This window comes from Lactuca virosa, chromosome 6, assembly GCF_052849685.1.
Source record: "Lactuca virosa cultivar CGN04683 chromosome 6, Lactuca_virosa_CGN04683_v6, whole genome shotgun sequence".
In the NCBI taxonomy this organism is placed as follows: domain Eukaryota; kingdom Viridiplantae; phylum Streptophyta; class Magnoliopsida; order Asterales; family Asteraceae; genus Lactuca; species Lactuca virosa.
Genome location: NC_136431.1, coordinates 135388967 through 135458932, shown reverse-complemented (window position 1 = coordinate 135458932; position 69966 = coordinate 135388967). Strand labels below are relative to the sequence as shown.

The following is a 69966-nucleotide window of genomic DNA, read 5'->3' as shown; positions in this document are numbered from 1 at the left end:
GTATGCCGTATCTGTCCCGAATACTATCTTTTAAGGATTAAATATTAGTCTTTGTACTATCATGTTCAGTCTCCAATGTCTTTCTCCCTGGCCCCACTTACAACATATAAATCCTTGATATTCTCAATTTAGAACTAAATATCAATCTTTGATACTATCTCATTTAGTCTTTAATAGGTTTTTCTAGTGCCTGAATATCAATCTCAAATAGACGTGCAAGATTTAAAAACGAGTGAAACAATCCAATAAGAACTGGCACAAACCGGTATGACCATGCGTTTATTCAAAAACAGTTCCCTTGAACTGGTTTTCTAACAATATTTGAAATACAAATGTCTTCAAAATCTAATAAGCCTATATATTGTGATAGTAACATTAAAAGTATAAAAGTATTAAACTAAACAATTGTTTCCGGTCCTGATCGGTGAACCACAACAGATGATTTTCAGCTTCAACGTATCTACTGCCCCTGAAATCAAACAATACAATCACTTAATTACACATATCTTTCCAGGTGATCTTTAATTAAAAAGAAAAGTGGGAGAAGGTACTAGTGTACTACGATCCAAATAAAAACCATGATTTCTTTGTTTTCTCTTTCTTCATGGCAATATGAGATTGTTACTTCTCAAAGAACATGTGCGCCAACATTGTATGCATAACATGAGGGATGAAGTAAATTTATCAGATTTAAAAAAGATGTGAAATATGTGTCCTTTTCTACTTCAACATGTTGGTCAACTTGAATAACAGATTTGCTATGAAATGAGTTTATAAGATAAAATCTAAACAAGATGCTCTTTATTTGCTGATATTCCCATAATACCCCCTTACTATCTTTTGAGGTCAAATTTGATGTGTACAAAAGAGATATTGTGATGTGCTTAAATATTCATAAATTAAAATCACGAAAAGAAATATTTACCTCCATTGAACTATTAGATCAATACCAAGTTCACAGTCTAGTTCCTCAAGATCCTTATCACCATCAATGGTTTCTCTTTTCGTGTCATCTTTTAGCAGTGAATCATACAAATATATGTATCTTTTAGGTAAGGTTGCATATTTCAAGACCTGCTCTGAAGACATCCTCCCACTGCCACCACAAATAGTATTATATAATGGAAAACTCATTTTCACAAAACAATATATTTTTTAAATAATAATAGAAAATAACAAATGATGAAGAAATTGAGAGAGATACCACAGGAGGAAGTGATTACCTTACCTTTTTTATCTTGTATGAAACAACTCTATAAGCATACTACCATTACCATGCTCTTGAATCAGATTTCACCGGGACAAGAAGACGAAAATGAGCGGATTTCAAACGTGATTAAATGCGAAAAAGTTATCAGCTAACTTCAGCACATCATCCCTGTAGCCACTCTGATTTTTTTTTTTTTAAAAGTGTTGATTATAGCAAGAAAACTAAAATGATCATCAAATTTACTCACAAAGTGACCAAATAGAATACAAACTTACTAACCTGTGACAAACAAATATTGACATCATCCAAGCTGATTGTAGTTTTCAGTAAAAGGTTGATCTTGAGTATATGAATTTGAACGTAGTTTTTAATATTGGGCATTCCTAATTACATGTTGTAGAACGTATGTGTGCTTATGAGTAAGAACTTGGTTGGTTTTCGATCCTTTCTGCCAAAACTGAAGAGTTGATGGCTGAAATCTAGAAGATTTAATTCAAATTGGTTAATATATATACGAATCATACATGACCCCATTCAGGGGGTTTCAAATCCTCCCATTGTTTTTTAATGCGCCATGGATTGATATATCATCATACAAATAAACAGCCGCCCTTTCAAGTTGTACAAAATGGAAAAAGTTATGACATTAAACGACCAATATGTTGGAAAAAAACATGAAAGGAATGATACATCAGAGTAGGATGAGCGTGGTCCTTGATCGAACCAGTTGGTACCGGTTTTGTTTCAGAGACCAACCTTAGCACCGAAACCGAACCCATGTAGATTATTTCGCGACTAGTCCGGGATCAGAGGTGGTCTGGGTAATTCGGTTCTAGGACCATGTATGGACCATATTCGATTGCTATAAAATCAAGTGTAATTAAGTGGCTTATGGATATTCATGTTGCATGAGAGATTAAGTAATTCAATTAACAATCAAAATGGTAATTGTTTATGAAGTGTACATTTGAAAAACTTCAAACATCAAATTTATTTCTGCTTACTACGAACTCAAATGCATGATAATAAAATATCCGTAGGCAAAAAGATTGCATGGAATGCAAACATTCTTATGAGATTCACGTAGAACAGCATGTAAATATATTAGCAATTTTTTAATAGTTAACTTAGAAAAAAATTCGTTGTCTTTGTTTTTTTGGGTTTCAACCTATACAGATAATACCCACATCTCAGTTTATGTGGTTATATTATTAATTCATTTCTATACAATAAAAAAAACTTCAAAGAATTCCCGAAAACATAATGTTTTTCAAATTTTATATTTTTATACTAGAAAAATGATCAAAGTATTAAAACAAATCCATGTTCGTGAAAAATTGTATGAATACATGTGAGCAAGCAATTTAGTTAAAGAATTCATATATAAAAGATCTTTAAACACAAAATGAAAGCATTGCATGTATGTGTAAATATTAAACAAAGGAAAGATCTTTTTAATCAGAAATTCACCTAATATGTATTGAAAGATTACATCATCCATGTGTGTATCTGTGTAATTTTATCCCAACAGATAACTGGGGTTTGGTAGTTCATATGATATGGAAATCATGAAGTACAAATCGGTATTAGGTTGTGGTTGTAAGTCAGGGGGGTCAGGATTTTCTTGGTACTGGAACTGTTAACATTAAATACTAATTCCTTGTAAATCTAAGAACCGGTAACAAACCTATTACACATAATCGATTTGTTTTCGGATCCCATATGGTACTAGTTGCTCATCCCTACATCCAATATACTGATATCAAATTGGATTATGAAATGATAAATGGTAGGTGAAACAATGATACAGAAAGGGAAGAAGTGACCCAAGCATTTCATCGAATACCTGTTGGGCAGAACTTTATCCCCAATAGTTAACTTGTTAGTCTGATGGGCAAATCCTCCAGATTTCACACCCTTCATACTTCTCTTCTTCATGGCCGATTCTTTAGCTCCATTTTCAGCGTGTATGTAGATAATCGATAAATGAAATTTAAAAACAAAAATGCAGAAATAGCTTGGATATATACACATATAGATTGATTAACACAGATAAAATAAAAACTAGCTAGAATTAAATCGATTAACAACGAGACATCTTACCGCTTTCATTCCTGGCTCTACGAAATCATACAATCGACAGACGAAAGGAATGAGTAGCAAGGAGGGTGGTATAGGTGGAGGCGCTTGGTAGGCGGAAGTAACCCCTAGGGCAGAGAAAAGGCGAAGCAGAACCGGAGCACAAGATGACCGTGTTGGAGGAGAGGAGATTTTGTCGTAGAGTTTTTATCTAGGTTAGATTTTTAAAGATTCAATTTGGGCGCGGGATGAAATCGGAATTTCAATTTATGGGAGGGGTGGGGCTCTAACTATTATAAATAATTTGAAATATATCGAAATATAGCTATTTTGAGTGAAATTTTCAATGTTTTAAAATTGATTTTTTTATTTGAACTGATCTACTAATAAGTTTTTGGTTCAACCGTGTTTGACTGTTGTTCCCTCCAAAGTCAAAAGTAAATAGTCTATCTTAAGGTTGAATTTTAGTCTCTAATAAGTTTCTTACCAAATAGTATTTTCAACTTATTCATTAGTCTGTGATATGTGGTATCTAAGACTAGTTAATCAGTCAGTCTTAGATACTATGATCCAATCAATTATATGTATTCATTTGAATGTCAAATCATGCATGTTTATTAAGGACTAAAATTCAGTCTTTAAAAAGTTTCACGTTTGTAGGACAAATTGGTGCAATTGTATCAGTGACTAAAATTCAGTCCTTAATAAGTTCCTTACACAATAAAAAAACTGGCACAAGTCTACCAGGGACTAAAATTCAGTCCCTCATAACTTTCCCTCCAAAGCCAAAATTGGTGTTATACTATTTGAGACTGAAATTCAGTCCCCAATGTGTTTCCTATCAAACCTAAACTGCAAAAAATAGGTTACAGACTAAATTTTAGTCTCGAATAGTTTTGTTCAGTCTTTAACGATTCACACATTAAAATCAGTCCTAAAAAGTATCTAAGACTAATTTATCAGTCCCAAATACATGGTATTAAAGACTGATTAATCAGTCTTTGATAATTTAGTCACAAAAAGCCCTTTTTCTTGTAGTGAGTAAAGTCAAATATGGAGATGATAGTATTCGCAAACTACAAACAAATTAAATTTAGTCTGACCCATTAATAAAGTCCTTCCATTTTAGCTACGTATGATTGGTCACACTTCAACTATAGGACTTCATTATTATAGAAATGGGATTTTGATTTGAATTTAGTGTTTGGATATTGGAACATTAAGATGACAAGTATTATATTGTTTTGATATATTGGAATATGATCATCACATTGATACTTGGTGTGTTCTATATTAACATGTTTAATCCATGAATAATCTTATTATTCTAAAAGTTCATAGTCGGTTATAATTGTGGGAGAAATTATAAAGTAAGACTAATATGAATTATATTGGTTGACTCTCACCTGACAAAAATAGGTAAATGGTTGTAACCAAGTTTCAAAGGTACTTGTCAGAGAACTGCAACTGACCGGACCCACATCAAGATTACCTCAGGGATCGCTTTCGTAAGTGACACTTGATTAAAAGGTACTATCTTTGTATCCTTAACACCTGACATACATAGTGGGACTTAAGTGTAGGGAGTGATGTGATTTGATATGGCCAAATGTTGATCCTTAAACGGGTATTTATAAAAGCCATTTTTGGTATGGTGTAAGCTATGCAAGTCAAGATGAGATTTTTTTCCACTTATGTGTTGAGAGTTACGCTTCTACCGCGGTTCCCAAAGTTGAACACCAAATGAGATTGATTTTGATCCAAGTCTCATGTTCAATAGGATGTCTGTAACAAATGGATAACTGATAAACTTACCTTATACATCAATTGAAGCTTGAAGCTTTTAGGTATTGGGTGTTTATGGATGGCATTCTTCATCGTATATGTCGTTGGGGGTAGTGAAAAGTTGTTAGACGTTTACCACTGTCTATATCAATATATTATAAGTCTTGTGCAAGGGGGAGATTAAAAGATCTTGTACGCCTAAGAGTAATTATAGAATGATATTGCTAATGAAATATGATCCTATGGGGTCACACCTTATAGCAAGTTACCACTACTTAATTATTTATTCGTATAATTTAACTATTAACAAATATATCAACACTTGTATTTAATTGGAAAAACATTGTTTTGGGAAATTATATTTTACCAACATATTGAGAATTATTATTTTTAGGAAATAATAATAAAGAGAATAAAACTAGTGAATTATCATATTGTTATTTAAGCTATGTAAAAATATTTGGTTCCTTTGAGTAATCATATACTTTGAATGTAACTAACTAGTTAAAGATAAAGTAATGAGCAATTGAGTTTTGTCTCTTTCACTCATCATGGGGAACATAGCATGGGATTGCTTTTCAATTGTTTATATTTATTCACATGCTTGTAAGAAAGTGTCTTGCTTTTTCTTTATACTTTATGGTCTTGTTTTTTTTTACATACTTTGATGTATAAAAGAAATGGATAAGCAAGCTTGGTGAGCAAGTTTTTTGGAAGACTTTCACTCCTCTTTTCTCTCTCAAATGGTCGAAAGTTTGAAGGCTCTTTCCCTTCTTCATCTCTTGCTTTTTGGTGCAATTTTTTGGTCCATAAAGTTGCTTCTCTTTAAGCACTTATTTGGTATAAGTCTTAAAGATTAAGAACAACTTTATAACAAGCATTTACTATCATATTTTGGTGGTTCAAAGCTTTTTTGGTGGATACATTATAGAGAACTTCTACTTGGATTTTTAAATTCATATTCATCAACTTCCTAATTGTCAAAAGGAACCAAAGTCTTCAAAGGTTGTTATACTTTCTTCTTTTTTGGTTATGTTTAATCTTTCTAGGTTCTTGCAAAATGATCATTGGTGGGTATAAAATGGTCTTAGTTTATTCAAACAAAAATGCTTCTATTGTTAATTACTTCAATTTTGAGACTAAAATTAGACTACTTTTTTAATAAAAGCCCAACACTACAATCAGATAAATGCATTGTAAAATATTGACAAGAAACCTTAAGTAGTGAATAAGATTTTCATGATTCGGTGGTTGGTGAATCTAAAGACGAAGGAGGGTGGCTAGGTGACTGGTCATGTTAATGAGTTCAATTTAATAATCTCAAGGTTGATATCAGTTGATAATGGATTCAAGAATAAAGTCGGATATTATCAACTTTGCACAATAGTTGGTCCAGTATAGTGACATCATTTAGCACTTTGACAACCCTCGTCTTACGTAAATAATCAAAACGAAACTCTAACCGCGATATAACATTACAAGTCCTACTACTCTTAGAGATGATGCTATTAGATTATTGGCAAAAGCAAAATCGAAAATAATTGTAGGTTTTTCAAACTACAATGGTTCCATTTCACTTACTTGTGACATTTGGAGTGTCCCCCATGGAAATGCAAATTCCTACTTAGCCGTTACTGTATATTGGTTTCATCCCGGATCATGGCTAATGATAAACTTGACCATTGAATTTAAATTATTTGGTTATCCGCATACCGGTGCAAAATTAAGAAATTTTTTACAAGATGTTATGGTTGAATATAATTTAGAAGATAAAGTTTTTTCTATTTCACTAGATAACACTTCAAACAGTACAAATGACATTGAACGGCTAAAACCTTTTTTAGATGGCACTTTTTCATACTTGTTGTGTTGCATGCATTATTAATCTAGTCCTGCAAGTCGGGCATAAAGTTTGTGCGGATATACAAGACAAATTTAAAGGTTTTTTGCATACAATTTATGGTTCGAGCAAAGAAATACAATCTAATTATCGTTTTTTTTTTGCCACCAATATAATGAAATTATGTTAGAAGCTAACTATGACAATGTTACTAGGTGGAATTCTACTTGCGTTATGTTTGAATGTATTTTGCGACAAAAACTCACTTTAAACGCTTTTAACAAGATACTTATTTATTTATATTTAGAACGGCGAGTTAGCATATGCCTGAGATTGAACTCATTATCTCCTTATTAGAAACATCTTATTAGACAACTCGTTACAAATGGGCTAGCCCCAACTTGTTTTTAACTAACTAAACGTTGATATGTTAGCATCCCTTAATCAAATTGGCAATTACTACAAGAGTTAACGGATTTTCTACAAGTTTCTAAGGAAGCAACAACTTTAATGTAGGGTGTTTACTACCCTACAAGTCCATTGGTTTTAAATCAAATTTTTGCTATGTTAAAAGTTAGCGCAATACAACTTGTCACCAAATAAATGTTTTTTGACATGTTCACCGTTATGAACTCAAGTTTTCAAAATAAGTGTGGAATATGTCATTTGTTTTCACTTGTTTCGCCTCCCTAACTTTTATTATAAATATAGGAGGTGTAGGAGTTTTAATTAGAAAATTTGTCACAAACTTAGGAGAAAGATCTTGTATGCCCAAGAGTCATTATAGAATGATATTGTTAATAATATATGATCCTATAGGGTCACATCATATAGCAAATTACCGTCAATTGATTATTTATTAGTATAATTTGATTATTAATAAATATATCAACACTTGTATTTAATTGGAAAATTATTATTTCATGGAAATAATATTTTACTAATTGGGAATTTATTATTTGTGAAAATAGTATCTATTGGAAAAATAACAACTTGTGAAATATATCATAAAGTATGATTATTTATAAGTTATATTTATATCTTAATAAACTAGTTCAATTTATATAAAAGATAGTTTTATATAAAATAAGATATTTATAGATGACTAGTTATATATATATATATATATATATATATATATATATATATATGTGTGTGTGTGTGTGTGTGTGTGTGTTGGGAATTCTTTATAAAAATGATTGATTTTTATAAAGATAACATGTATATGTATATAAACTAGTCATGAGACAACTTTTGTCTTCTTTTGTACATGCTTTTCTCGAAAATTATGAAGGAGACCAAGCATGGTCTTCTTTTGCCATGCTTGAGACAAAGTTGTCTCTCCTTTTACTTTATGGTCTCCTTTCACTTTTTGGCCATTATATAAGAGAGAGCATGGAAAGGGTTTTGATACACTTCTTGCAAGCTTCTTCTTCTTCTTCTTTGGAGTCCCAAAAAAGTGAGCATGAAAGGCTCAAAGGGGCTGCCAAATTTCGAAAGTTCAAGCCCTTCTTCTCCTCCATTCTCTTGCATTTTGATGCTAGACAAAGCCCCTTTGTTGCTTCACCTTTGAACATATATTTGGTATATATTTCAAAGGCTTATGAACAACAAATTACAAGTAAATACTAGCATGTTTTGATGCTTCTACTCTTGTTTGGTGGATACTTGTAGAGAACTCTTCCTTAGAGTTTCATGCCACACTTCATCAACTTCCAACCTCCCATGAGGATCAAAGTCTTCAACGGTTGTTATATTTTCCTTTCTATGGTTGTTTTAATCTTTCTAACTCTTGAAAAATGATCCTTGGTGGGTAAAATAGTTTTAGTTTTATTCAAATTTTTTAAAGCTTTCGTTGACAATTTTACCGGTTGTGAAACCGGATTTTTGAATAAAAACCCAACAATTGGGTATCAGAGTCATTTTTGCAAGATTAGTTAGCTTATTTGTTTATTTGATGAAATCTTTGTTTTTGGAAACCATTGATGGTTTTCTCTTTGCAAGAAAAATCCATACATATTTTCTATAACAACTTTAAAATGTTTATAATTGTTATTTTTGACCAAAAGTTTACATGCATCTTTTTGGTCATAAAAGTTGTCTTAGAAAAACAAAGAGTTGTTTCATATATTTTTGAGTATATAAATATGTATGATGTGCATAAACTAGCCATGGACCTTTGTGTTGTTGCATGTGTTGATTTATTTAAAATCGTTGTAATTATTTATTCATTCATATGGTATGTAATAATTAAATAGATAGTTTTCATTTGTTAATTTTTGTAAGTAATAGATTAGTTTTGGAAATAGTTTATTTTTATAAAAGTGTAACAAGAATAAGATGGTGGCCATTTTAAAGATCAAAAGTTTATAAAGTTGATTTTATTAAATTTTCTCAAACTTTATAAAATTGTTTTTATAAACTTGCTACAAGGTGTTGAAGCACGTGGGAGCACATGAAGACTTTACAAGATAAAGGTCCCTTAAGTCCCTTTAGGAATGGACTTGATAACTTTGTGATGGCTCACAAAATTATTACTAGTTAATGGTTTGGTTTATGCACATATGTTATAATTGTAATGCATGCTTGTGTTGTTTTATGTTTATGTTATTATTATTATTATGTTATGGTTGATAAATTAGTTTTTCAAATACAAAATAATATTTGAACATAAATAAACATCACAAGGAGTTTGGTTTTAATGAAATTTACCTTTTAACATAACATGCTAAAAATAGTTTTACAATAAAACAAACTTTATCGTTAAAACTAGTAACTGGTAAAATTTCGGGATTAAAATTGTATAAGTTTAAAATAGAGATTTGTAAATTTATCAAACTCCAAACCTTATTTTATAAAATGAAGTTTTATTAAAAGGTTTTCAAATGTTCTAAAGCGCTCAAACGATATAACTTGATACTGGTTGTTAATTTAAAACTTTGATCGCGTCAATTATATAAAACCGGGTTTTATTGAACATTGTTAAAAATGTGATCTTACATGAAATAACATTTTTAAAGTATACCATGGTTTATTGAATCCATGCAATAACCATGATATAACATGTTTTTTAAACTAGAATTATAAAAAAAACATCAAAGACCCCTTACAAAACTCAAATCTATGCAATTTTTTTTAAAAGACACTTGCATATCTCTTATATGCACTAGTGGGATAAAGGATACCTAACCGCTTGGTGTTATCTTTTGATGGCCGAGGTGTTTTCTCGATTTCTATAACCAAGTTATAGGTCGATTACACAAGTTTTTCAAATTGGACGATTTGATCGGAAATCTTTTGATACCTAAGCAAGAGAGTTCTGAGGCATAGATGAGATCAAACATGTCTAATTAAATTTGTTATTAGCGATCCCGTAAATCTAGGAATTATATGGTAAGATATAATTGATAATCGATATCTACCGGGTTGAATTCGGATGAATGGGATAAAGGATGCCTAATCATTTATTTGTTTTGCAACTTGGATCCTAGACTTTGATAATTAATGTTTTTAGAAACTAAAATGGGTATTAATTATTAAAGACTAAATATTGAAAATACTAATTGAATTTTGTTAAAATTTTGTAGATATATATAATCCACTCTCATAACCATGAATTGTCATCTCTCTTTAAATGACTTAATGAAACAATCACATTCAATAGATACAACTTCAATGAATGGGTTAATGTCTTAAAAGACAATCTCGTGAGAGATGTGAAATTGTATATACTTAAAGGTCCTATTCCTAAAAAATTTGCTTTGAGCAATAGACCTGAATATGTTACCTAGTAAAGGCATCACTGTGATGCTCAAGATGCTTCTAACATCAAGCTAGGAATAGTTATCCATGACTTCTAGGAAGTCTTGGATAATTTAAACATATATCTGATGATATAACAAATCAAGCAATATTCCAATAAATACAAGGATATTTTATTTAAAGCTAGTTTAAACATTGGAATAATGCAAGGCTAAAAGAGTCACCTTGTGTGATCTAAAAGGCCCATGTTTTATGGAATAAACACCTTTTAAGCCCAAGAAATCCAATAAGGCCCACATAGATGGATCTTGTTTCTTTTGTGAAGAAAGTGGACACTGGTAGAGGAACTGCTCCTCTTATCTAGAAAGAAAGTCTGGAAGAGACTAGTACTTCAAGTATCTAATGGATAGAACTCATATTTTTCGTGTAACACTCAAGTACTTGGTACTTAAATGTTAATCTAATATTTGTAACTTGATTGCAAATTCTTACAGAAGAGTAACTAGCTGAGCACAAGCAAGTTGGAACTACACTCTCGAAGTTTAGTTTATTATTTATGCTTAGAACATAAATTTCTTGTAATATAAAACAATGTTTTTTTTGGAACAATGTATGTTTTAAATTTAGCATGTCTAAATATTTATGTCTCAGTTATTTATTTAAATGTTTGATTATTTACTAGATTGTTTTTCATAACGATAATACTCATATTTTGAAATGATTGACTTTTATTTCTGAGACTAGATCTCTTAATAGAATTACAAAGTAAATATCAACATTCTATAAATCAAATTAAGTTCTATATGCAAGCATTTTTTTACTTAAACTTGTTTTAAATCAAACTTATCCATGACATTGTTATCTTTATTGTATAAATGAAATCCACATATTCCAACTTCAAGAAAGGGATCTTTGAAGGCAAATAATGTAGTTTATTTGACATATGTGAATCTTATTTATATATAAAAGATTCCTAATAATATTTTCACTAAAGTGTAGAGAAAATATTTATTAATGAACTATACAGTGTATGACTTCCTTTCTAATGAATGTCTATGATTAAGCACAAGATACAACCCAATAGTACCATCTAAAGCCTTCGTGATGATAAAGGGTGAATTAAACTTTACTTGATATAGTTTACTTTCTAATCGGTAGAAATGTCATCCTTTTAACATTTTTGGGATTATACTTCAGTCACTATTAATTGTATCTAGAATACAAACGCCAAGTAATTATATAATTGTAGAATATTCTAAAATGGCATTTAGATTATTATATACAAACATACCAAGAATAAGTTCATTTATTCCTCTGAAAGTTGAGTTAGCAGAAAGCAAGCTTCTAATGACAAAGCAAGTGGGAGGCACATGGAACTTGAAATAGTTCAAGAACCATAGCCTGATGTAACAATTGTTGGCACTAGTTTTTAACAAGAAATTGTTAAACATGAATTGTAGCTATTCATAAACATAAATTGTTCACAATAATGGTAGAAATCATCTATGACTTGAGAAATGTGGAATCTCTCATTGATGAGTTTTTGATGGTTTCTAGTTACACCATGAACTACCAAAATGTTATATCAGATCTTGAATCTGACAAATGACTTAGAGTCATGAACATTGAGATGTAATCCATGTTTAATAATGAAGTATGGGCTTGATTAATCTTCCTCTCTATAGCAAGGCTAGAAGGAGTAAGAGATTCTTCTAGAAAGAATATATACATGGATATATATATATATATATATATATATATATATATATATATATATATATATATATACACACACATTTAGTGATACTTGTTATATAAGGATTTTCTCATACTCATGTCATTGATTATGATCAAACATTTTCATAAGTAGCTATGATTAGATCAACAAGGATGTTATTCACTATAACTTCATATTCTTAATATGAGATATAGCAAATAGATTTCAAAAAAGACTGTTTTTTTCTTAATAGACATCTACTAGAAGATATATATATATATATATATATATATATATATATATATATATATATATATATATATATATATAGCTTAGCATGGAGGTTTTCCTAATCCATGTTATCCTAACCAAATGTGTAAGGCTTAAGATCCACTTGTGGATATAAAGCAAACATCTCAAGGTTGGAATAGTCATTTTAATATAAAGATACAAGGTATGCTTTTATATCAAAATGAAAAAGAATGTGTGTGTGTTTACTAAGAACTAGTGGGAGGATAGTAATATTCCTAATCTTGTATGAAAGAGACATACTTAATCATTTGAAATGACATTCCGACTATGCAAGGTGGTTTTCACCTTCACTCGGAAAGTATTTCTAAAATGAAAGACTTAGGAATGACAAGATACATTTTTGGAAAGTAAAATCTATAAGAGATAGATAACGATGAATGTTAAAGGTTTTAAAATTCGTTTTGCATGAAATGACAATATCTTGAAAGAGGTCAAGATACAAGATTCTTTTAGAAGATTCTTGATATTGTCACATGACACCATGTGGTGTAATTTTTTATAGTCTACAGGGACCAAATTTGAACTTTAAATGATTGATTTTGAAAAAAAATAACAAAGTTAACCATAAAACTCATTAAGCGGGCTAAAATGATAATTCTGCAAGAAAATTGTGGCCATAACAATAATAAAAATATGTTAGGACTTTTTACAATTACACGTTAAAAACTTAAAACTTTTATTTTTATATTATTCTCCAATGTTTTAAAAAACCGGTTTTTTAGTTGAACCGGTATGGTGACCGGTTCCCGATTCAACCGGTTCGACCGGCGGGTCAACCGGTTTCTATAATTTTCATTTTTTTTTTCTTATTTTCCTACACATACATACACATATAAATCATGCATTTGACGTTTACAAGTTTAAAACATTAAAAATATACATAAAAATAAGTTATAGATTAATCTAAATACATAAAATAACGCATAACAATAAGTTTTAGTATTTTACATCAATTCATATACGTCAAAAAGAAAATAAAATATAATATGAAACAAAATATAGTTTTAGATGAATACAAACACATCAAAAAACTTTATAACATTACCATATGTTTTTATTTTGAGAAAATTAAATAGATTTGAAAAAATCACCAAAGTTTATTATGCAAGTAGTTCTTATCTATGTGTTTTTATTGGTTTAACCGGTTCAACCGGTTTATTTTGACCGGTTCAACCAGGGTTTTTTGAAAACCGGCCGGTTCAGTCCGGTCAAAAATCGACGTAAAACCGGTGATAGTTGAATCGCTCCTTCCCCCGGTTCCCGGTCCAACCGGTTCGACCGGCCGGTTTCAAACCGGTTTTTAAAATATTGTTATTCTCAGCTCAAACTGTGTTTCTAAGCTCAAACAATGTTAGTTATTATGTGTTACAAGTGAATTAACCGATGAAGTTGGCATCAGAGAATGCGATCTTGTTCGCAAAAAAAATTCTCATATGATTAATTTTGAAAAAAAATCAAAAACGGTAAAAACCAGTTAGATTAAAACCGAAACCGATCTGAAAAAACTGTTTAAAAACCAAACCGGTTTTGGTTAAGACCGATGTTTGTGCACCTCTAGTTACGTGTCCAAACAATTGGTGTACAAACAAAACCCACTATATCCATATCACAAAAATCAAATTAGTTAATAACAAAAGTCCAAATCCAGCAACAGCTGTTGGTATTAACGCCTTTCCCACTCTAATGTCCATATAAAAAGTAGCTGTTCACTTCACCCTCATGCTCTTTCATATAAAATTAAGCTTCGAGAAAGAAATGGATTTCATTCCATTCCAGCAGCATAATTATTTTGTTCCTTGACACTCACTCAATAGTCAATGGTATTGGTAGTTGCACAGCAACCTACATTCATCACCACCATCAACAACTACCCATCCAACACACTCTTCTTCCACGCCCAACAGACAAACAACCCCTTACATCATATCTTCTTCTTCTTCTTCTAGTATTATAATATTTCTAATATTTTACATCATATCATCTTCTTTCTTGTACCTTCATACCAATAATAAAACACCATCATTGTTGAAGAAATGAGTAATTACAAATTTCTTTTTTTTTAAATCACTGTGATTTCATTTTGTTTTAGATTTGGTCTTTTCCCAATCACACCTTGTGATTATGGTCAGGGTATTTAAAGACTTGTATAGTATTTTTTATTAATTTTACTAGTATTTGCAATGACAAAATGCAAAACTGGTCCCTGGGGTTGTCAATTTTATGTGCTTTTGGTCCAAAACGAAATGTTGGTGCACACTGGTCCAAAATTGGATATTCTATTGTTTTTGGTCCCTTTCAACTTAAAAGACCATTATGCCCTTATAATTTGTTTTTCCATTTTTATATCTATTTTTTTCAAAATAAAACTCTCTCTCTCTCTCTCTCTCTCTCTCTCTCTCTCTCTCTCTCTCTCTCTCTCTCTCTCTCTCTCTCTCTCTCTCTCTCTCTCTCTCTCTTCTCTTCTCTCTCTCTCTCTCTCTCTCTCTCTCTCTCTCTCTCTCTCTCTCTCTCTCTCTCTCTCTCTCTCTCTCTCTCTCTCTCTCTCTCTCTCTCTCTCTCTCTCTCTCTCTCTCTCTCTCTCTCTCTCTCTCTCTCTCTCTCTCTCTCTCTCTCTCTCTCTCTCTCTCTCTCTCTCTCTCTCTCTCTCTCTCTCTCTCTCTCTCTCTCTCTCTCTCTCTCTCTCTCTCTCTCTCTCTCTCTCTCTCTCTCTCTCTCTCTCTCTCTCTCTCTCTCTCTCTCTCTCTCTCTCTCTCTCTCTCTCTCTCTCTCTCTCTCTCTCTCTGTTCTTTAACTTCATCTATTTAAACAACACACAAAATTATGAAGATCCTCGTCCGATGGAGAAAAAGAAATACAAATGGGAACACCCCCAAGGTCAATCGATGGTCCAGTGGTCCAGCTCTTGTGCTCTTCTGTCTCGGAAGAAGGATGCGAAGGAAGAGGGCTCGGTGTGGCTAGGGGTGGTGATGGCAAAGCTGTGATGGCAGCGGTGGCTCCGCCGCTTCCTCTCTCTTCTATTAGGTGCTTGACGAGGAACAGATAGAAGGCAGCAGCGGCGTTGGGGTGTTGATGGTGGTGGGTCACGACAGGGGGAGTCGGAGGAGCTGCCACAGTCGACTGTGGTGGCTCTTTTCGCCGGAGAAGTGAGAAACGAGGGAGAGAGACGAGTTGGAGATGAAAGGGAGGTCGGGGAAGGGGTTTCGACGACATCAGCTGTGGTGGGTGATGGTGGGAGGTGTTGGTCGTTTATGGTGGAGCAAAGTGGCCAGAAGGATCATTGAGGTGGGAAGTAGAGTGGTGGAACTTCTTCCGGCTCTTTTTCCGGCACTACAATGAAAAAGATAAGGGGTCGGTATTTTAGAGATGGGTATAAAGATCATGAGAGAGAGAGAGAGGTGGTTTTATTTTGTTTTTGTTTTTCATTTTATTTTAAGAATAAGAAAATAATAAAAGAAATTAAAATATAATTATTTAAGGGGCATATTAGTCATTTTAGGTGGGATGTGGACCAAAAACACAAGAAAATATAACCATAGGGACCAAAACCACACAAGGTATCTAAAATTGGACCAGTGGTGCACCAACATTTCGTTTTGGACCAAAACTACAGAATTTTGCCAACCACAGGGACCATTTTGCAATTTTGTCTATTTGCACTAGTAGGATTGGACAGGAAAATAGTCTTTTGATATGTGCATTATAATTAGGTGGCCTGATTTGATGGGACATGACCAATGACCAAATCCATAACAAAATGAAAACAGTTTCAAAACAAGACTCTTACAAGCAACAAATTAGGGTGAATGTGAGATGTTTTGATTTAGGTTAGGTACCTGATGTTGATGATAGCTGATAACTGTGTCAAAGTGTCTTGGCCAACTTAAAATTAATGGAGTCGGAGCCAGGAGCAGTTATCAAGTTTCCAGTATCAGACATGTAAAAATTGTTGTAATTAATTCTCGTAACCAAATCCACCAAATGCGGAAATTGACCCACGTTCAGCTTGAAAGATAGAACCTGCATGCACCCAACTCCTCGTAACTCAGAACTAGACCACTTACTTCAATAAACATTATATACTATAATTATATATAGCAAACTACTTTCTTTACTTTATTACAGGCAGCATTGTACTTTAAAAAATCTACACAAAACAATTTCACTGCTATAAATAAATAATAATTGAGGAGATTTTTCCAAGTATGAAAGTATAATGGTTGATATAGATAGATAGATAGATTTACAAAGTACAATGGTTTACTTAATAAGCAGAAAATTGAAAGTACAACGCTGTTATAAAAAGAAGGGAAATACGCAGTACATTGCTATTTCTGGCATTTAACCCTTGGAAGTAATAAAAAAAGTAACAAGACAGAAATGCAAAAGGAAAAGAAGAATAATGATATACATAATACCCTGAGAAGGAAGGCGATGCAGTCATCAAATTGTTTGTGAATGCGGTCGACTTCCTTGTCACATCTGGCCTTGATTGCAGAAACAGCTCCACCGCTTACTCAAAGTCTGCTGCACCGAGTAGAAGTCTAGTGCTAGTCCAAGTATACTGTTGATCCGGCTCGCAATCAACACCACTGTCAACCAACAAACACCAATCTACTTTCATTCTTTATTATACTCAAATTCCAGAATCCAACTACAAACAACTTTTCATTGCCAGCTATCACTTTCAAACTCAGGTGTCTTAAAATGATGGTTCATTAACATAACACTAACACCAACACTATTTAGAAAGTAGGTTGCTATTTCTTGTTACTATTTAGTAAGTAGAAAATCATCTTGTTAAGTGATTACAAACTGACCAGCTTGTCTGGAACTACAAAGCACTGGCGTTGAATTGACAGCAAGTATGCCTCATGAACCTCAATCACTTCATCAAGAGATCCGGCAGCTGCCATTCCTTCACATAATTCACGCCATGCGCTATGGTATACCTATGTTCACATCACCCAAACCAACATTTCTTCATATTACTTACACCATTCTACTTTAAAAAAAAAAATTACAGCAGCTAGATTTTTCAAAGTACTGTCCTCCTAATAAGAAAGAAGTCAAAGTACAATGCAGAATATCTTCAAATAATAGGAAAAAACTTTGCCCTAAATAATAATTCTAAGGTAGGTGTAGACTGTAGACTGTAGAGGAGGTTATTAGTTACCCTGTCCATAACATATTGATGAAACGCATCAACGAAATGAAGAAGTTTTTGCTCCACCAACCATCTATGCTTGCGATTGACTGTTGGTGTACCTCGTTCCTGGAAACATAAAAAAAGTAAAACAATCATCCTATATGAATATGAAACTGCAACTTATAAAATGTCAATGTCATGGTGACTGCCGTTTCAGGTTACATACCATAGTCCATACTTTAAGAGATTAAGTTTAACTGTAACATAAACATTCAAGTATTTTGAACAAAGTATACTATACTACTACTATATCATGTAGGAGTACCCACCTTCCACATCCATCTTCGAGCTTTATCCAGGACAAATTTTGCACGCTTAACCCTCAATAAGAAATTCATCACCTGCTTATTATTAGCGTATGTATAAATAATCAAACTCACCAAGTAGACAAAAAGACAAAAGACACTACCTGGTTGTATTTCTTTAGAGTTTCAGCATTAGCTATAAGTTCAAGCGGCCACGAGACCTACAATGAAAAAGACATGATCTTGATTATAGTCACAATTCTTATTTTCTTTCTATCCAGCAGCATGAAATGAAGTGTAGTTATTACTTATTAGTTAGTCACCTTGTATGTGAAGTTAAGGGAGTCAAGGTCATTGATTCCAGAGACCTGTGCACGATGATTTTTACGGGGACTTGAGACAAGAAATGATGATGCAGTAGTAGTAGTCTGTTGAGCATCTCCATCACTTTTTGTTAAAGATACAACTAAGGAATCTGGTGAGCTTAGTACTGTGGCATCAGCAGAGTTGCGTATCGAGTCCTGAAAACTCATTCATTCATTCAGTAACTGTAAGCATCAATATACAACAATATCAACCATTAAGCCATACCTGTAACACTGTGTTCAACTCAAAATCATCGTCCCATGATTCTCCTTTGTCCAGCTTATTGAAAACTACTGTCAAGAAATGCTGCAGAAGATCACCTGCTTCCAACAAACCTTTCAGAATTTAGAATTCTCTTTTTAATATTATTAGCAGCAAAGCCAATAAGCACTACCAGAGCCTAACAAATATACATCACGCAGCACTCCCAGCTCAGCCATCAATTTCCAGTCATATAGCAACTTTGACAATATCTGATTGCCGATATGATCTACCTGAAACATTATTAGAATATGTAAATACAATTTACAATTTACAATTACATGCAGTCAAATATACCTGCTTCTTGATATAAAACGTAAGGCATTCCCTCAAAATAACAACAGGAAGTGGAGTAGATTTTGGTTCAACAGTTTGAATCCAGCCAAGGACTTTTGACACAAGGGTGCTGTTTTTTTGGAATGGTAAAACCTCCGACATCATAAGCTCCTCCTGTTTCCACTTGTACGTCAAAAACAAAGTAAAAAAATAAAAAATTATAATTTACTAGATTAAAATATATATATATATATATATGTGTGTGTTACCTTAAAGGACGGAAGGATAGTCGGAAATGGAAATAAAGATTCCACCACCTTTATGCCATGTTGAGCGCGAGGATCACCAAATGGAAAACCACAGGCATAATTTGTTCCTTTAGCTGTCATAAACTCTTCACCATATATAGCTTTCCTCAATTTGTCATCATTCAAAGGAGGGAGAATGTAGTTTTTAGAAAGGTTTAATGAATTCCAATCGTGGGTATTTGCTTTTGCTTGAAGAACCTTTTGGCATACAGTTATAGTGGGATTTTCAGGACAAAAGGAGCTAAGAAGAGGCTGAAATGGAACAACCAAATCTAGATTCTGTTCTACTTTCATGTCGTTGTTGAGTGCATCAACCAAAAACTTATGCCAAATCTTCTCCGAGTATGCTGCTAATAATTTCTCCGTTGAAGTTGCAGAAACAATTTTATCATTTTTCCAAAAGATTTCAGACATGTGATCACCATGACCGATCAGAGCTGTTAATGACAAACAAAATATTTCTGACAAGCTTAGCTGATGAGTCATGCTCTCGTGATGCCTACCAACAAGTGTTGATGTGATAGGAATATGCTGGATCAACTGCAACGACTTTCCAGCTGAAATTATTTCTTTTGCAATATCTTTCAAGAACAAAGGACAAACCACTAGATCATACTCATTTTGCCCCCTTGTTTTTGATGCTACTTTTCCAGACATCTTTTTCTGTGTCAAGGGAAATAAATCACTCACGTGAGCCGCACTTAGCTTCTTATGCTGTGTTGATCTTAACAGGTAACTCTTCTCCCAGAATTCAGCCTCGTCTATACCAATCGTTTTGTTTGCATAAAAGAACATCTGCCAAAAGAAAATATAAATAAAGAATACAATTAGTTAGTTAGTTAGTTAGTGTTTGGTATGATGATGGAAACAGGACCATGGTTAGAAGATAAGACTTGCACCAGAAATCATTCGAATTGGTATAAACAGGTAGGGGTGAAATTGAAATTGAAATTGAAATTACCTCCTCAAAGGGATCATCTAGTATTCCCTCAAAAATCCAGGAATCAAGAACCTCAATATATGGCAGTAAACATCCAACAAAGATATAGAGTAGCATCCTGTATGAATCTTCCTGTGTAAATAGCAGCAAAATGTATAGCTTTTTTAATCAACACTAACAACAGAAACTGAGTATCAAATGACCAATTAAGTGCCACAACCTCACCACCTTGCACAAGGCAAGCATCATTAAGCTTTTCATAAAGATGGTTGAGAATGTGAACGGCCGTTTCAGCAGATGAGAGAGGTGTATCACCTTCAATCGGGATGGCACCATGCACTATCTGCAATAAATATTCTGCTCCACCACAAAGCCTAAACATAAACATTGATTAAACATGATGTTTTTATGCATTCACCATTCATAAAATAAATCCCAAACACTTCACATACCTTGTTAAAGAATTTCCCAATCCCAAAATGGTCGGAGCAGTCCCAGTATTAGAGTTGTTCATCTTTAGTTCCTCTGTCAAAGCAATATCGCGTAATTTCTGCTCTAAGGAGAAATCACTAATAATCAGAAGCATACAACAGAACACAACGCAATGCCTGAATGTGTTGTGTGTCGTTACTTACTCTAAGCCAAGCAGAAGCTGAGGAAGCGAATGCTCTCAAGGTAGGTGGAGGCGACCTCGACCTGCCAGACATATCTTCTATCTCACAGAGCCTAAGCTCTACCAATTTCAAGCATGTTGCTGAATAAACAAATTGATCCAAGACCATACCAAGACTTGTCTGAGAGAGATGCGTAACATATAACCCCTTTCTCGCACGATAACCCTGCCCGATCCCCTTCTCCCAGTAAAACAAACAGCTTGAAAACCCTTGAAGTATCTGTAAAACACCTCTCACCTAAAACCCAATAAACGCACTAAGGATACTGCTTGATAACCAAAATGCGCGGAAAATCAAAATCTAACATACCAGATCAAATTCGTTTGTACGAGAACCAGGTAAGGGGGAAGCGAAATGCAAGGAACTAGTGAATTCACTGTTGATCTTGTCGATGAAACTTTTAGAAACTTCCATTTTTTTCAGTCTATGGCCAACAAAATGCCAATACAAGCCCTATGTGGTACCCTAATTCTGAATGGGAACCGATCGACGGCGATTCATAGATTTTTCCGGCTGCCGGATGTTCGCCGAGGTTAGCAGACCTAGGAGATCAGTTCAAAAAGCGCGAAGAAATTGAAAATCCACAATAAAGAATCGCAACAACCATGCCTGAAGCCCGTTTAACAAGCGGGTTGGATTATATATCAATTTAGGTTTTTTAAGGTTTATTAATCGAGTTTTAACCAAAAAAAAAAAAAGGAACTTAAGGTGTTGTTTGGATTGTATGATCTCTTAATTAAGGTGTTGTTTGGTTGTATGATGCCGTGGAATTAGAATTTGAAAAAAAAAGTGTCATGAATTTGAAACCGATTTCATATCATATCATGTTTTCATTAAATAGAATTGAAATTCATTTCAGATTATGTTTGGTTCGTAGAAAATAAAATTGAAATCCATATGAAATGATATAATTGCTCTTTTGTCTCGTTGCTTAATTTTATTTCATTTTCTAATTTATCTGTGAAGATATATTATAGAGAAAATGACAAATTTAGCCAAATATACTAATTACTTTGTGGGAAATAGCCAAAAAAATTGAAATTGCAAATTTGGCCACCGAAATCGCAGATGGGAATGGTCCGTCTGCGATTTTCACATCCCATCTGCGAATGTACAAGTGGCTAAAGCACAGACGTGCTTTAGCCACTTGTACATTCGCAGTGGGGTATTTTTTTAATTTTTTTTTGTATATATATAGGGTTTACCAGGCTAAAATCGCAGATGGACTGTGTCCATCTGCGATTTCCTCTCTTTGATCTGCGATTTTATGTTTTTTTTTTGTTTTTTTTTATTTTGATTATGAAATCAATGTTTGACTATGAAATAACCTTATTATATATAAACTTTTGTAGAAAATTATCAGTTTACTTGTTATTTCTTTAGGAAATTTCTTTAAAATCTCTCTAAAAAAATGATTCAATATTTGGTTTGTCTTGTAACTGGTGGGAGATGGTAAGTTATTGAAACAAATTTGGAATACGTATGTCCACAGGGAGGTATATCTGAATTCGCTTTGATATTTTCTGAGTATATTAGTTATAGTGATTTTGTATCTTTGGTGAGAAGCAAAATTGATTTGTTAGACAAATATAGAATTAGTCTTCGTTTCCATCATCCTGAATTGAATTATTATATAGTCATAGTTGAAGACATGGATGTTAGAATGTTGATAAATGTAGTCAAATGTAGTGGAGGAAGGGCTGTGAAAGTGTTTGTGGTGGTTGATGAAGGAGATGAGGTTAATGAGGCTGGTCAGAGTGGAAATCAGCTGGTTGGTAATTTATGCAGCTATAAAGGGAGCAACGATCCGATAGGGACTTTCAATACTCCCAGTGTACCTCAATTTCACAGTGTTGCTGAAAATGTTAATGTTACTTATTCACCTATTCACTATGTGGATCCTGAGAATTACAAGTATGTTGGTGATGATGATGTTGATACATATCTTAATGACGTGGGTGGTCGTTGTGTTGATGTTCCTGAACAAGAAGTTAAAGTTATGAATAGACGTGTAGTAGATAAAAGTAAAAAGAAAAAAATGATGCGTCAAAAAGATGAAAAAAAGCATGTTTATGGGGATTATGCTGATGTTGCTGATGTAGCTTTAGATATAACCGACTTAGAAAGCAATTCAGATGGAGATGAGTTGGGTGATGAAGTTAAAGCTAAGTTTCCTGATAACCTTTTTTACGGTATGCCCCCTCTACCAGCATGTCCAGTTGATATTAATGAAGATATCCCAACACAGATGGTAGACATCAATCTTCAAAAGATTGAATGTGAGAGTATATTTAAGAACAAAGAACTTTTAAAGCGGGCTATTGGTAAAAAATGTCTTCGAGAAGGTTTTCAGACGAGGACAAGTAGATCCACCAAATCAAGGTATGAGGTTGTGTGTGTTTCGAAAAATTGTTCTTGGTTACTAAGAGAAAAAGCAATTAAAAATTTTGATGGACTTTTCCAAGTGAATAAATTTGTTGATGTACACACATGTTCTTCAACAATTTTGCAACCTAATCATCGACAAGCAAACAAATATGTTTTGGGTGAATATCTTGCTGATGTTTTGCCTGAAGATTATAGTAGAGTTTATCGGGGAAAAGATATTATTAATGATATGAATGCTCAATTGAATATCAATATCTCATACCATCAGGCATGGCGTGCGAAACAATATGCATTGTTGTTGTTAAGGGGTACGAAAGAGGATTCTTTTACCAAACTTCCGGCTTATTTCCACAATTTGGTCAAACATAATCCGGGTACGGTGACACATATTAAAACAGATAGTGATGATCGCTTTGAGTTTTTGTACGTCGCACTTGGTTGTTCGATTAGTATTTTAATATTTTTTTATTTTTTTATTTTTATTTTGGTGTATTTGAATAGATATACAATGTATTGTAGGTATGCGCTTTTGTCAATTTTTGTAAACCGACCCTTGTAGTAAATGGAGCCCACCTAAAGGGTGAGTTCAAAGGTACCATGGTACTTGCAGTTACTAAGGACAGACAAAACCAAATATTACCGGTTGCATATGGTATATGCAAAAATGAGTGTACAGATTCTTGGACATGGTTTTTTTTCAAAAACTACGTGATTGCATAGGCAATATGCAGGAGCTTACAATTATATCTGATAGGTCTCCATCTATAGCGACATCCGTTGCCAACATTTTTCCTCACGCTCATCACGGAATATGTGGTGTCCATTTGTATTTCAACATAGTATCTAGATTCGGGAAGAGTAAGACAGTTAAAGGAATTTTTTGGGAGGCTTGTAGGGCGTATACAGTTGATGCTTTGACGTTGCCATGGAACTTATGAAAAAGACAAAAGAACCAGTATGGGAATACTTAAAAAGTATAAATCCAGAAACTTGTTCTAGGGCACATTTTAGAGGGAACCGATACAATCTTATGTCGTCCAACAGTGCGGAGTCTATAAATGCATTATCTAGACACGCACGTAAGGTGCCGATACTTATGTTGATCGATTTTTTTCGTGCAACAATGCAACAATGGTGGTTTCAAAGACGTAACTTTGCAGGTATTAAGTTAATTTTTAATATTAATGTTTTATTAAATGTTATTGATCTTAACTTCTTCATTTTGTCTATTTTTTAAGCGGAAGCAACAACAACACTTACCCCTTGGGCCGATGATATTGTAAAAGAAAACAAAAAAACTTTTACTAAGTGGGATGTTCGCATGATCTCAAATATGAAATGTGAGGTCAAAAAGGGGGCACAAAACGTGATTGTTGATTTCCAACAAATGACATGTACATGTAGGCATTGGCAACTTGATGGGATGCCTTGTGGTCATGTCACAAAAAGTGATTGTTGATTTCCAACAAATGACATGTACATTAGGATTTGTTCTTTGAAGATTATGCAAGAATATTGGTAGCTGGGAAAAGCTTCTTTCGGTGTAAGTACTCATTTTCACAAGCAATGAAAGTGTTTTACAATCATCACACGAATCCAATTATAATTATATACAAATTGGTGTTTCTCTACAGTTCATACTTCATAGTTTAACTTTTTAAATTCATAGTCAAACCAGTTCATTTCATAGTCAAACATCACTGGCCGACAAGACAAGACAAGACAATGTATTTGTCTATAGTTCATAGTTCAACTTTTTAAATTCATAGTCAAACCAGTTCATTTCATAGTCAAACATCACTGACCGACAAGACAAGACAAGACAAGACAATGTACTTGTCTACAGTTCATAGTTCAACTTTTTGAATTCATAGTCAAACATACTTGTCTGTAATAAAATTTCTTCTATAAATGGGTGTAAAGTCACTCCATGAAATTTATTTGTGAAAGTAAGTCATATTTGATAGAATAAATAAGGCGAATGGCATACTGTAATTGCGGAGGTGAACGTATCATTAGGATTTCGGGTACAGCTAAAAACCCAGGAAGATTATTTTACGCTTGCCCATATATGGTATCATGTTCTTAACTTCATTCATATTTACACCCTCATGATTATATGGCAACAATTCTTATTCTCAATGTTTAAATTTACAGGGACCAAAATGCGGGCTTATCAGTTGGGTTGATGAAGAGAAGGACCAATCATCTATGGTAAAAGCTAAAGTAGCTAACTCTAATAAGCACTTTCAATCAGAAAATAAGAAGTTAAAGATAGCCTTGGTTTGTAGTTGGGTGTTGTTTTTGGCAATTATTGTTTACAAGTTGTAAGCTTTTTAATATTGTTTTGATAGTTTTGAAGTTGTTACGTCAATAAATTGTTGCATTTGTTGTTATGTTTAGAGCAGTGTACTTGTAACGTTAAAACAAATGGTGGTGTCGTTGTTATGTTGTAAGTATTGAAGTTATTAGTATGTCATTAAATCCAACATTCAATTACATATACAAATATATAATCCAACTACATAGGACCAAGACTCGACCCCCAATAAATTTTTGCCATCCGTTGGCGAAACTCTAAAGTTGCGTTCCTTGGGTCAATAAGTTCACATATTGGTTGACCTGAAACTAATTGTTCCATAAACATACAAACAAAAACACCGCAATCTCCCAAATGACTACTTTGTTGGGGAACATTTGTTTCGAAAATGAATTGCATATTCAATGGAATCCTAGGGATGTTCCTCCGGGCCCGATAGTCAATCTTGTCTAAATAATCTGCCACCGAGCTTCAAATTTGGTAAAGGTTCCATCAGAGTTGAATTTTTCATAAGCCCCTCTACCGAGACTGTCATAAAGATGGACTTCCATTGACGCCAATCGTAGTTCCCCAAATAACCAGTGATTTAGGGGATGAATGAATCGACATTAGGACCTGTATAATGTAAAAAAAAAATTATGTTTACATATCAGAATACAAAAACATAACGACAATAACGAAAAAAATTTCAAAAAATAAAATTTAGTTTACCGTATCGACATCCCACCAAGCAACCATGAAGTTGGGGTATGTAGCAATACCAAACATAAATGCCCTCCAATCGCACCCATCCTCCAGAACATGGCAAGCAAAAAAAATTTGGAGGCATTATTGTATGTCGGTCGCTATCAAAACGTCTCTCCATCAGTAGTCTATACCAAATGGTCATATGCTGCACAAAATTATGATACTTTTGTTAATAATTAAAAAACAAAAAACTTTTAAAATAATAAATTAAAAATTATTTTACCGCTGCCTCCAACCATCCGTCGTGTGTATGCCCAAACAAGGCGCTCCAAAAATCTCTAGCTAACACCAAATTAAACAAACGATGCTGCACCGTTATATGAATGAAATAAATAATTTTGGATCACAACCTCACCACCTGCTACATAAGGTTGCAGGCGCAACACAGAGAAGTCGTGAACAATAACAAATGTTGGAGGAGGAACGGGGCTTGTTGATTTGATATCAACCTTCTTTTTTGATCTTCTTTTTTGCTTTGGTGTCGTGTGCAACTAAAACAATATTCAAATGTTTAAATCTCTATCTTTCAAATAATTCACATAAAAATAAATTTCTATTATTACGATATAAGCTTTTAAATTAAACGAATATCTCGGTGTAAGGAGGGCACAAATACTTTGATGGATTTCAAGCCCTCGGTCTATCGGGTGTAACTTCTTTGCCATCAAAACCATAATCATCATAATAATTTACATTTCCCGTAATTATTAAATCATCTTCCTCCGAAACCTAAATTAATAAGCAATAATCTCTAATTAAAAAATGTTTCAATCTACTAAAAAAATATAAGTATAACAACCTCTTTATCATCATTTAAATCAAACACATCATCATCAAATTTGTTCCTACTACAACCCGCATTCTCATTCCTCTCCTCCAACTCCTACATTAAAATTAACACATTATAGTTATTAACGAAAGACACCTTAAAATTTAATTATTAAAATCGTAACTGTAATATATATAATAACCTTGTCGTCTTCAATATCACCAAAAACATTTTCATTTGTATTATTTTTATTCATCCCTTCATCTTCTACAACCTACATTTTCAACTATAAAATATGAACAAAAATTTTCAAATATGTTAATAAATTATATAAAAAATGTAGCGTGTAACTAACTCGTTGACCTAAATGTGTTTGGAATATTGCACGCTCCTCAAAACTGATGTTATTCCATAGATCTTCATTATTCACTTCTTCAACAAACACCTCAGTAGGTTCTCAGTTCAAAAACACATGTTGCTCCAGTGCATGTAGCCGTTTCAACACCTCCTCTAAGCTGGGTTTCCCACTACGCCCACCTCTACCGTGAGAGCGACCACTAGACGACATACTAGACGAAGATTCGTCTTGTCTCCTAAAATGGTCCCGTACTGGGGATGGAACTGATTTCCGTTCACCATATACATACTCTTGCAATGACATATAATAAGAAGATGTCATCTCATCATCACTCGGTGACATTTTATTTCTTGGTCGTTGTCCCTTCTAAAAAATTGAGCATATTAAAAATGCATATAAAAGTATAATAATGAATTTTATTAAAAATAAAAAAAAATTATAAACCTTTGTCATTGAAAAAATCTTGTTCACATCAACCCATTTCAATTTTTTTGTGCCACTCCATCGTTTCATCCGAGACATGTCTCTATTTTTTCTCAATACAAATCCACAGACACGAACAGCCGGAAGCATCTCATATATCCATATCTATAATTTTTACAATTATAGTAATAAAAATTAAAATTAAAATAACTAACATAACAATAAAATCATTTAAATATAAATAATTTTTTATACCCTAAATGGAGCCGTAAATCCTGAGACGGAGTATTTTAAAGTTTGACGACACTCCGGCAGTGATAAATATTTATTTATCTTGTTCCACGTATCCTCAAGGTCGTCATAGGTAAAATCCCATAAATAGCTACCCCAAGCAAAACTAACAAAACAAAAAAATATTAGTTATAATATACATTAACATTAATAATATGAAACTTTCAAAGTAAACAAAAAATACATGTTCCAGACATCCAAATTCTCAGCAAAAAAAAACCAATCTTGTGGCACCCGATCATTTATTTCTTTTCCCAAAAATCCTTCACACAAAATGTATATCAAACATACTCTAACTGCATCAGCGTCGCCAACTTCTAAGAATGGATGATTTAAAATATAACTTTTCAGGTCACCAATTTTCACCGAACTATTTGTATGGTTCGGAAATAGACGTTCACGCAATAAACATCTTTTTTTAGTACTAACTATTTTTATGACACTTTTTTGCCGATCATTTTAGGATACTCGCCAAAATTCAACCGGTTATCAAACAAAACTCTTCCGGGCCATATACCATTTTCGTATCACCCACTCTAAAATATAACTGTTTTATTCCATCTGGAGATAAAACCGCGTCCGGCCGTATCTGATGAAGAAACATCTTGTGGAACAGCAATTCGTCCCCTTGTAAACGAGGGACGTCCAACAAGTAACCAAATACTGTTTGTCTAAAAATATAACGTCTGACACCATCTAACACCTCAAATACTTCCCAAATGATACACCCCGATCCTTTTAAGTTCACAATAGCTTTAACATTGAAATTATTAGAATCATGTTTCACAAAAAACAACAACATATTAGAAAACTAAACAACTATTTCATTTTAAAATATCTGAATATTAAATGCAATAATAATCCAACATTCAAATTACAAACATAAACAATGCAAAAACCAACATTCAATCAATAATTTCTATATTTACGCTGAAAAACAATAACATACTATAACAATTTTTCAACTTAAACGACAAGTATATACAATTTTTCAAGTTATAAGACAAGTATACAAACAATTTTTAACTTTCAAATTAAAAAAAATAACATATTCTAACCATACTATAACAATCAAGTATATACATATACGAAAAATATACAAACGACTATTGTAAACATATTGTAAACATTATTATAACCATTTTTCAAGTTATACGACCACTTATACGACAAGTATATACAAGTTTTCAAGTTATACAACAACTATACAAACGACAAATAACATATTCTAACCATGGTATATCAATTTCTCAACTTAAACCACTAACCAAACATATTGTAAACATTATTGTAACAATTTATTTAACTTTGAACTTAAAAAAAATAACATATTCTAACAACTTTACTAAATGTACAACAACCCAATGCACATTCTATGCAGTCTATACTTGTACATTCATACAACCACTAACAAAATAACATTAAAACTTCAAGGTTACTAATAAATAATATTAAATCTATCAAATACAACAAAATTACCCAATCACAAATAATATAATTTCATTTTTTTACACTAACTAATACAATAAATAATAAAATAATAAAAACATATACTAAATAAATGTTAATTAAAACATAAAAAGAGTTAAAATCTAACCATATTTTCGGGATTGTTGAAAAAATCGTCCATTTTCTTCAAGAAATCGTCAGAGGGAATCGCCGAGAGAGAGAGAGAGAGAGAGAGAGAGAGAGAGATTTTCTAAATTGAAGAGTGGAAAATGAAGAAAAAAACGGTTTTATAGTATTTTCAACCGAAAATCGCAGGTGGAACAGGCAAAATCGCAGATGGACTATTCCATCTGCGAAGGTACAAGTGCCTAGGTGCTTGTACCTTCGCAGATGGAAGGGCAAAATCGCAGATGGGTCATTTCCATCTGCGATTTCAGTGGTTATAATTGCAATTTTGATTTTTTTTTTGGCTAAATTTGTAAGGTAATTAGTGTATTTGGCTAAATTTGTAATTATCTCTATATTATATAAATTATAAAAATAATAAATTTGCATTTTATTAATTGAGCATACATACCAATATATTACGAAAACTATGTTAATAATCATCATAACTTAAATTCATTCCACTTCACATCCTAATAATGTACTAGTATGATTAAGTTTTAAAAAATAATGTAAAGTTTTAAACTTTATTATATTTTATTATAATCATAAAAGGAGTTATGTATATTATAATTAATGAATAAACCAACAAACTGACATATACTTACGAGTTACTAAATTAAATATTTTTAAAAAAATGCAACATAGTTAAGGTTTACTTTTGAGTTATGATTAAGGTATAAAGCTAAGATCATCTCCAACCCTTAACACTGTTTTTTACACTATACGTATAATTATAATGTAAAAGATAGTGTATACATTAAAGTCCTCCAACCCATTACATTATAATTAACACTAAAAAAAATATTATGGGTATATTGCTCTTTATTCAACATTATATTTAGTGTTACACTAAAATTCAACACTATATATAATGTTACACTAAAATCCAACACTATATATAGTGTTAGGTATAGTGTAGGGTTGGAGCATTATAGTGTAATTTATAGTGTAAAAGTAGCTTTTTAGTGTAGGGTTGGAGATGCTCTAAAGGGTGTGGTAATGTTTTTGTCAATGGTAAAATGTTGTCACATTGTAACACTCGGTTTCTGGTCATTTCTTAATTCAGGGTTGTGAACCGAAGGTCGGTCATGTAAAGGTTTTGGGCCTTAAGAAAGTAAAGTTTAGCCCCTTTGGGGAGGTGGTAATGTTGGTTGTGAGATCAAACCCTTGAATTGTGTGTAGACTGAAAGATAGAAAGGGGAAAGTTATAGATTGGGTTTCTTGCATGAATTAAGGATTTTAGTTCGATATGTTTTTAGTCCAAAGTAACTATATAAGATTATGGGGCTCGTCAATACCTTTCTGTGCATATAAAAAACGCCAGAAACGGAGTTGGAATGAAGAAGTTATGACCATTAGAAGTTGAAGTGCAAATTGGGGATTTTTCGGTTATGCATGGCGTAATGGGCTTTAATGAATTACGTGGGGCGTAATTAAGAGGTACGCATGGCGTACTCGACCAGAGAGCAAACCCTAAATCTGGGGTTTTGAGCCCTATTTAAGCACCTTAACCTTCATAATCCCTTTTCATTCTCAGCCTCTATCCCCCCCCCCCAACGTCCTTATTGAAACCCTAACCCTAGTTGGTACATTATGAGCTTAAAGTGTGTTTTTAGGTGCCTTTGGAGAAAGAAGAAGGTGGTGGTAGTGCTTGGAAGCTTGAAACAACTTTGGATCTGGAAGTTCTTCTCCCTCATTCATCTCCAGAAGGTATAAAGTTTGGACCTTTATACCTCCATTGATAGATCTAGCTTAGATGTTAAAGTTATGTCCTTTTTGTCCCTCAAATTGGTCCATTTGAGTGTGAGCTATTCTAGATCTTGTAAGGTGCATTTCCAGGTGTATTTGAGGGTGTTAAGTCACAAAAATGCAATCTTGATCTTTTCCTACCATTCATGCATGAGTTATGAAGCTTAGAATCTTATGATAAGTTAGGGTTTTGGATTTGGACTCTTTTTAGACATGCAAATTCATAAAGTTGGAAACTTTATGATTTAGGATGTCATTTGGGATTATATATGAGTATTGGATGAAAGGTGTTAAGGGAATAAGCACTAAATAAAGGACTTATTTTGGACGTAAGTATACAAGGCGTACCTAGGGAGTACGCAGTGCGTACTGGGTTTGAGTCTCGTACACCATGCGTACAAATGGAATACATAGGGCATACTCAGCCTGATGTGGACCTTGACTTTCCTTGACCGTTGACCAAGTTTGACTTTAGGTCAAACTTTAGGGTTTTGGACTGTTGATTAAGATTCTACCTGGTTTTGGTGTTAGTGGAATTGTGGGAGCAAGCAGTGTAGAAAAGGGAGCGCGTTGCAGTGTTTTTGGGTTCTTCGTTTCAAGTGAGTTTTCCTTATTATACCCGTGGGTCGAAGGCACCAATGCCTACCCATTAGTTTTGGTTATCTTTTATTAGAGGGATGTCCTAGGGGCTGTATGTAGTCACGTAGGATAGACTGAGAACTCTTGATTTAGGCTTTCCTGCCTGCTCCATGTTTGGTTGTGGCTCTAGAGGAAGATCATTTATCCGGGTGTCTATCTCACCTCTGGGTACATATTTTGTGCATTCCTTGCAGAGTTAGTCATGTATCCTTATGTATAGGATGCTGTTACGTTGTAGTGATCTGCTAGATTTGTGTATATCCTGGTGTGATAGGATGCAACAGTAGTGGTAGGCTGGTTAGAGTACCAGTAGGTTGGTTATCGTCTAGTGGAGTGCTTAGGGGTTGTATGTGATGGGTTTTGAGCATTCTAACACTCCTATGGTGTACATGCAACCCTAGAAACCTTGGATCTATGTTTGACTAAGATACATGCAAATAATTATTTTTCCAAGGTTCTTATCCTATCTAGCATGGCATGGGGAACTTGAATCAAATAAAGCTAGTAGAATTACTTACCTTGTAGTTGTAGTTGATTGCTTGGAGTTTTAGAGCCTAGCACCAATAGTGTGGATGCCTCAAATGGAAATCACAAATCACCACAAACTTGGAATTTTGAGAGAATAGTAATCACCTTTCTTGAAATCGGCCCTCTTACTTTACTCACCACAACTAGTGTGATTTCAAGAACCAAAGCCTCCTTTATATAGTGTGGTGGATTATGGTTACATTCATGTAAACCCTAATACCCATGCCTTTTCATTTCCATGAGATCCATGGGTTAAAGCTCCATGGAGTATCCATGGACTTTCCATGCAAGCCTAGCCCACACTATATAAATACAAGAGCCCATATTTAATTAGTCATACTTTTGATCTCTAAATTAATTCTAGATTAATTATAGATCAATACTAATTAAATAATATGATTTTATATTAATATATTAGGACTTATAATATATTAATAAATCATAACTTATACTATTCTCAAACGATTATCCATAAATTGTTCGGGTGAAGTGCAACCCAAATGGACCATGCCGGGTCGGGTCAAGTACATACCAAATATAGTTATGGACTTAGACACTATATCCAACAGTCTCCCACTTGGATAAGTCTAATAACTATAGTTGCAAGTATGACTTCAGGAACCGATCAGCAATCGTAGCTCTTTAAACTCTGTTGAACGATGAAGCGCCATTTTAGATAAGTGATCATATAATCCTCTGTTCTAGATATCAGTCGGACAAATACATGGAACATGGTCTTGCTTATTGTCCAGCATTTGTTTCCCGATTTCCGATTTGTTTGACATAGAACTTAACTGAACACATCAATTTAGTTCTGACCGGGCCCGGTACATAGGTCAAAACAAAATCATCGAGGGGCCCAGATATCGCTTCTAATCTTAGAAGGAACAGATAAACTTCGACTCATATGTTTGCTCTACTACTTGTTGAATTACACACAAAAGCACGGTTTATAACATCGAGTTACCAATGCGTTTTCGTGCAATCAATGCATAACCAACTCATAGGCAACAAATCAGATCTCTAGGTTTGAAGACTTATATGATATTACCGTCTCACGATCACTCGAGATAAATTCCATGAAGTGATACAAGTGAGCGTGGGTTGAATCCAATACTCAGAACTTATGAGCACTCATGAGTGTTGTAGCCCCGCTTTGTCTAACATCTCAGACCTCTACAAGCCAACCCATGACAGTCTTGATTCATATAAACCATAACATAATTATTCTGGAAGTCAAAACATGCAAAAAGAAATAATAGTAAACGATTGACAAGAGATAGCAACACTTTACTCATAAATAACAGCTTTTATTTATCATCAAATGTCAATTACATTTTACAAATTTCAAGATTATCTAACTACTAAAACTAATATCATCCTTCAGCCCTATGCTCCGAGCATGCTGGAGGTGCTTAGCCCGAGTCAGTCCCTTCGTGAGGGGATCTGCTGGGTTCTCATCCGATGATACCCTCTTTGCCACGAGGATTCCTTCTTCTATTCGATGTCTGATGAAGTGATATTTTCTGTCAATGTGTCTGGATCTCCCATGATCTCTTGGTTCCTTGGCTAAGGCAACCGCACTATTTCTGTCACAGAAAATCTCCATTGGCTCCTTTATAGCTGGTACAACTCCAAGGTCTCCGATGAAGTTCTTTAGCCATATAGCCTCCTTTGCTGCCTCGCTTGCTGCTATATACTCTGATTCACAAGTGGAATCAGCCACTGTCTCCTGCTTGGAACTTTTCCAAGTAATTGCCCCTCTGTTTAGAGTAAATACCCAGCCCGACTGAGAGCGGAAATTATCCCTGTCAGTCTGAAAGCTAGCATCACTGTACCCTACAACTCTCAAGTCCTCACTGCCACCGAGGGTAAGGACCCAGTCCTTAGTCCTCCGTAGGTACTTGAGGATATTCTTTACCGCAGTCCAGTGTGCCTTGCCAGGGTTCCCCTGATACCTACTAACCATGCTCAAAGCAAAGGCTACATCAGGTCGAGTACACGTCATAGCATACATGATCGATCCTACAGCTGAAACATAAGGTATTCGACTCATTTTTGCTATCTCAGCCTCAGTACTAGGGCTTTGTGTCTTACTCAATCTGGTGTTACTCTGGATGGGTAACTCTCCTTTCTTGGAGCTATGCATGTTGAACCTTTTCAACACTTTGTCCACATAGGTGCTTTGACTAAGTCCAATTAGTCTTTTACTCCTGTTTCTCAAAATCCTTATCCCTAGGATATAGGCAGCTTCTCCAAGGTCCTTCATAGCGAAACACTTCCCAAGCCAGGACTTTACTTCCTGCAGGGTTGGGATGTCATTTCCTATGAGTAGTATGTCATCCACATACAGTACCAAAAAGCTGACTATACTCCCACTAGCCTTGATATAGACACAAGATTCATCTTCACTCCTTGAAAAGCCAAATTCTTTGACTTTCTCATCAAAGCAAAGATTCCATCTGCGAGGTGCCTGTTTTAATCCATAAATGGATTTCTCGAGCTTACACACTCTACTGGGGTACTCTGTACTGACAAAACCCTCTGGCTGAACCATGTAAACATCTTCAGCCAACTTTCCATAAAGGAAAGCGGTTTTGACATCCATTTGCCATATTTCATAATCATGAAATGCAGCAATGGCTAACAGAACCCTAATAGACTTAATCTTGGCCACTGGTGAAAAGGTCTCATCATAATCAACTCCCAGAGTTTGAGAATAACCCTTTGCAACCATTCGTGCCTTATAAGTGTGTACATTACCATCCATGTCGGTCTTCTTCTTGAAGATCCATTTGCACCCAACTATCTTACGATCAGGTACATTGTCAACCAAGTTCCAAACTTGATTTTCATACATGGACTGTATCTCGCTATCCATAGCCTCTTTCCATTTAGCAGCCTCAGGGCCTACCATGGCTTCCGTGTAGCGGTTAGGCTCATCCAGATTTACCAGTGTGTTATCACTGATAAGTGTCTCACCTTCTGCAGTAATATGAAAACCATAATAATGCTCAGGTGCATTCCTAACTCTGGTGGAACGCCTCAGAGGTATAGATTCTTCAGTCGGCTCAACAGGAGTTTTCTCCTCAGGTTGAGGGCTAGGGTTTGAGGTTCCTTCACCACTTGACTCTTGAATTTCCTCAAGGTCAATTTGCCTCCCACTGTCTCCTTGGCTCATGAATTCTCTCTCTCTCTCGAAAGAATCATCTTCTTGCTACAAAGACCACATTATCACTGGGTCTGTAGAAGATGTAACCAAAGGATTTCTGTGGGTAGCCGATGAAAATACACCTTTCGCTTCGGGGTTTGAGCTTATCGTGAGTCTCGCGTCTCACGAAAGCCTCGCAACCCCAAAGCTTGATGTGGTCTAGATTGGGAACTTTTCCAGTCCACACCTCGTGAGGTGTTTTGACAACCTTCTTTGTAGGGACTAGATTAAGGATATGGGCGGCAGTCTCTAAGGCATACCCCCAAAATGAGATTGGTAGCGAAGCTCGACTCATCATGGAACGAACCATGTCCAACAAGGTCCGATTGCGCCTCTCAGCTACACCATTCAACTGTGGTGTCCTAGGAGGTGTCAATTGTGAGACAATCCCACATTCCTTAAGATAGTCAAGGAACTCAGTACTAAGATACTCACCACCACGATCGGATCGAAGCATCTTAATGTTCCTGCCCAACTGATTCTCCACTTCTTGCTTAAACTCTTTGAATTTCTCAAAGGTTTCTGACTTATGCTTGATTAGGTAGACATATCCATATCTACTAAAATCATCAGTAAAAGTCACATAGAACCGATTAGCATCTCTTGTGGCGGTTCTGAAGGGTCCACACACATCCGTGTGTATGAGGTCCAACAAACCTTCACCCCTAGCACAAGTGCCAGTAAAAGGTGACTTTGTCATTTTACCAAGCAAACAAGATTCACAACTATCATCTGACTTTAGGTCAAATGACTCCAAGACTCCATCCTTTTGGAGTTGGCCTATGCGTTTCTTGCTTACATGTCCAAGACGACAATGCCATAAGGATGCTTTATCTAAGCTAGTGGAAGAGTTAATACACAATACATTATTTCCTAGATTATCTACAACAGATACAGTTTCATACACGCCATCACAAGGTAATGCTTTAAAATAAAGAACATTATTAAAGAAAGCATCAATACTACCATTATTATTATCAAAATAAAAGGTAAAACCTTGTTTATACAATGCATGAAAGGAAATAACATTTCTTGCCATTTCTGGCGAATAATAACATTTATTCAAATCTAATGTAAACCCACTATTTAGCACTAAGGAATAAACTCCTATCTTGGTGACAAGTGAAGCTTTCCTGTTTCCCATGATCAAGTTTATCTTTCCCTGCTCCACATTCTCACTTCTTTTTAGTCCCTGCAAATCACAACATATGTGAATACCACAACCTGTATCAAGGACCCAAGACTTAGAATGAGGTGAGTTATTAGACAATATAGTGTATATACCTGCATGGTTGGGTTTTTACTTTCCCATCCTTCAAATCTTGCTGGTACTTTGGGCAGTTTCACTTCCAATGCGACTTTTCATGGCAATAGAAGCATTCAGCCTCATTAGGGTTAGCAGAAGGAGTGACAAAACCTTTCTTGGTTTTGCTTGAAGAGGAGCCTTCAAGGGTCTTACCCTTGGTACCCTTAGAAAGGTTCTTTCTCTTCTTCCCTTTGCCATGCCCGATTGCCAAGACATTGGCCGCAGTTGGAGTAGGAGTAGGAGTAGTAACAACCGACTTACCCTTTAGACCACTTTCGGCGGTCTTCAAGAGTCCTTGAAGTTTGTTGAGGGTGACTTCTTCCTTGTTCATGTGATATGTCATGCAGAATTGATCATAACGCGATGGCAAGGAGTGCAAAATGATGTCTATTGCTAACTCCTCAGGGAAGTTCACATTCAGCTTCAGTAAACGGTCCACATACCTTTGCATTTTCTGCATGTGGCCCGTGATGGGTTCACCATCCTTCATTCGGGTTGTTATCATGGAGGAGATTATTTCATATCGCTCTTGACGAGCACTTTGATGGTAGCGGTCCATCAAGTCCTGGTGCATCTCAAAAGGATAATAGTCCTCATAGGATTTTTGGAGCTCGGCTGTCATGGTGGCCATCATGATGCATGCCACTTTTGTAGCATCTCTTTCATGTACCTCATATTCAGCAAGCTCTTCAGGAGTAGCAGTTGGCTCGGTACCTTCAGCTCCTTGTCGAGAACATATTCTTTGTTCTCATACCGAGTGACCATCCTGATGTTTCTGATCCAATCTATAAAGTTGGACCCATCAAAGATGACTCTCCCACAAAGATTCATGAGAGAGAAGGAGCTAGTAGGGTTTGAGCCAGAAGCATTGTTATTGGAAGACATCTGAAAAGAAGAGGGAATATATTAGATTAGATATAGAGATAGTCCTTAACAAAACACCCAAATGTAATATTAAGGCTAGGACCCAACACAATATTTTATAACTTAGAAGAGGGATGCCGTAATCTAAGCTATAAGATATTTGAAGGTAGGTGAATGACGATTCACCAATTTCCACCATGAAAAACGAAATATTTAATTAGGTTTTAATTGGTTTAGAAACTCCTAGATTCTTTGAGATTCATTGAACTTTCTTCAATGGCATGTTTCAATCTCGAGTGTGCCCTTCAAGTTTTGTGACTGGGATGCCGAGGATCACAAAACAAGGTGTGAAGTAACCATGCAAATTACTTGGTACCCTTAATGTATTACCCCTCAATCTATGTGCCGGTTAACCACACACGCTCCATCGATACTATGATAAACATTAAGTCACCCTTTACCTACCTTGTTAAGTTCAAGTTAGTGTGCCGGTTAACCACACACGCTCCACTAACGACTTAAACAAAGTGTAAAGTGTAATTTCATGGATTAGCACCTTATTCACATTTTCCTAAAATAACTAAGATTGGGAATTCAATAAAGTTTAGTTACTTTAGTATTATCATTATACTTTTAATGAGAATTTATAAGTCCTTGTCCTACCCGTTCGGCTAACGACCCTCCACCGATCAAGGAAGCGGTGGGTGAGAGTGGACACCCATTAAGTTGCCATTTTATAGGCAACAACCTTATACCCCCCTTATAGACCGGCTTCGTGAATGAGGCGTACTAGCGGTAAGACGACTTGATCTTATACATATATAAATATTATTAAACTTATAATATTATAAAGTATAAGGGTTGAATTTTAACCTTTAAAATTCTAGGGGTTGGAACTAAAGTTTTTAATATGACTTTACATGTTCCAAAATTTGAGGGCAAGTTTTGTAAACTTTCAAAACTTTTCATTTCTCATAACTTATGAGTTAATGGTTATTAAAAATGAAGACTCTTCATTTTTTGTAACCTATGTGTTCTTTTAATTGTTATTTATAAATGTGACTTTTGGTTATCCATAACTTAAGAACTAGTTATGGACTCCATTAAAACACATAAAGATCAAGAATTAATCTAATCAATTATTAGCACATAATTTCTATGATCTTCTAAACTCATATGTTTATGAATGTTCATATCAAAAATTTCAAGAATCGTAAGTACATATACAAAACTTGAAATTTTGATACGAGCTTTTGAACAAAACTTCGATTTTCAAGTTTTTTTTTTTTTTTTTTTTTTTTTTTTTTTGCATCAAGTATCAAATAAACAAACCAGGCTCTGATACCACTGATGGGTTTTGAGCATTCTAACACTCGTATGGTGTACATGCAACCCTAGAAACCTTGGATCTATGTTTGACTAAGATACATGCAAATAATTATTTTTCCAAGGTTCTTATCCTATCTAGCATGGCATGGGGAACTTGAATCAAATAAAGCTAGTAGACTTACTTACCTTGTAGTTGTAGTTGATTGCTTGGAGTTTTAGAGCCTAGCACCAATAGTGTGGATGCCTCAAATGGAAATCACAAATCACCACAAACTTGGAATTTTGAGAGAATAGTAATCACCTTTCTTGAAATCGGCCCTCTTACTTTACTCACCACAACTAGTGTGATTTCAAGAACCAAAGCCTCCTTTATATAGTGTGGTGGATTAGGGTTACATTCATGTAAACCCTAATACCCATGTCTTTTCATTTCCATGAGATCCATGGGTTAAAGCTCCATGGAGTATCCATGGACTTTCCATGCAAGCCTAGCCCACACTATATAAATACAAGAGCCCATATTTAATTAGTCATACTTTTGATCTCTAAATTAATTCTAGATTAATTATAGATCAATACTAATTAAATAATATGATTTTATATTAATATATTAGGACTTATAATATATTAATAAATCATAACTTATACTATTCTCAAACGATTATCCATAAATTGTTCGGGTGAAGTGCAACCCAAATGGACCATGCCGGGTTGGGTCAAGTACATACCAAATATAGTTATGGACTTAGACACTATATCCAACAGTATGTAGTCATGTTGGATAGCCTGAGAACTCTTGATCTAGGCTTTCTTGCATGTTCCTTGTTTGGTTGTGGCTCTAGAGTATGGTCAACTGTTCGGGTGGCTATCTCACCTATGGTTACTTATGGTTATGCATTTCATGGAGGTTAGTTGGTAGCGGAGCAGTGTACTGTGAGGGGTTTACTAGGTGGTAATGAGTTGTATGATTGATAATTTCATGTATTATGTGCCTACTTGATCCTTAATTGTTTATAAGTCGACATATGGTGGCGGATGAGGTTGAGGTGTTCATGTTGTGTGTTGTAGGCCAAGATACCATGTGCGCGCCAGATATAAGCCATAGGCACAGAGGCTCGAGAGAGCATTTGGGTTAAGGCGGTAGGCCAACAAAGCCGTGGCATTCCAGTCGGAAGACTATGGTCGGGGGTATTCCAGTCCGATAACTGAGGACCCGATGTGTATGCTTGTATATATTCTGTTGTGTTTGGTATTTTGGGGAAACTCACTAAGCTTTGTGCTTACCCAGCTGTTATTGTTTCAGGTATAATCGGTTATCGTGGGAAGGTGAATGTGTGACTATACACATCCATCTACTGTGACATCCCCAAATTCACTGTCATTTTAAAATATTTATTTATGCTTATTTAAAAATCAGAGTATCCATTTTAAAAAGTAGTATCGCGGAATTTGTTCCCAAAAAAACATGATAATAATATTATCAAAGCATTTCCGAAGAAATGTATTTTGTTTATATTAAAACTTTGGGATGTCATTGTCAATACAGAAACATAAGCATAAACAGATACATTCATTTACACTAATGATTTACATATCCTTTAATCTCTCAGTGTAATGCATCTTCGTATCGATACATGTGATACAAATAAACTGAGTGGGTCAGGTTGGGAAACCTGGTGAGTACATAGGGTTTTCAACCCATAATAATAAAGTTAGTATGTTTCATCATCAAACAATTAACCCAATTTACCCATCCCCATTATCTTCTTTATTCTTAAGTATCTTCCCTAAGAATCATCTATTCCTCAATATTTATTCCTAAGTATTATCCTAAGGAATAGGCACGAAGTCCATCGCCGCCAAGGTTTATATAACAGACACTAAGTCCATAGCTGCCGATGTTATTTGTTAGGCACTAAGTCCATAGCTGCCAATGTTCATCTATAGGGCACTAAATCCATAGCTGTCATCGTTTATTTGTAAGGCACTAAGTCCATAGTTGCCAATGTTCATTTATGGGGCACTAAATCCATAGTTGCCAATGTTTATTTGTAAGGCACTAAGTCCATAGCTGCCAGTGTTCATTTGTAAGGCACTAAGTCCATAGCTGCCAGCGTTCATTTGTAAGGCACTAAGTCCTTAGCTGTCGGGGTTTTTAGAGTATATCTGGTGAACATATCGTTCACAACACCTACAGGTTGCGAGCCTGCTAGCGTTCCACTGGACTGTCTAGAATAGTCTGTGGTTGTCATCTATACACTGCTAGATTACTGGGCTATCGCTTGGGTCAAGGCTTCTCATCATCTTTCACCTCTCATCATCTATATCATCTTTCACCTCTCATCATTCATCTCATCTTTCATCTACCCATCTTTACCCAATATACTTATAGGTATAAAATACATATACAATTTAAATCAAGTAAAACGTGTATATTTTGTTCATCCAGCATAGATATCAAGAATACAAATAATATGCACACATAGCACGTAATTTATATTAAATACTTCATATCTATGTGTAAGATGAAAGTAACTATGCACTCACTTGTTAAAGTGATGACTCAAAATTCGGACAGCGCTTCGCTTCTAACAATCGTCTTTTCCTTCGACGAAACCTAGCATTATTATTGCTAAGTTTTAGTCTAATATTTATTGCGACTAATTAACTCAAGGTCTACGAGCTATATTGTTTTATAAATGTTAAACAATACTTTTCAACTACTATGTACAGACATGGTCCAGACATGAAACACCGGACGGTAGGACCATTTTGGCATTTAAGTTGTTCTAAAATCCAACAACCCTATGCAGCCCTTCATGTCACACTCCCAGTCGGTGGCGGAAACGTCGGGCTGTGTAACTTCATCTTTGTATCACAGTTATTTAACATACATTGAATAGTACAAAATAATTATATAAACTACATACCTTTATTAATGATAGAAAGTTACATTATTCATATTTCCTAGTAATTATTACATAGTATCCGAACTATCGCGCACGTCTTAATAGATATATGTTCCATACGAACAGAAAGGATAATAGTAAAACTTCTCCTGTTCGAGAAACATTCAGCTTATCAAGTTCCTGAAAACACAAGCATTTTGAAAATACGTCAACATAAAGTTGGTAAGTCCACAGGTTTTGACTCCGAGTAAAAATAGTACTTTTTCCAAGTTCAAAAAGTATAAAACATAGTTTTAAAGTGTCATTCTGACTCATACTTGTCTCCAACATATAGTATATATCCTAGGAATAATGTTTTACTTACTGAATGAGTGATATACCTAAAATCTCCATATACCTAAATCAAGGAAGGTTACTACGTATAAATCTTATTTCAATTCTATTCGAGTATATATGCTAGGTATAATTGTTTACTTAATGATTAAGTAGAATACCTATTCCTTGTACTTAGAGTATAAGTGTTTGGGGAAACTTATACTTAACATTAATACTTGTATATCGACAAAGTATAATGTTTCTAAAATTATGCTACCATGAGTCCATAACCGCTGCTATATGACATACAAGACCTCTAATTAAAAGATCCCACCAATGGTTCCACGAAGGATTCTACCATTGATGCCATAAAAGATTTAGCCCAGGGTACCACGAAGGATTCCACCAATATAAATACTCTGCGCGCTTCATCGACGTTGGACCACAATAAAACAAATAAAAGGACAGTGCGTCACTCGGTGGGTTTCATAAACCGTGGGTTGTAGCTAGCAACCACGAGTGGGGGTGTCAGCCTGTATAGATCTATACACAACTTCCTCGCTCACACGAGATTAGCGGTTATAGTTCAGAGGATTTCCCCTAAGATTTCCAGTCTTAGTTGATGAATAAAGTAGCTCATGTAGACTTTGTTGACCTCCTATAGTTTTAGTATACGACGAAATCTTCTGTCCCATATGGGAGGGATAGGATTGGTGCACTACACAACATTTGTTTTAGTTTCTGGAAAGCATCTTCTTGTTTGTCTTCCCAATTGAACTTCATATCTTTTTTGTGTTAGTGTTGTAAGTGGTTTGGCTACCTTGGAGAAATTCTATATTGAATCTACGGTAGTAGCCAACAAGCCCTAAGAATTGACGCACTTCTGTTGGCGTCTTTGGTGCTTCCCAATTCTTGATTGCTTCAACTTTGGAGGGGTCGACATGAATTCCTTTGTTACTAACTATGTGCCCTAAAAATTGTACTTCTTTTATCCAAAATTCACATTTGGAGAATTTGGCGTACAACTTTTCTTTTCTTAGTAGATCCAAGATTATTTTCAAGTGTTGAGCGTGTTCTTCCTTGGTTTGTGAATATATCAATATATCATTGATAAATACTATCGCAAATTTATCCAAGTACAGTTTGCAAACACGATTCATGAGATCCATAAATACTGTTGGGGTGTTGGTCAATCCAAAAGGCATAACTAAGAACTCATAATGACCATACCGAGTCCTAAATGTTTTTTTTAGGAATATCGTCTTCTTGTACTCTGAGTTCATGGTATCTTGATCTGAGATATATCTTTGAGTAGTAGCTAGATCCTTGAATTTCATTGAATATATCATCAATTCTTGGAAGTGGGTAACGATTCTTGATCGTTAATTTGTTCAGCTCCCTGTAATCGATACACATTCGAAAGGATCCTTCCTTCTTCTTAACAAACAAGATCGATGCTCCCCAAGGTGAGAAGCTTGGTCTGATAAAGCCTTTGTCAAGAAGTTCTTGTAGTTTGCTAGATAGTTCTTGCATTTCAGATGGAGCCAACCGATAAGGAGATTTCGCTATTGGTGATGCTCCTGGAATTAAGTCGATTCGGAATTCGACTTGTTGAACGGGTGGTATTCCAGGTAGATCTTCAGGAAACACATCTGGGTAGTTACATACTTGAGGTATGTCGTTGATTTCTTTTGTTTTTCTTTTCTTATCTACAATGTGATCCAAGATTGCACTACATTTCTTATGTAGATATTTATGGGTCTTGGTGCAAGAAATGACTTTGAGGTTTTTCCCAGACTTATCACCATAGATAATCAGGGCTTTGTTGTTAGGTAAGGGTAATCATATGGCTTTTTCATAACATAAGATTTCGACATGGTGTAAAGATAACCAATCCATGCAAATTATGACATCAAAACTACCAATAGACATTGGCATGAGGTTGACGTGAAAAAGGTAGTTATTTAGAGTTAATAGACAGTTTTCTAGAATTTCGTGTGTTCTCTCGGTTTGTCCATTAGCGATTTCTACTTCATAGATTTCTTTTAATTTGCTAGACTCATGACTTAACAATTTTCTAAATGTTGGGGTTGTAAAACTTCTATCAGCTCTAGAGTCGAAGAGTAGAGTAGCATATAAATTATTTATGAGAAACGTACCAGATACCACCGAAGGGTCCTGGATAGCTTCCCTACTTCCGATTACGAATGCCCTGCCGCGGCCTAAACCTCACTGACTCCTTAACTTTGGACATTCCCTCTTGAAGTATCCAACATCACCACACCCATAACATGTTCTTCCTCCACCATAACATGTTCCAGTATTTGTTCCATGATTTACTGTTGCAGGTGTCGTGCTTCTGCAGTAATTGGCAGTGTGTCCTTTCTTTTTACACTTTATGCAAACCAAATAGTCACATGCGTGTTGATGGTTACACTGACTGCACCATGGAAAATTTCCATCATTCTTCCTTGGTTGTATGGGTATTGATGTCGTGGCTGCATAATTAGTTGCCACATCTTGTCTCTTCTCAGATGATTTTCTGGGACCCTTCCCATTAAATTTGTGTTTGTACGTTACGGATTTGGGAGGTTCAGCTTTTCGACCATAAACTTCCCTTGGATTTCCATGTTAGTTTGTTGATGAGCTATTCACTTTGTACTGTCATATGTTGTAGGCTTTGATGCGATCACCATCCCTTTGATCTGTGGTGCTAAACCCCAGATATATCGCTCAATTTTATTGTATTCCGGAGTTACAAGTGTCGGACACATCACCGCAAGGTGATTGAATCTAGCGGTATAAGCATTTATCTCTGAACCCTTCATTGTTAGGTTCCACAGTTCTTGTTCCAGCTTTTTTATTTACTCTCTTGGGCAATACTCTTCTACTAGCATCGTCTTTAACTTCTCCCATTTCATAGAATTTGCAGTGTTAACTCCCATTGTATTTACATGGCTGTTCCACCATGTTAGTGCTGCATCAACAAAAGTACATGCTGCAAATCATACTTTACAATCATCTGGACATAAACTTATTTGAAAGACAGATTTTGACTTTTCAATCCTCCTGGTCAAATTAACAACTCCTTCAGTTCCATGGAAGCTCTTTGGTTTGCAATTCATAAAGTCTTTATAGGTATACATTATGGCGGTTCCTACATTGCTTTCATTTCTAATACCTCCTGTTGTGACATAAGCTAGAGCTGTAGCGATTCTCTGAGCTATAATTTCTTCAAGTTCAGTTGAACTTATGGAGGGGTTTATTTATGGTGGTGGTGGTTGCAGTTGTTGTTGTTCAGCTGTTTGTAGGTTAAGGTTTAGCCAAACACTTTTTCTTCTAGGAATTTTATTTAGTTCCTATTATAAGTAATAAGAACATTATGAGTTTTCTGAATCATTTTAATTAGTCATTTAAGATACGAGTGCCAATGACTTCAATTATTCTTCAAAGTATAAGACATAGTGGACGACACAATTTGTCACATGATTATTGTAATATATGCTTCATTTTTATTACCAATGGTTACATCAGTTTATTGTAGGTTTATATGAGAAAAGTTTCTACAAACATCACAAAATTTGCAAGGTTTACTACACCCTTGCTATACACTTTTCCCCATTACCATTACTAGTCTGATTTTTATCTCCTATCTTACACAACCACTAGTTCTACTCTATCTACCAATATCCCAGGTGATGACCCAGTGTGTCAGTGACATGAGTCATTTGTTCCTCAAGCACTTGATTCGTGTGCTCCAACTCTCCAGTCCTTTCCTCGTTTCTTGAGGTTTGATTGTAGAGTTCCAGTTCTGTAATCCTTCAGTCGTGAGTAATCATGTCATTATAAGCAAAGTTAATGCGATGATGGACATCCATCACCACCTCTTGATCTCGGGTCCTCTGTCTTTCTAGCCTTCTCACCCGTCCTGAGAGATGAGTAGTATTCTCTTCGACAATTTCCATTTTGTTTTCGATTCTCACACTTTTCTCAAACAGTTGAGACAGAGTGTCAACTTCGGAAGAAGGTGAGGGATATGGTCGGGATGATTGACCAATCTCATATTTGTTAGCAGCTCTTTCTTCTGCTACCCACCTGTCAACCGTTTGTGCTATCCTCGCAGGTTCATCTTGGACTGTATCTAAAGATGTCCTATTTTGATTCTTCTTAATCCTTATCCATTTTTGGTATGGACTTACGAGCCGTGCGTTTCATCTTGGTTCCTCCTGGAAATTGACGATAAAGAGTATTCATTGGTGGTATAGAAGATGCAACTGCAACTGTCTCTTCCATGGGTTCGCTTTCTTCCATAGGTTCGCTTTCTTCCATTTCCTTAGATGGTTCGTCGGATGGTAAAGGTGCTCTGTCGTCTGAGGGTATTGGGTTGAAATTAGTTGGGATCCTGTTAGTAAGGATCACTTGCCAAAAGAGGAGATGGAATCTCTTGTTCTTCATCTATATCTTCTAGGATTATCCATTCTCGAGAAAGAGCCATGTCGAATTCCTATACATTTTAGATCACCAAGTGTTTATTCTATCAAATATTACTTCCAAATTAAATAGTCCATATGATTTGATCATAATAAAATGTAGTTGCGTACCTACACCTAGTTGTGATAGGATCTACGCACATATAAACTTTAGTTGGAATATTTGATCTAAATCCTTGAGATCAAACACATTCCGGATGTTTAGGTGTATTCTCATCGTGGGTCTGAGTCTTCATGTATGACTCTATATTTCTTATTTGTTGTATTCATGCCTTATTAATTATTGTTTGTTACTTCAGGTCTAGCTGATAAGGCACCGGCCAGTCAGGACAATCTGTAACAGCTCAAAATTTCAAGTAAAAATTTTCATTTAAACATTAACAACCCAAGTTTAATAATTAGAAATTCCCATCACAATTATTTCCAAAATCCGATACATCAACATATTATTCAGAAAGATCAGAGTGTCCATAATAACAAGTGGGAAAAATGTTGGAGGGTGCACACTGGGCCATCAAGCCGGGCCTTTGCCCTTAGAGCTAGAAGTACCTGAAACAACCATCAGAACTGTAAGCATACACTTAGTGAGTTTCCCAAAACACCAAAACATAAAATCACATAATGCCATGCACACATACATACAAGATTGCCATGGACTCCCTCCATGGTCTTCATTTGGAATGCCATGGGCTCCCCCATGGTCTTACATCCCCGAGCTATGGGCTCCTCCCATGGTCTTACCAAGTGTCATGCCCCCCCATGGTCTTCACATAATTCAACATATAGATCAAGTAGCAAACCATTACATACTCTAAGACAACATAACATATCAATTAATGGGCCGGCCTTGGTGCCTTCGACCCATGAGTGCAGTGAGAAGACTCACCTTGAATACTGAACGATAGCTGACTAGGTCCCGACTCCGAATATCAGCTATACTCAACCCCTAAACAATAACAATTCCTTAGATTCAACTCAAAACGCCCTAAAACCCCTTATAGGTCAAACTTGGTCAAAGACTAAAGTCAAAGGTCAAAGTCAACGGTCCGAGTTGACCCAACTCGCCGAGTTTTACTTCAACTCGTCGAGTTCCTTCCTTAACTGCACGAATCGGGAAAATTTCCATCAACTCGCCGAGTTCACTAATGAGCTCGCCGAGTTCACTAATGAACTCGCTGAGTTGGCCAGAAATCCAACAACTTAATGCATTAAGTTGTTTCCATCGAATCTAGGAACTCCAAATCTCATATATCCTTCAAAATGATGTCTAGAAGGGTAAAGTTTCCAACTTTACCCTTAGGAACCCCCACAAAGATCCTAAACCGGAACCCTAGACTCAAAGGGGGTGAGGCTTAACCCATTAATCCCTTAAACTCCAAAAACATAGACCCAAAATGCAGATCTGACATCCAAAGGCTAGGAAATAACGTAAAGTTTCCAACTTTACGTCCATGCATGCTAGAAGGAAGCTCTAAGGCTCAACATGGGCTTAATAAAGAACTTATTGCATGAATGGGACCTAGAACCTAGTAAAGTTTGCAACTTTATGCCAAGAGAGGTCATGAAAGGGTCATGTCTAACATAATAGCCCGTGGAACTCTCAACTTCTTGGACAACCCAACTATAATCCCAAAATCAAGGTAAAACTTAAAACAAAGATATCTAGATGATAACAAAGCAAGGTATCGACTTTATACCTCAAAAAGACTGCAACAAGTGTAGCCCTCCTTCCAAACTAGACACCTCCAACTTCAAAGCTCCTTCCAAAGCATACCAAAAATCAACTCTCAAAGCTCACCACAATATCACACACACAACCTTGGAAGATGATGCACCAATTTAGGGTTTCTTGACAGAGGAGGCTGGTAAGGAGGCCAGCCAAGGTACTTAAGGTCTTTAAATATGGTGCAAAACCCGAAAATTAGGGTTTTTTCACAGTCGTCAACTCGCCGAGTTGGGACACCCCGACTCGCCGAGTTGGTCCATAAATGTCTGCGGCCAAAATCCCTCTCGACACGCCGAGTTTGAGCTTCCAACTCATCGAGTCCCCATCGAAAATACAATTAATTAGGGAATTAAGCTTATACTAGATCCAAGCGTTATAAATCTCCCCCACTTGAATCAAACTTCGTCATCGAAGTCCGCTGCATCAAACAATCCTGGGTAATGCTCTCTCTTCTCCTCCTCTGGCTCCCACGTCCACTCTGAGCCCTTCCGATGCTGCCACCGAACCTTCACTAACTTCACTTCTTTGTTCCGCATAGCTTTTGTTTTTCTGTCTCGAATTGTAATGGGCTTCTCCATATAATTCAGGCTCCCATCAACCTGAATATCATCCAAGGAAATTATTGTGGCCTCATCAGCAACACACTTCTGAAGCTGAGACACATGGAAGGTATTGTGGATCTGATTGATCTTATCTAGTAGATCCAATCAATAAGCAAACCTGACATCTCGGGCAGAAATCCTGAACGGACAAATGAATCGGGGCGCCAACTTGCCCCTCTTCCGAAACCGAATGACACCCTTCCATGGTGACACCTTCAACAAAACAAAATCCCCCACCTGAAATTAGAGATCCGATCGATTCTGATCAGCATAGCTATTCTGACGGCTCTACGCGACTCGCAACTTGTCACGCACCTGCTAAATCAACTCGGTGGTCTTAAGCACCACCTCAGTGCTTCCCATAACTCGATGTCCAACCTCCCCCCAACAAACTGGAGTCCTACACCTCCGACCATACAACATCTCAAACCGGGGTCGGTCAATGCTAGCATGATAACTATTGTTATATGATAACTCTGCTAGTGGAAGATAAGCATCCCAACTCCCTCCAAAATCCAATACACATGCCCGGAGCATATCCTCGAGCGTCTGGATCGTCTGCTCGCTCTGACCATCGGTGTGGGGGTGGTAAGCAGTGCTGAAATGGAATTGAGTACCCAACTCCTCATGAAACTTCCGCCAAAATCTGGAGGTGAAACGAACATCACGGTCCGAGACTATAGATACCGACACTCCGTGCCTGACCACCACCTCCCGCACATAAAAATCTGCTAATTTCTCGGCGGAGATACTCTCAAAAATCAGAATAAAATACGCACTCTCAGTCAACCTGTCCACAATAACCCAAATGGAATCCACACCCCGCGGCGTCTTAGGTAGCTTCATGATAAAATCCATGGTGATCTCTTCCCATTTCCATATGGAAATTGGTAGCGACTGCATCTTTCCGTGAGGCCATTGATGTTCTGCCTTGACCTTCCTGCAGGTCAAACACTGCTCGACAAACCACGCAACCTCCTGCTTCATGCAGGGCCACCGATAGCTCAATCTCATGTCTCGATACATCTTTGTGGCCCCCGGATGGATAGAAATGTGGACTTGTGTGCCTCCTCCAAGATTCTTTGCCTCACACCTCCGGATGCCGGAACCCAAACTCCGCCACACTGAGTCAATAAACCCCGACTATCTCGAACAAACAACGAAATTTGCCCCCGAATCCGCTCGATCTTCCAGTTTTCCCTTTTTGAACCCTCCATCTGAGCCTCCTTGATCGTATCCAACAAAGGTGAAATCACCATCATCCTCAAGCAGACATCTCAGATCGGGGTACTTGCCGCCTTACGGCTCAAAGCATCGGCCACCACATTGGCATTTCCGGGATGATACAAAATCTCACAGTCATAATCTTTCACCACATCTAACCACCTCCTCTGACGCATATTCAAATTCTGTTGATCCATTAAATACTTCAAACTATTGTGATCGGTGAAGATGGTACATCGTACCCCATATAGATAATGCTTCCAAATCTTGACGGCAAAAACCACTGCCCCTAATTCCAAATCATGAATGGGTAATTCGCCTCATGAGGCTTCAGCTGCCTCGAGGCATAAGCGATCACATGCCCCCTCTGCATCAGCACAGCTCCTAACCCTGAAATAGAAGCGTCGCAATACACTACAAAATCATCCAATCCTTCGGGTAGAGCTAGAATCGGGGCCTCACATAATTTCTGCCTTAATGTCTCGAAGGCCTACTATTGATCTGGACCCCACCGAAAGGTCACACTCTTCTTGGTCAAACGGGTCAAGGGTACATCAATTTTGGAGAAATCCTGGATGAATCTACGATAATACCCCGCTAATCCCAAGAAACTCCTGATCTCGGATGCGTTTGTCGGAACCTCCTAACGCATTACCGCCTCAATCTTGGCGGGATCCACCAAAATACCTTCTTGGTTGATGATGTGCCCCAGAAACTGCACCTCACGCAACCAAAACTCACATTTGGAGAATTTGGCATAAAGACTCTCTCTCCTCAAGGTCTCCAACACCTCTCTCAAATGTTGTTCGTGCTGCTCCTTGGTCTTAGAATAGACCAAAATATCATCAATGAAAACAATCATGGACTGATCCAACATTGGTCTGCAAACCCGGTTCATGAGATCCATAAACGATGCTGGTGCATTGGTGAGCCCAAATGGCATCACCACAAACTCGTAATGACCATAACGTGTCCTGAAAGTCGTCTTTGGTATATCCTCATCCTGAATCCTCATCTGATGATACCCCGACCGAAGATCAATCTTGGAAAACCACAAGGCACCCTGAAGCTGATCGAATAAATCATCTATCCTCGGAAGCGGATAACAGTTCTTCACCGTTATCTTGTTCAACTCCCGATAATCAATACACATCTTGTGCGGCTCATCCTTCTTTTTCACGAATAGGATAGGTGCTCCCCATGGGGAACTGCTCAAACGAATGAATCCTCGGTCTAGCAGCTCCTAAATCTGCATAGATAACTCCTCCATCTCAGGCGGCGCTAGGCGATACGACGCCTTGGCTATAAGAGCCGCGCCAGGCACTAAATCAATACAGAAATACACTTGCCTCTCAGGAGGCACCCCAGGCAAGTCCTCTGGAAATACATCAAGAAAATCTTGTACAATCGGTACCCTGCTCATATCTGGCATCACCCTCACCCTCGTATCCGAAACATAATCCAAAAACCCAGAACAACCCTGCTGAAGGAGTCTCCTAGCTCTCGCAGGCGAAAAGAGAGCTGGCCCATGCAAGGCTCTCTCTCCATGAATAACCAGCTCTCCCTCACTTGGGGTTCGAACTCTCACCAACTGATGCTCACAAACTATCATGGCCCCATTGGGCCCCAACCAATCCATCCCTACAATCACCTTCAATCCTCGCAAAGGAATCAGAACCAAATCGATAGGAAACCTCTCCCTGAACATATTTAGAACACTCCTCTAAAATACCCTCACAGCACTCACAGTGCGGTCATCCGTAATCTCCACCTCAAGTGGGGAATCCAAAGTCCTTGGAGCATCACGAAACTTCTTGCTGAGCGCATGAGATACAAATGATCGAGTAGCCCCCGAATCAAAAAGAATCTGAGCCGAAAAACCGCTGACCAAAAAGGTCCCTATATAAAATCATAACAGCATAAGCATAATAATAAAATAAACAAGACAGAAATAGACCACATACCAGTCACGACGTCTGGCATTACTCGGGCCTCCTCAGTAGTCAGATGAAATGCGCGACTCTTCACTGCAGGAGCTTCCACCTTGATCCGGCGGCCATCTGTAATCCTCATCGTGGCGAGCGCAGGCTCCACCACTGCTCCTCCTCCTCCTCTATCCAATCTCGGACAATCGACCCTTTTATGACTAGTCTGGTTGTAGTGAAAACAAATCAAGCCCTTCTTGGGGCAATCTCGGCTCATGTGGCCCGACTGGCCACATACATAACAAACCGAGCCTGCTGCTCGACAGGCTCCACTGTCCGACTTACCGCACTTGGCACACCGGCCACGACCATGCTGGCCCCTGCTGGGAGGGTCGGAGGTCTTAGGCTTCTTGGCCTGGCCCATTGCTGCCTGAACCTGCTCCCGCTTCCGCTTGGTCCGAAGCTCCAACTCAATTTCCCGTTCCCGGGCCTTCTCCACCATATCATTCAGGGTCTTGCACCCCGAGAAACTCACAAACTCCCAAATATCATCCCTCATCATGGAATGATACCTCGTCTTCTTCATCTCCTCATCCACAGCATGCTGCAGAACCAAAAGTGCCCTCTCCCGATGGCGGTGATCTCCACCACAGTCTCGGTAGTCTGTTGTAAATCCTGGAAAAACGCTGCACCTCAATGGATGGTGCAAAGTCCTGATCAAACCTCCTCACAAACTCCTCCCAAGACATCTCAGCTACACCCGCGGATCCCACCTCGCGGGTCACCTCCTCTCACCAATATCGTGCTCGATCCCTCAACATACACAATGCAAATCCCACCTTTGACGCCTCGGGGAAAAAGCTCATGCGCTCGGCATTTTCCATGTCTGCCACCCATCGTCAACTAGTGATGGGATCCCTGACCCCGAAGAGCTCAGGCGCTCCACATGCCTTGAACTCCCTGAACGAGGAAGCTCGGGCACCAATCTCGCCTGCAGCAATCTCGACTCTGAAATATCTGAGCCGCTCCTCCGTAATCTCCTTGATGCCCTCCTTGACGTTACCAAAGATCACCGGGGTAGCGTCAGGTATGCCACGAGTAACCTTGGCTGCGATAAGATTGTGCAACCTCTCGTTAATGGGCTCTACACCAGAGCCTTGTCACACCCCAAACCTGAACGGCGGAAACGTTCGGGGGCGGATGACGTCATGTACAGTATCATAACAATGAGTAATAGTAAAACAAGCAACAACATCCAAAGTATTGAAAATATAGTTATTACATTTGCGTTCTTAGTGCTGTTTGTATGACACCAAAATGTATAACAAAAATAATAGACGAGTGTTGAATATGCTCCGTCTTCTCAAAAACTTGTGTGAGTGTACCTGCCTACTTATATATTGGATTAAAAACTGATGTGATGTTTACATTGAACATCACAATTCCACTTCGAAATGCGTGCCAAAGGATAGAATTTAGGGGTTTACGGCCGAGAACACGTTTTCAGTTCACACGTTTACAGCCGAGAATGTGTTTGCGGTCCGAAGAAGCAGCCTCACATGTTTGCGGCCGTGAACTTGTTTTCGGTCCGAGGGTTTTGACTTATGCGAGGGTTTTCGGTCCTCACATTTGGTTCTTAACTTTGAAACACTTATCCAAATAAAGGTTTAGATATATTAAAATATTGGATAAGCTTTAAAGAATTAATAAATCAACAATTTGACTTTTACTTAACAAGTTTTGACTTTTGTTGACTTTGGTTGACTTTTACAGACTTGAAAATAACGGGCTGTCACATCATCCCCCATTAAAGGGAATTTCGTCCCGAAATTAAGTCTAAAGTGATACACATGGATTAGGGAAAAAGATGTGGGTACTTTTGTTTCATTTGATCTTCCCGCTCCCAAGTGAATTTAGGTCCCCGCTTGGCATTCCAGCGAACCTTCACTATGGGTATACGGCTTTGTTTGGTTCTATTGACTTCCCTATCGAGGATTTCTACTGGTTCTTCCACGAAGTTGAGACTCTTGTTTATCTCGATTTCCTCGAGTGGTATCACAAGAGTCTCGTTGGATAGACACTTCTTTAGATTAGACACGTGGAAGGTAGGGTGTACGTTGTTAAGTTCTTGTGGTAGTTTGCGTTTGTAAGCTACTGGGCCGATTCTAGTGATGATCTCGAAAGGCCCAATGTACCTTGGATTTAGTTTGCCACGCTTCCCGAAGCATATCATGCCCTTCCAGGGTGAGACCTTCAATAGCACCCGGTCACCAACCTGGAATTCCAAGGGTTTTCGTCTTTTGTCTGCGTAGCTCTTCTGTCTGTCCGTAGAGGCTTTCAATCGTTCTCGAATTTGAACAATTTTCTCAGTCGTTTCCTTGATGATTTCTGGACCAGTGAGAATGCTGTCAGGGACTTGCCCTTTAGCTAGTTGCGTATCACCCACTTCAGCCCAACATAGAGGTGATCTGCACTTCTGGCCATAGAGGGCTTCGAATGGGGGCAACCTTGATACTGGTATGGTAGATGTTGTTGTATGAGAATTCGACCAATGGCAAATGGGTATCCCATGCTATACCAAAGTCGATCACACAAGCTCTCAGCATGTCTTCTAATGTTTGAACCGTTCTCTCACTTTGCCCATCGGTTTTGTGGATGGTAGGCTGTACTCATGTCCAGCCTAGTCTCTAGGGATTTTTGTAGTAACTGCCAGAACCTTGAGGTGAATCTACTGTCTCTATCAGAGATAATGGATATGGGCACACCATGTAGTCGTACAATCTCTCTAATGTATGTTTTGGTCAGTTTCTCCATTTTGTCAGTCTCTTTAATTGGTAGGAAGTGCGCGGATTTGGTTAACCTATCAACGATCACCCAAATGGTATCGAGGCCACCCGTCGTTTTGGGTAAGTTGGTTATGAAATCCATTGTAATCCTCTCCCACTTCCACTCAGGTATTTACGGTTGCTGTAGTAAACCTGAGGGATTTTGGTCTTCTACCTTAACCTTGTCACAAGTCAGACACTTGCCCACGAAGGTAGCAATCTCTGCTTTCATGTTTGGCCACCAATATAACTTCTTGAGGTCCAGATACATCTTGTCTGAACCTGGATGAATGGAGTATCATGTCTTGTGAGCTTCGTTCATGACAACGTCTCTAAATCCACCAAACCTCGGTGTCCAGATCCGGTTCATGAGATAATGAACTCCGTCACCCTTGACTTCTAAGTTCTTGTCCATTCCCCTCAAAGCTTCACCTGTCACATTCTCGGGTTTCAAGGCTTCCTGCTGAGCCTCTTTAATTTGTGTAGACAGATATGAATGGATGGTCATGGTCAGTGCTTTGACTCTACGACCTGAGTACTCTTTTCGACTGAGGGCGTCAGCTACTACATTGGCTTTGCCTGGATGATAACGAATTTCACATTCGTAGTCATTTAGTAGTTCAACTCATCGTCGTTGTCTCATGTTGAGCTCCTTCTTGTCGAATATGTGTTGAAGGCTTTTGTGGTCTGTGAAAATGGTGCTCTTTGTACCATACATGTAGTGTCTCCAGATCTTTAGAGCAAATACCACTGCTCCAAGCTCAAGATCGTGAGTAGTGTAGTTGACTTCGTGTGTCTTAATATGTCTTGAGGCATAGGCGATGACCTTTCCCCGTTGCATAAGAACACAACCTAGCCCTTGATTGGATGCATCGCAATATATCACAAAATCTTCTATCCCTTATGGAAGAGACAATATTGGTGCGTTGCATAGGGCTTGTTTTAGCGTTTGGATCACATTTTCTTGTTTCTCTTCCCAGCTGTAAGTCACACCCTTTTGAGTTAGGGTGGTAAGTGGTTTAGCGATCCTAGAGAAGTTTTGTATGAACCTGCGATAGTAGCCAGCAGGCCTATGAATTGACGGATCTCCGTAGGCGTTCTTGGTGCTGACTAGTTCTCGATTGCCTTGATTTTGGAAGGGTTCACATGAATTCCCTCTCGCTAACCATGTGCCCTAGAAATTCTACTCTCCGAATCCAAAATTCACACTTTGAGAACTTCGCATAAAGTTTTTCTACTCGTAATGTTTCCAAGACCTGTCGTAAGTGCTGACTATGTTCCACCTTACTGCATGAGTAGATAAGTATGTCATCTATGAATACTATCATGAATTTGCCTAAGTAAGGACGGGATACCCTGTTCATTAAATCCATAAACACTGCGGGTGCATTGGTTAATCCGAAGGGCATCACTACAAACTTGTAGTGACCATAACGAGTTTAGAAGGCTTTTTTGGGAACATCTTCCTCTAGAACTCGTAACTGGTGATACCTGGATCTTAAGCCAATCTTTGAAATGTAGCTTGCTCCTTGAAGTTGGTCGAATAAGTCGTCTATACGGGGTAGAGGGTATCAGTTCTTAATGGTCAGTTTGTTTAGCTCGCAGTAATCGATGCACATTCGGAACGATCTATCCTTCTTCTTCATGAATAAAATCAGTGCTCCCCAGGGTGAGAAGCTCGGTCTGATGAATCCCTTGCTGTGCAGTTCATTTAGTTGACTGGATAGTTACTGTATCTCTGCCGGTGTTAGAAGGCAACGTGATTTGGCTACAGGAGTAGCTCCAGGGATTAAGTCGATTCTGAACTCGACTTGGAGTTCTGGTGGTACTCTAGGGAGATATTCGGGAAAGATGTCGGGAAAATCACAGACTTCAGGAATGCTCTTTATGTCTTTCACTTCCCGATTCCTGTCTACCACATGAGCTAAGAACGCATGGTATTCCTTTCGTAAGCACTTCTGGGCTTGGATGCACCAGATGATTCGAAGGTTCGTGCCTGGTTTGTCACCATAGACGACTAGGGTTTCACTATTTGGTAGACTAAGACGAACGACTTTACCATAAAATAGGATGTCAGCACGATGGGGACTCAACCAATCCATGCCGATGATAATGTTGAAAGTTTTTATTGAGATCGGAATAAGGTCGATTTGGAAAGAATAGTTATTTAGAGTGAGAGTGCATCTTATATATATATCGTTAGTGCTCTCAGTCTTTCCGTTAGCCATTTCTACAATAAACGTTTCCTTTAGTGTTTGTGGTTGTTGTTTGAGTAAGTGTTTAAATTTGTGGCTCACGAAACTCCTCTCCACCCCATTATCAAAGAGTATGCATGCATAAGAGTTATCGAGGAGAAACGTACCCGTGACCACTGTGGGATCTGCCACAGCTTCTTCGTGACCTATTGCCAGAACTCTCCCTACTCCACAACATTCCCTGACTTTGGGCAGTTCCTCTTGAAGTGCCCAGTTTCACCGCACCCGTAGCAGGTCTGGCTCACTCCAATACCAGGGACCTGGGTGATTGGTTTTGCCGGTGCCTTACAGAAACGGGCGGTGTGCCCTTTCCTATTGCAGTTAACACAGTGCATCTCCCGGCAGGGTCCGTGATGATGGAAATTGCACTTGCTGCATTTTGGCAGGTTTCCACCATATTGCTTTGCTGGGGCAGGGGTAACAGGGGTTGTTGCAGCATGAACAGCCAATATCTGTTTTTTCATGGCGGGGTTCTATTCCTATTGGTTCTTCTTTCTGTCCCAAAACTTTCTTTTGTTGTCGTTCGCCTTGGCTTGTTCAGGGACAGGGGTCGCTACGCGTTGGCGGACTCCATGGTCAATGAGTCTTTGAGCCAAGTGTTTGGCGCTATCGAATGTAGTAGGGTTTGAAGACAATACATTCCCCTGAAATGGAGGTAACGATCCCCATATATATCTCTCAATCTTCTTACTTTCTGTGTGAACCATCACTGGACATAGACATGTTAGGTCACTAAACCTAGTAGTGTAGGCTACTATATCAGAGCCTGTCATGGTAAGGCTCCAAAGTTCCTCCTCCAACTTCTGTACCTCTCCCCTCGGGTGGTACTCCCCCGTCATCAGTGTTTTTAAATTCTCCCAGCCCAATGAGTTAGCCACTATGAGTGTAAGTAACTTGACATGGCCATTCCACCATGTGAGGGCCCTATCAGAGAAAGTGCAGGCATCAAATTTCACTTTGCTCCCTTCAGGGCAGCAGCAGATCTCGAAGATTGACTCCGTTTTCTCGAACCATTTCGATAGAGAAATGATTCCTCCACTCCCATTAAAGTTCTTGGGTTTACAATTGGTGAAATACTTGTAGGAACACTCCCTAGGGTGTCCATGGCTATCTCCATGATGCGAGTTGGTACCAGTTCCACCTCCACTGGTGCCACTATTGTTGATTTGGGTCAGGGCTGCTGTCACAACTGCGGTTACTGCAGCTTGGAAAACTACAGGATCGTATTGCGGTGGAGGCGGCGGTGGGGTTGAAGTTATTGGAGGATTTTTGTTGACACGTCTATTTGATCTACGTGGCGGCATCTTTTAGCTATAAAGTTTTTAAAGATGAAAATAATGGTAAGACTTCATTAGTGATTATAAATTGGATGTCTTTGAACTAATTTACACTAGTTCATCATGTGTTCCTTAAGGAGTTTATAATAGAAGTCTACCACAAGTAATAACTTGTAAAGTAATGATATGAAATTGGATAGTAATTTTTTAAAGAAAATAAGATGCATGTCGATTCTATTGGTATATTAGATGCATAGAGTTCGAAAAATCTGACCTTGAAGTAGGTCTACAACATACCAACTTAACTGGAAAACTTCGACAACAAACCGACCTATCGAAAAGTGAAATCCCGAGGTCGAACCATAAGCATGAAAAATAACACTAGTGTATACACATAGACTTAACCTATATCCAAAAGAGTGAGTAGAGTAAGCCCTACTCGCGAGGAGTGTGGTTCTGCTTCGAACTAGTTCCAGCCCTGGATTCAACCAACTACGTTCTGTTTCAAACACACGCCTTTCTAATATTATTTGACGTTCTCAAAGTTTTCTAACGTTGGCTCTGTTTGCTGTTAGTCCCCTCTGTAGAATCTCGGTGTGATTACCGGTTATCTCCTGGTCTTCGTTTAGGTGGCGGAGGCGAACTGTGTTGACTACAGTGGTTGCACCAACCTCCATGAATCGGTTGATGGTTGTTCTTGCTTGTTCATTGTTACGAGCAACTCGACGTACTACCACTGGGAGGGATCTGTCTGTTGAGCCTCCCTCATCAAGGTTGTAGAAGCTTCGGTCCCCATTATAGGGAAGGTGTTGACCTTGTTCATGACTCCACCTCTCTAAGTTTACTGCCCACTGAGGTGTCGGGCCTTGGAAGTTTTGTCGGGGATTGGGATTTTGGGCAACTTGAGGTGGATCCTAGACTTCTGGTTCCGAGTCGAAGTCTTCCTGAATTTCCTCTTCTTCATCTTCCTCGAAGTCTTCTTCTATTGGAGCCACAAGGTCGTCTTCTGGTTACTCTTCGAACCATCCTCTGTTTCCCTGATTGGGAAAGAACGGGTCTCCAGGTAGATGAAATCCAACCATGATATCTATGCGAGAATAGGGGTGTAAGAGATATTGATAAATCTATAATTGGTGTTATCGTGCTATAAATACTCCTATAGTATTTAAATTTATTTTAAGTTCTAGTGTTCTTTTGTAGTAAGAGTTGGTAAGTTTTTAGACTTGTTACAACACCACGACCATTCCTAGGCATATGCTAATCACCTCTCGAATAGATATAGTTGATCAGGCTATATTCATCCCAGACCTGATTATATATCCCAAGGCTTACTCGTGTTGTTCAACAATCATAATACTTTTGTTTTGTTCATGTTATAATACTAATCTAGTATATATGTATGTATACATACATACTAGATTAGTATATCTTTTATGGATTGATATACTTAGTTCACTATAAACAATGCTCCGATACCAATCTGTCACACCCCCAAACCTGAACGGCGAAAACGTTCAGGGGCGGATGACGTCATGTACAGTATCATAACAATGAGTAATAGTAAAACAAGCAAGAACATTCATAGTATTGAAAATATAGTTATTACATTTGCGTTCTTAGTGCTGTTTTTATGACACCAAAATGTATAGCAAAAATAAAAGACGAGTCTTGAATATGCTCTGTCTTCTCAAAAACCTGTGTGAGTATACCTACCTACTGGTTCCCTGAGAATACAAGTTATTTTGAAAAGAGAGTATCAACATTTAAGTTGGTGAGTTCATAAGCATTTAGTATTAGAAATCTGTCTTTGTTTCATGAAAATGTTAGTGTGTTTCTCTAGAAAATCCAATATTTTCTATAATAAATGAAATGTAGTCTTAGGTCTTAAGACCAAAATGTTTGCATTGTTATTGTACTCTGAAATAGTGTAAGTGTATTTTTTCCATCAATGTATGCTTTGTTTGCTAGAAAAATAGTGTATTGTATTTGTATGAACTCTGTTGTATGTGTGTACTGGAAAATAATGATGTGTAGTCTTATTACTTAAAATAAAACCGCTGAAGTGATGTTTGTTTGGTAAACCAAGATGTTTAGTTAATGTTTAATGTGAGTGAGATTATAACCATAATGAACTGACTAGTGGCCTACACGACGTTCTTCAGGTGTCAGAATGTTATGATATTTGTCACCCCTAGACCTGCCGGCCCAACTGTAGCTAACAGTCAAGGTGCGGGATTGTCAGTCCCGTATAGATCTATACACAAATTCACGCTCTCCCTCCAGGAGACTCTGGTTATAAATTAGGACTTTTAGCATGTACTCTAGTAGGTACCATGAAGTAGTGGCTCACATTCTAGTATTAACTTGTTTACGTATAGTGTGTGTTTGTTTTCTTGTTCTTGTAAATAAGTAGTATATTTGTAGTGAAAAGTAATGTATACTTATGTAATGATTCAAGTAATGTATCTTTGAACTTAGAAAATAGTGTGAATTGATTTCAAACTATACCTATTATAGTTTACATGTTGCTATGTTTGTACTGAAATGATTCAAGGAAATATACCTTTTGCTCGACATGTTACAAAAGGATTAGTAATTGTTATTGAAATAAGTTTTATACTTATATATATATATATATATATATATATATATATATATATATATATATATATATATATATATATATATGTTGGATGTATAATTGTAATTTAAAAGACAATCGGACCAGCATTCCTATCCTAAGCCCACAACCAAACAAGGAACAAGAGTTAAGGCATAAACACTGGTACTAAGCCTGTTAAATCATATATATATATATATATATATATATATATATATATATATATATATATATATATATATATATATATATATGAATATAGTTATATAAAATGATAGTTTAAGTAGTTGAAAAGCAGTTTAAAATGGTTTAATAAGTTTATAAAAACATTAAATATCTTGAAAATATTTGTAACCGTATTTAAGTATTAACACAAATACTTTGTGTTTGGCTTGTATTCTCCCCCTAAAAGCATTTGAAAATGGTAAAACATAGGGGTATGAACTCACCTTATGTGAGAGTTTTGAGTGAAGATACGATGTAGTAGTAATGATCTTCTAGTTTAGAACCCGTGCGAGAAGTCGTATCCTAAATAATAATTATACCCGATACAAAACTAGAGTTAACCAGTTAACAATCTAAGTGATAAATAACACTAGGATTATGTAAGAAACACTTATAAAAAGTGTTAGAATCAACCGAAAATAGGAGTTTTCGGTTACCTGGGCGTTTTCGGTTGCTTGATGATTCGAAAAGTGTTCTTGGTGTTCTTGGTGATATCAAGGAGATTAAGGCGTTTTCGGTTGGAACAAAGGTGATTGGATGATGATTTCGAAAGATATGAAGAACATTTGATGAATTCGGTATGATCCTATGAAGATTCAAGTGGTTTTCGTATGATACTTGAGAGAGAATGTGAGGTTCTCGGTTGTGTTCTTGAGAGGGAAAAAGGGTGTTTTCGGCCAACAAGTGTAAGAATGAAGTATTGTTTTCGGACCACTTATATATTGGATTAAAAACTGATGTGATGTTTACATTGATCATCGCAATTCCACTTCAAAATGCGTGCCAAAGGATAGAATTTAGGGGTTTTCGGTCAGGAACTCTATCCGAGAAAAAGGTTTTCGGCCGAGAACACGTTTTCAGTTCACACGTTTACGGCCGAGAACGCGTTTGCGGTCTGAAGAAGCAGCCTCGCATGTTTGCGGCCGTGAACTCGTTTTCAGTCCGAGGGTTTTGACTTATGCGAGGGTTTTTGGTCCTCGCATTTTGGTTCTTAACTTTGAAACACTTATCCAAATAAAGGTTTAGATATATTAAAACATTGGATAAGCTTTAAAGAATTAATAAATCAACAATTTGACTTTTACTTAACAGGTTTTGACTTTTGTTGACTTTGGTTAACGTTTACAGAATTGAAAATAACGGGTTGTTACAAGCCTGAACCTGATCCTGATCCTGAACCCGAAGCTCGCGTGATCATCGCCATCCTCAACTAAAAATATCGCAAATAACAATGATAAAGAATTCGAAAGGGATTCCTTGTCGCCGGACTCCTAAGAGCTATCAGGACTGTCATTGATTCGGGTACTGGTCCTGTGCTTTTAGTAGTACCTTCCACACCTACCTATTCCTTCCCCAAGACCATACCTAATATCCTTAAATCATCCAATCACAAATCATGACTCATAAGCACAACACTAACTCAGATCCTAGACTATTCCAGGATTCCTCAATCCTCAACAATCCCAGAAACTCGAATCAATCATAGCAGGTTTCCCTATGCATGCAAGTTATACACAAAGAGAATCACATAGACTGTCAAATAAAGCTTCTACCCTAAACCACAACCAAACAAGGAACATGAATAAGGCAGATTCCCTCATTCTAGGGCTATGCAATCCTAAGCATGTACAACTTTGAAAGCATACACTTAGCAAATAATCCATTTAACATCAATTTCCATGTATACTGTAAGTCCCCATATAATGAACCAACTAGTGATCAAACAATATCAATGAATCAAATCAGATTGAATCAAGAAGAAGAAGAAGCAATATCGGTCCAAATGCACACGATTGTATATTAACCGAAATCGTCAGGTACAAAGGATCTTACACATAGCAATGACCGGAAACAGCTAACCCAAAAATGGTCATCTAAGTCTCCTATTTACAGGGAACACAAACAGCAAACTAGTTTACAACCAAAAACACCATGGTTCCGTTTTCGGTCCAACCAACCGAAAACTCAGATAAAGCCTTAACAAGAAGTAATAATGCCTACAAAACATATATGCCTAACACAAACCAACAAATTAGGTCCTAACAGTCTCCCCCTTGGTTTGATGCTAGCATGAATTCAAGGCTTCTCGACAATCATCACATCTGAACTTCCCATGACGCATGCCCACGTTCTCTTGTTGATAATTTCTGCGACCATGCCAGTAAACTCTTTAGCAGCAACCTCCAGAATATTATCATTGACCAAGATCTGATGCTCTGTCAAAGTACGAATATCACGCTTGCCGAACTGTAGAAGATCCTTTGCTTCAAGAAGACGAATATTACGAGTCGGCAGCTTGATGACGGCAGTGGCTGTGATCTCATCAAATACCCAAAATTCCATGTTCTGTAGAGAACCGTCAGGTAACTGTGGAACAATAGGAATTTTGGTCATCTGTTTGGTAGGAGGCCACATCACATTTTTCACGGTACGGTTTGTGCTGGGATCAATTATGCCCTTGGCTTTCTTGACAAAAGGCTCTGCAGTCTTCATCCCATCGAACTTTTTCTTTACTTGGTTCTCCAAAATGAGCTTGAAGTTAGTTCCACGAGGATCGTTCGATGGGTTGTGGAAGGGAGCCTCAGATAATTCTGTAAGATCAACGTTAGTCCAAGAACTAAAGTTATTTTGATGTGCATAATACTCCACATTTCCACTTTTCCTTTTGACTACCCAGACGTTCTTCTGGTCGTGAAATCCCCACACCGTAATTCCCGACCTGTCTCCATACTTGGCTTTGAACCGCTTTTTCCCGAGCTCAGTCACACTCAACTGGGGCTGATCACCATGAACGTTTTTATCAAATTTTTTATGAAGAGAAAATTCCCTTTTCTTTGAGTAGAGGCTTCCTTCTGAGCTCGCTTCAATGTGACTCTGAGATTAGCTGAAGCAGGTTCTTTATCAAAACAATCAACAATACGAGTTCCACTGGTTTGTTGAGAAACATCATGTGAAGCTGGAGCAGGTATACTTGGAGATGTATTGTCTTTAGCAGGCTCAGTTACAGATGTTTTGAACTTGTCGCCAAATTCACTTATTAATTTGTTTTTCAAATCAAAGTATCTAGCTGAGAGAGCACCAATATTAAGTTGCAGATCAGAAATCTGCCTTGACTTTTGAGCATTTTCTCTCTCAAGCTCGGAAACTCTAACATCCAGAGTTCCAATCGGTACGTCTTTCTCAATAATCTTTTGATTTAGAACTCCAATTTCCTCCTTGAGCTCAAAAATGGTTGGATCTTCGTTATCGGAGCTCCCTGCACCAATTGATATGCCTTTGCCTCTGGGTGCAGGATCAACATCTTCTTGGGCTAAAAACCTAGCCAGCCGTTCGGAAGCGGCATCATGAGCAGGTTGGGGTGCTGAGGAGCCACCAGGAGCTGACGAGCTTCCGGCTTCAAAGGATGTACGAATAACACTAGGACCCTCATGCAACACTTGGCTATCAACATGAGCTGGTTGGGTTACTGTAACGGTCGCGGTTGATTGTTGAACATGCTGAGATTGTTCCCTAATGAACACTCCCGGCCTTAGATTTGCTCGTCTTCTTTTAAGTGGAGGCTGGGAGGCATGAGACTCCTCCAGATCATGATCAGATGGAATGATGGTTGGAGTAGCAGCTACTCGGGGAGGAATCCTCACAGTTGAATCCAAATTAGAAATGATGCCTGCCATATGATCAGGTGTTTGAAGTGGCAGCTTGAGAATATTAGAGTGTCCCTCAGTCTTAGTTGTAGAATTCCCAACATCATTGACATCATCAAAGAACAAACGAAGGTCATCATTACTCGGCTCGAAATCAAAGAAGAAATCTTCATCATCAACACCTAGTGCATCACCCCCTTGATTCATCCCAACTCCTTCATCATCATCATCATCATCATCATCACATCATCATCATTATCATCATCATCGTCAACCATATCAAGCACAGGAACATGTTCCTCTGCAACAATTGCTGCAGGAGGAATAGTGTCATCTTCAGGCTCAGAGACTGTAACCTCATCATCTTCATCATTTGAAACATTTTCTGATTCAGAAGCTTCTTCTATCTCAGCAAAACGACCAAACTTTACTAAGGGACTCGATCCCTTAAACACAAACTTTGAACCCTTGCGGTTCTGCTTCATCAGTCCAAAGGTATTTGGACCCAAGGATTTCAAATCCAAGGTTTCACCTTTCCTTTCTAATCTGGATATTGCTTATTAAAGATCATCTGAAGAAACCTTGGATACATCATAAATACGTCCTTCTTCTTCAATTGTAAGTCGCTCTTCATCTCATGGAATACAAGTCTTGAGAAGTTGAAGTCCAGATCCATAATCAGAGCAACAATGACACTGATGGATGATAGAAATATCTCATCTGCTCCTCCCTTTCTTTCTGAGACGCAAATAACAAAGGTGTAGGCAAGAAAGCGTCAATAAGGAGGAAGCAATTTCTTCATTGTTGGAGGGAAGGTTCCTTCATATCCCATCTTTTCTAGAACCTCCCAGATCAGATAAACATGAATTTCAGTTGGGGAGCTAGGCTGATTTCCGAAGCGAAGAACTTATCGGATAATTTGTTCAGTCACAATAACCTTCCCCCCTTTACAATTGATTCTATCGAGCCTGCTCCATTTGCGCCGTCTTGATTAAAAAAAGCTTTATCCCAAAATCCACTCACTAAGCTATTGTAGATGACGGGATTTGATCGAATTGCGTGAGCGATCCTGTAATTGTTTAACCCATGGACCATAGACTTGAACTCTTGATGACTTGGAGGTGGATCAGACAGGCAGACAACAATGTTGTGGTTGTCAGCAAACTTCATTCCAGCCATTTATCTGCATCAACCGAGCCAAGTGAGAAAATCAAAATATTAAACAATTAAGATCAATTTTCTTAAATCATTGACTTTAATTAACTAAGGTCGAATTTGGTCAACCAGAGTCAATCAGGCCCCAATTTGATTTGATCCTAGTCAAAATTAAGTTGATTAAGGGTTTTCGGCCGAAAACGCTACACCAAAAACCAAAAATCATTTGAAAATGAGTTTTCGGCCGCAAACGGGTTTCCGGCCGAAAACGGGTTTCGGCCGCAAAAGGTTTTCGGCCGAAAACGGTTTTCATTTTTCATTTCAACGTAAAACTTCGTCTGGATCACATTTTTGTTCCAAATCCTGCAAAAACTTCACCAAATCGTGTTAGAATTAGTTGAATAGAGGTCGCAAATCACTTACAATGAAGAATCAGGATGCAATTTCGAATAATCACTCAAAATGATGAATCGATGAGATTAATTTTGACAGAAAACGCAAATGAATAGTAGAGAGAAAAGAAGTAGTTTTCGGCTGGAAACACGAAAATAGGGTTTTCTTGTGGGGAGGCGGCCGGAAATGAGTACTTAAACCCTAATTTCCTTTTTCGGCCCATAACCCTTAAATCTGGTGGGCTTTTCACCGAAAATCCTAAGTTCAAAATCCATTTTTAACAAAAATGAAACATTTTGAAGATTGTAAAAATTAAAAAATTAAAATTAAAATAAAATAAAATAAAAATAAAATCTAAAATTTTAAATGCAAACCGAATTTTAAATTTTTAGTAGATAAAAATAAAAATAAAAATAAAATAACACTAACTACTCTTCAAAATTAAGAATTTTTAACATTTTGGGATCATAAGTTCTGACACAGTCTTAACTTGTTTTCAGTACCTTCACCTTCATGAATAGATATGGTCAATTGCCGGTATTGTGGTCCACTTAAACGCGAATGATTTTTGACAATTTTGACAGAAAATAAAAGACAAGACATTGCACCTAAATTCCTAAATGGACCATTTAGCTGACGACGACCAAGGATATTGATGTCCACTTAAATTCAGCAGTGAGATCTATAGACAACCTATTAAATGGTTCAATTTTAGATGTACTAGAATGTGTTTCCCACTTCCCCATATACCCCAGCAATCAAGAGCTTCCAAAGAACTCCTTACTTTAGATGAGTAGACAATCATTAAGAGAGAAGTCAGATTTAGAAATGCATATGTTGTGCCCAGGTCGGATCTCTTCCAATCACGCAGAGGGGACAACATGTGACTAACACAGATAGAGGGGTTGAGAAATAGAAAGTTGCATATGTTGTGTTCCAGGTCGGATTATTTCAATCATGCAGAGGAGACAACATATGACTAACAGACAGAAAGAATTGCATAGATAGGAAGGAGATGCATAGAGATAGAGTTGCATATGTTGCATTCCAAGTCAGATCTATTCCAATCACGCAGAGGAAGCAACATATGGCTGACAGATAGAAAGCAAGAAAACAATTTTCTACAGACCTACTTTATCAGAACCCCCAGTTACCCTATCAGTACCAGAATTAAGGTCATGAGACCATATATCAAGGAAATGTTAAGACACAGTTCTAGATACATATGATTTTAATGTATCCCGCAGGTTCTCATGTTTGTCTCACTACTCAATCTACCCGAGCATCGTATCGTCAGTCCAAATAAAACTATCTAAGTCCATACTGTCAAGTCCTTTCATTTGTCAATCTAAGTCTAGTCCTTTTGAACCCTTCGTGCCTACCAGCACATTGAACACAAAGTCTAGACAGTTCAAATTCAGTGCCTTACACTTGTTTAAATTGCCCGTTATCACTCAATCTTGATATCACCTCCCAATTAAGCACCTACAAATGAAAAACATAAGTACATATTTTGAATTTTTGTTTTATAATTTTTTTTTGTATTTTGATTTCTCCCCCTAAATTTGTGCATAGGAGAGAAAAGAAAGGAAAATGAAAAATTAAATGTGCAAATTTAAGCTAAACTAAAAAATTAGTCTTCAAAACAGATCATTTTCAGAAATCCCACAAGCACATCGAATTAAGCTTTATTGAAAGGTTTGGTAAACAAATCTGCCACATTATTATCAGTGTGGATCTGTTCCAAACGAATGAGCGAGCGCTCATAACATTCTCGAATAAAATGAACTTTGATATCGATGTGCTTGGTTTTGGAATGATGGACTGGATTTTTAGCATTTTGGATGGCAACATCATTATCACAAAAGATGGGAGTGTCAAGAAAATTCAAACCATAATCCTGCAGTTGATGTTGAATCCAGATAACTTGAGAACAAAAACTTGAGGCAACAACGTATTCAGCCTCAGCCATTGAGGTTGACACAGTTTGTTGTTTCTTACATTGCCTAAACGTTCTCCTAAAAATTAGCATCCGCCCGATGTTGATTTCCTGTCAAGATCACATCCTCAATAATTGCTGTCAGCAAATGCATATAAACCGAAATCGGGATTTTTAGGATACCAAAGGCCTAGTTTAGGGCTGCCTTTAAGATATCTAAAAATCCTTTTAACAACAATTAAATGAGAAAGTTTAGGATTAGCCTGATAACGAGCGCATTGCCACATAGCAAACATGATATCAGGTCTGCTTGCAGTCAGATACATCAGAGAACCAATCATCAAGCGGTATTCTGTTTGATCAACGGATTCCCCATATGGATCTGGAGTTAAAAGTGGTCTTTCAGCCATTGGAGTCAAATCAATTTTTGAGTCTTTAAAACCAAATTTCTCGAGCATGTCTTCGACATATTTGACTTGATGTAATAAGATTCCAGCCGAATCCTGTCGAACTTGTAGCCCTAAGAACATGGTCATCTCACCCAGCGAGCTCATCTCAAACCTTTTCTTCATAACATCCTCGAACTCTTTGCATAAATCTGTGCTTGTCGACCCGAAAATGATATCGTCAACGTACATTTGTACAATGATCAAGTCTGCATCCACATTCTTGATGAATAACGTCTGATCGATCGTTCCCCTTGTATATTCGTGCTCAAGCAAATGTTCCGTGAGGGTTGCATACCAAGCTCTGGGAGCCTGATGTAACCCATATAGAGCATTGTCTAGCTTGTAAACATGATTTGGAAACTTTGAATTGACAAACCCTGGAGGTTGATCAACATAAGTTTCCTCCTTCACAACTCCGTACAAGAAGGCTGTCTTGACATACATTTGATAGACTGTAAAGCCCATGTATGAAG

At 37.0% G+C, this 69966-nt stretch overlaps 1 pseudogene across 1 annotated transcript; it reads right to left on the bottom strand.

Annotated features, from left to right (window-relative positions):
- Positions 1 to 14285: 14285 nt before the first annotated feature.
- Positions 14286 to 21646, bottom strand: LOC145119475 (uncharacterized; annotated as a pseudogene). The gene is made up of 17 exons (XR_013713878.1): positions 21291 to 21646; positions 20943 to 21218; positions 20760 to 20857; positions 20528 to 20681; positions 20329 to 20439; positions 19329 to 20162; positions 19081 to 19233; positions 18917 to 19016; positions 18748 to 18842; positions 18480 to 18677; positions 18321 to 18377; positions 18181 to 18252; positions 17879 to 17977; positions 17519 to 17654; positions 17121 to 17294; positions 16539 to 16722; positions 14286 to 14700 (listed from the first exon to the last, which is right to left on the bottom strand). The product of XR_013713878.1 is annotated as an uncharacterized LOC145119475 (transcript).
- Between the last annotated feature and the right edge of the window lie 48320 nt (positions 21647 to 69966).